Raw genomic sequence first — 72089 nt, 5'->3', positions numbered from 1 at the left:
GTAGGGCAAGTTTCTGCTTTCCTTTTCTTTTCCTTTCCTTTCGTTCAAAATACAAACAGAAGGCAAATCAGCATGATTGCTAAATAAATGGATATAGGCAAAGAATTTGCTAATCTTTAATTTGCTTCCTTTTAGTTTGTATCCTAGTAAAAGACAGATCTTGGTGTATCTTGCTTAGAACAATAAAATAATAGAACAACAGGCTCAATCTGTGTATTCCATCTGCTTCTCATGAGAAGGAAAAAAATGTTATCCAGAAGTTGTCAGGATTCTAGTGAGATTTTCCCAAGAATCTTCATCATAATACCCATTTGGACCCAAACTCTTTCTGAAGTTGTTCCAAGAATAGTACACAAAGCCTTGCTCACGGTTTGGCCTGCTGCCTGATATTAGAGCTCATGGCTTGTTCTGGGTCTTGTCGGCGCGCTCGAGCATGCTGAAGCGAGGCAGGGGCTTAGGATTCTCTTTATTAGCACAGGGCACTTTCCCATGGGTCTCTTCCGGTACTCTCTAACCGTGGAAGAGAGTGCTTCCACTCTCCTGTGGAAGGTTAGGTCCCTGGCACTGGACTCACAGGCAGCCAGATACTCCCTCAGACCTTTGGCCCTTCTGGATGTTTCTTGCTACAACTGGCATGATGTCCTTTGCCGGATTTTACACTTATATTTCATACATCTTCAAGCAGAAATCAGGAGTTAATTTCTATGTAACAGTGTTAGTAGTTAGTTAGAGAGTTAGGTAGTCAGAGCCTGGGTTCCCAACAAGAAAAGATGGAATTGGGGCAGCCAACACATAACAGCACTGACATCCTGTTTTGCAGCTTAGACAGGATGGCACTAGCATTCTGTTTTGTAGTATTTGCAGAAATGACTTCTGCAAAAGGTCCTAAAATAAAACAATGAACCATAAAACATTTGTCAGTATCATGGGCAGGGGGCAGTAAGACATAAGCCCTCAGATGTCAGCCCCAAAAGACCATCACTGTGTAAACATCAACCTAATAGATAGAAATACATGGTCCAAGCCCTGATTGGCATGACTCAGCACACCCTGGTTGCTTAAGATGGTTCCGCAAAAGAGCTCATTAAACCCCTAAACTTAGCAACTCCAAATGGCAGCCCTCTCGGGTCCCCTTCCTCTCCCGGAGCTGTGTACTCTTGCTCAATAAACTTTGCCTTGCTGCCCACCACTCTTCGGCTGGTCTTCCTCTTTGTTCTCTGAAGTGGCTTGACTAAGAACTAAAGGTATAGAAATCCTGTAGCGGCAGTTCACAGCCAATGCATAGTCCGTGTGTGAGCAGGGGCTCTGGGGGTGCCTCCACGGCTCCCTTGCCTGCTGCCCCGGGGAAGTAGTGGGGGGAGGCTGCTGTTGAGAAGCCGGAGGCAGCCCGTCGTGCCGGGCACTATGTGGAAAGTGTCTGAGAAGAATGAACCACAGCACTTAAGACTCCTCCTGGATTCAGAATCCAGCACTGATGATGAAAAGGCAGAGTGGGGCAGAACTTGGATCTCTTGAACACTTACTAATAGCTCCAGTCTAGTGAGTGTCTCAGGGGCTTCCCACTGCCCTTAGGGTAAAAGCCAAACTCCTGTATGTGGTGTTAGACGAAGCTTCCAGTGCAACTGGTTCATTTAGGATGTGCTCCTAGAAATCACAGGTGCTGGGTGGGGAAAGTAGTTCAGAGAAGTAACTACAGCTAATAAAGGGGATATTATCTAGCTCATTCTAGGTAGGGAAAGATAGATAGGGGGCCATGGAATCAGGCTCACAAAACAAAATCCCAAAGATGCTGAGATGTAAGGAAAACCAGGGATAAGGGAGCAAACCAGAACACCCTGCCCTAGGTATGAGTGGAAAAGATTTTTTTTTTTTATTACAGTCACCTGTGACTAACAAAGAATAACCAGATCCAAAAGGAAGCCATGAAAGATGGTATCACCAGTCCTTCCTCAAACCAGGACATTATAAAAATGAGAAGGCCATAGGCTCCCTGGTCAGTTTTAAATAAAAGACTGTCAGTGGGGGCCCATGCTGGCACCCTGCCGGGACCCCTCTCACTTCTGAGAGCTTTCCCTGTATCCTCACTTAATAAACTTTTATTGCTTCACCCATTCTCCTTTGCCTGCAAGATTCATTCTTTGACTCCATGAGACAAGAACCTAGCTCTCCTGCCTCAGTTGTACTGTGAGTGAGCAGAGCTTAGCCTGCGTAGGTTCCTGCGGGGTGATGTAGAGCACACACTTCAGAGCTAGCCCAGTGGAGGAAGGGAGGATGCTGGTGGAGGAGGGCCCGGGGATGGTAGAAAGATGTTGATTTCCTGGCACTTCCAGCCGGCCACACTCTTGAGGACAGAGCAGGCTCCAGCAGTCAGAGAAAGCCCCAGATTCCTAGCGATGAGTGCTGGCAGGGTGCCCTGAAATGGCAAAGACCTGGGGGACCTGGAAGGGCACCAGTAGTCTCTGCTAAACCTGTCTTACCGCATTCTCCATGTGGGTGGGCCTCTGGCCACTTTTCTAGCTTAACTCGGGAAGACGCAGTGTATGAGACGCTTTGTCTGGGGAGATGATATTTCTGACAGGCTGGGTTCAGCATTGTTATGCAAAGGAGTTGAGAAGTGGTAAGCAGGAAGGCTGGCCACCATCAGACTGCAGGTGGCCTGTGGGGACACCCTGGCGCGTACCCAGATCTCCAGTGTGCTACCCACGTGGCCACCTTTGTGCTCTCTCCTGGATGCCCATGCATTTTCTCAATCTCCTCGACAGCCCTGTGAAGTGCAACTCATCGTTCTCTTCTTGCCCTCCCATCTTTACATGCCACTAACGTGTTGAAGAGACTGCGGAATGTCCCATATTCTGGTTCCAATTGTTTCCTTCTGAGGTCATTTAACTTGTTTCTCTAGCCTCTGTTGGTAATTTGGGAGTTGGGTGGAAAGGCTTGTTAGATGGACGTTCATCAGTGAGCAACACTGATTCTAGCTGGTCCTGCATGTGGCAGACTGCATCCATGGGGAGTCTGGATGCCTAAGATTGACCCATGGGTTTGTGAGGTGACCACTGAGCCATCCACTGCAAAGCTGCTTTGTCTCTACTGCCCCCAACCCCCAAAGCAGTGAGTAACTCACGGGGTGATACTCTCAAAGCCTGTGCTCCTAACCATAATGCAATGGAACTATTTCAACCTCAAAATTTCAAATTCATGTGACCATGACAAATCTGACACCTACCAAAAGGACCGAGCTTGTTCTGACAAAGAAGTCTCAGGCCTTCTTTTAAAAATATAGAGGGGTGCCTGGGTGGCTCAGTCGGGTCAGCATCCAACTCTTGATCTCTGCTTAGGTCTCGATCTCATGGTGAGGAGTTCAGCCCTGCACTAAGCATGGAACCTACTTTAAAAATAAGAATAAATGGAGAGGGGGCAGGCTCTGTCCTCTTTGCATTTCCCTAGACTTGGCCCTCAGAGAAGCTTATGGCCTTATCTTTTCCGGTTCCATGTGGAGATAACAATCAGGCCCTTGGGGCCACAGAGGTTGCTCATTGAAGAGGTCAGGACAGGGGATGTGAGCACAGAGCCCAGGACACTGGCCAAGTGGTAAGAACGGCTCCTCCTTTCCTGCACTTTCCCAGATTCATTCCAGATGATGCTTTGTCTCTTATGCCAGCTGCTGCAGGTCTCAAACAAGCAAAGAAACTGCTAGCTTCCACTTCCAATTATGTCAAATGGGTCTACTATGCAATCAGATCTAGTTGGGCCCCAGAATAGACCCCAAAGCACCAAGTGATCTGATGACATTCCCACTCACTCTGTTTTCGTTAACACTCTGCTTAGCCCTGTGAGCTGCTCTACAACATCCAGGTGTGTCTTGGGGGCCAGGACTCTACAGGGCGATCCCAGGGCTGAATTATTGCTCTGGCTCTCCTGGAGACCCAGATGCAGACTCCTCTGGCAGTCTCTGTCACTCTTCCTGCACTGTCATTCCATTTCCTTAACACCTGAGTCCAGGGAAAAAGTCCATGGGCCCCTCCATTCCAAAAAAGTGACATCCAGCTAATAGTTGTGTTTGCTCTACAGGGCAAGCATAGGGGTTTGGAGTATGTGGCTGCAGGGCCAACACACCTGGAAGAAACCCTTAATACCCTCCCCCTCTCACACATTTTGCTAGGTCAGCGAAAGACACATGGAAATATCCCTAAGAGAAAAGTAGGCGCCAGATTTTTTTTGTCACATTTATGATCTTATCTTGTTTCTGGAGGGCAGGAAAGAAGTCTGCATGAAAGAAACAAATTTTATGTTTTTTAAAGATTTTATTTATTTGAGAGAGAGAGAGAAAGAGAGAGCAAGCATAAGAGGAGGGAAGGGCAGAAGGAGAAGCAGACTCCCCACTGAGCCGGGAGGGAGCCTGATGTGATGGCTCAATCCCAGGACCCTGGGATTATGACCTGAGCTGAAGGCAGACAGTCAACTGACTGAACCACTAAGGTGCCCCAGAAACAAATTTTAAAGAAAAATTTTAAGGCTAAATGAGGATATAGTGTGAATAGCAGAAAACTGGCATAAGCCACCATTTGGTCAGGGGAGCAGAGAAGTTGGAGTTGAGAAGATCAAGATTTAGAAGATTGTTTTTGCAATCTTGGAGGGTCAGGGTCCAAGGAAACAATGCCATAAAGTCAGGTGCAGGGAATAGCTAGCGCGCAGACAGTGGGGTCAGGACCTGTGGTAGTTGAGAGGTGGGGCTGGAGTTTAGATCCTTTGAAGAGAAGAGTAATCCTTATTTTGAGAGAACTTCTAGCTTTCATTCTTGTCAAATGTTTTATGAAACTTCTAATCTAGGTAGTCAGACCCCTCAAAGTATATTCCTATTCAAAACACTTCTATCTTTATGAATTTTATCTTCATGATTACCATGATTAATGTGATTCTTATCTGCCTTTCATTATTTAAAACAATAAAAACTAACATACGATGAGCTCTATATACTAGATATTCTGTAAAATTTCTTGAATATATTATCTCATTTAATTCTTACAGCAACACTATGATTACAGTCCTGCCATTATTCCATTTTACCAATGAGGAAACGGAAGCTTACAGAGACCAAGTCACTCACTCTGTCATATGATGCATATTAACTAAGACATGAATTCAGGTGCTCTGACCAGCCTAGAATCCTAGCTCTGTCTCTTATTGTGTAGTAAATTAACATTCCTGGGGGGCCTGGGTGCCTCAGTTGGTTAAGTCTGCCTTCGGCTCAGGTCGTGATCATAGGGGTCCTGGGATTGAGCTCTGCATTCGGATCCCTGCTCAGTGGGGAATCTGCTTCTCCCTCTCCCTCTGCCTCTCCCCCTGCTTGTGCTTTCTCTTGTGCTCTCTCTCTCTCAAATAAATACATAAAATCTTTTTTAAAAATTATCATTTTTTGGGGTAGTGGTTATACTCTGCTATCTCTCACCCTCACCCTCTAAACATTCAGTGTGGAACCCATAACAGGTGCTTGTGTGTGTTGAAAGAATGGACAACTTACCTGTACTCTTCACTTCTCCCCCATCCTCCCCCTCCACCCCTCATTCTGCCCCAGGCCTATAGAAAAAATGCTCTGGGTTTCTAATTAGTGCTAGATCTTCAGAATAACATAAAAAAGTCCTTACATTTTCATTAAACTCCTAATGAGCTTTATTTTAGACTCAAAGAGGAGGAAGCACGGTGACCATTTTGGACCTCCCAGCTGTTGATCTGTGGTTGCCTTTATTGTAATGTATGTTGTTAAGACTCACGTCTTTGCATTTCAAGTCCCTCCATTTGAAGACACCTCCATTGTAATGTATGTTGTTAAGACTCACGTCTTTGCATTTCAAGTCCCTCCATTTGAAGCATGCAGAGCTTGCTTTTCTTTTCTTTTCTTTTTTTTTTTTAGAGCCTGCTTTTCAAAAGCCAAAATGTGTGTTGAGGGCAAATGTGGCATGAGGACCGTGGCATGCCCCCTACCCAAAAAGCTGAAGGACAGCTTCCCTTTCCATGGTTGGCCTGGGCTACATCTCTCCCCACTGCAGAGCTGTGCTCTGTGCTTCCATCTCTGGCCCCTTTACCAAGGTTGCTAATGAGGGCATCTATTTTGGGGAGGTGGAGATCTTCTCACCCAGAAGGTGAAGGAGCGCTCCAGTACACTCATGGCTTTTAAATGAAGATAGGCCAGCCTATTGGAAAGCCACTGTGGAGCTACTGTGTCATGTGTCTGAACGCCCATGATGATGTGTCATAATAGAAGAGTTAAAAGTCAATTGTGTTGTGACTATAAAACTGAGTAAAAAAATCTCCACGTCACTAGAAAGACTACCAAATGGTGACTTGTGGTCCCATGTGTTAAGCAATCCTTGACTCAGCCCACCTCCAGTAGAGCAAAAGCTGGAAATGGGGTTTGACCGATGGGCCATAAGGCCCCCATGCTTCAGAAATTCTCATTCTGAGTTTTACTTGGGCTCTGACTTCCTCTGCTGAAAGAGTAGCTGGTTTTCTGTTCGGTTTTTTTCATTTTTCCTTCTTCTCCGGGGTAGCTCAGAACAGTGACCAATGCAGTGTGGTGTAAAGGGGTGGGCCTGACCACCAAGAAGCCTGTGTTCTAGGGCCAGCTCCTTCTCTAACTAGCAATAATTTGTTAACCCCTTGCCACATGCAAGGCATTGTAGCAGGCACTTCACACAACCTAATTTAGAGGCAGTAGACCGAGTAATTAAGAGCTTGGACACAGGAGCCGACTGCCTGCTTTGAACCCTGATCCTATCACTTTCTGGCTGTGTAACTTACTATTTCTCCATGCCTCAGTTCTGTGTTATAAAAAGGGAATAATAATAGTTTTTACAGGGTTATTATGAAAATTAAATAAGTTCATCTGTGTGAAGCACTACAAGAGGGCCTGGCATGGTGGATATTTATAAATGTTAATGAATGATAGTAATAATAATTACTAGAGAAATAGAAATAAAGGCTCACCACTCTCTGAAGCAGGCAGCTTTTATTTCTAGTTCAAAGATGAGGAAATAGTGGCTCAATGCAGTTCCCATGCTACTAAGAGATGGAGTCTGGATTCTCAATCATGGGCTTCGCTCACAACACCTTCCCAGGCTTCAGTTTTCTCAATTGTAAAATAAAGGGACAAGGTGGGCTCCCAGTTTCCTTCAGAAGCTTAACATTCTACAAACCCACTGATTTCTACCTCTGTGTCTCCACAGGTTCTCTTTCTAAGGGCTTTCTCCCTTCCCATTTCAAGCATATGCCCAGATCTCCCTTGGTCTAAAAATTCTGCACTGGGCCTTTCCATCTGTGACAGCTTTGGTGTTCTGCTCTTACCTGTAAGGCCCAGGTTAGGTGTAGAGACCACACCCACTGACCTCCTCAGTCTTCTCACTCTTCTGCTCAGTTGCTGGGGCTCTCCTGAAGGTTAGGGATGGTTCCTTTCCATCCAGAGCCATCTGTCTTTTCTTAGTTCTTCCTGACTCAGCATCCTGGCAGCATGAGATATGTCAAAATGTAATGATCTACAAGGATTGCCAGGTTCTACTGTGCCAGAACCCTCTACATTTAGCAGATCTCTTTCTCTTTCCTCTCAAGAACATAAACAGTTTCATATAGTTCATAACATCATGCCACTTTTTTATCCTCCCAACTCAACATTATGTATTGGGGATCTTCTCATGTCAATCACTAAGAATTTCTTCATTATTTTTTATTGCTATGCATTATTTCAGTATGGATGAACATAATTATTCCCTTATTGATAGAGCTGAAGTTTATTTTCAATTCTTTGGTTACAAACAATGTTTCAATGGGCATCCTTGAATATGCTTCTTTGGACATAACCAGTATTTTTCTAGAATAAATGCCATGATGGACTTGCTAGGTTATACAATGTTGCATTTTAACAGATTAGTTTTCTTTATTTTAACTGCCACCTTTTAGCTCAGCCCAGCTCAAATCTAGGATTAAGGCATGTTCCTAGTAGGGATGCTCTTAGGAGATCCTACTTTAGCAGCCTGTGACTCACCGTAAGCTGATTTTGCAGCTGCCTCACCTCTGACCAGAGGAATTCATTATCTGAGCTCTTGCTTTTTTGTGTATTTCATTCCCTGTTTCAGCAACTTGCCCAGAATTCCCCCATGTCTGGGTCTCTGAACCCTGCGCCTGCATCCCAGAGACTTCCAAAACCTACCTGTTGGAATCTCCCTCCACCAATTACTGCCTTTCTATCCTTCCCAGCACTCTGGCCAGGGTAGACTCACCAGCACTTGGCCTCTGCTTTCTCCTTGACTTGTAGGATTCTGATCTCAACCGGCCTTTTCCCTTAGTCTTGGGTCCGGGTGTCACAGTCTCCATTAGAGTCCATATTCCTCAGCTCTAGTTGTGATATTAATACCCTAAAAAGACCCCCTTTTTTGGCTTCCTGTTCTGTCCTGAAGTTCTCTCTGAGCTCAGCCACTTCCTAGCCTGGTGGTTATCCAAACCTACACACTGTTATTAGATTTCACAAAATCACACAACACTGATTATCTTCCATTTTTAAAAAAGATTTTATTTATTCATGAGAGACAGAGAGAGAGGCAAAAACATACACAGAGGGAGAAGCAGGCTCCCCATGGGGAGCCCAATGTGGGACTCGATCCCAGGGCCCCGGGATCATGACCCGAGCCAAATGCAGACGCTCAGCCACTGAGCCACCCAGGTGCCCCAATTATCTTCCATTTCTAACTATGATTCTTTTTTTTTCCCCAGTAAAAACTTCTTTTTTTCCTTTTCTCCATTCTTTGATATTCTTCAAGCCTGGGTCTTTGCCTTCTTTTCCTTTCTAAGTACTTCTTCAGTATTTTCCTACTTTCACTTACCTTAATAGACTTAAATAGAGTTTACTCCTAAATCTACATATCCAGCCTTTACCCTTCCCCATATTCTATTACTGCATTTCCAATTGTCTGCATAACACATCCATTTGGATGTTTCCCATCACTTCAATTTCAATATGTCTAAGCCCAAGAGAACCATCTGTTACCATCTTTACCCCATCTGTTCCCTTTCCAGTTTTCCCTGTTTCTGTAAATGACATCGTATTTTCCTGATCACCCAGACTAGAAATCTTGGAATTATGTCTGACTTATTTCTTTTTTCGCCTCTTATATACAATCCATCATTGAATCCTACTGAAATTTTCTCCTTTGAATATAACTTTGTAGGTGACTTCTGGCTAAAAAGTGGATTGTGTACATGCATTTATCTCTAATCTTTTCTGAAATATAAATAAAATAACGTTTTTAAGGCAAAACCCCATGCAAGACAAGAAAAGGAGAAAACTGTAAGTTGGAAAGTCCACAGAAGAATCACTTGTTTAGCACATCCCTGAAAAAGCTAAACTGTAAGCCAAGAGCAAAAAAGATCCTAGGAGCATTTCAATTTTTACATCTCTGAATAACTCAATGGCCCAGAAATTTGGAGGCATTTAGGTATATCAAGAAGGGATGATGAAGGCAGGGCTAAAGAGATGGACAATTTGAAAGCCTTTTAAAGACAGTTCAAACCCTAGCTGCCCTTCCCTGATACTCTCCACCCCACAAAAAGACTAGAGATTTATCATCTGGAGCAATGGGTTTCTAGCCTAGGGACACCAGTAACTGTTAAAGATTGGTGCTGTATCCAATCTATAAACAAAGTGATTCATTAAACGTTTATATACTGGGGATCCCTGGGTGGTGCAGTGGTTTAGCGCCTGCCTTTGGCCCAGGGCACGATCCTGGAGACCCGGGATCGAATCCCACGTCGGGCTCCCGGTGCATGGAGCCTGCTTCTCCCTCTGCCTGTGTCTCTGCCTCTCTCTCTCTCTCTCTCTCTCTCTGTGACTATCATAAATTAAAAAAAAAAAAGTTTATATACTGAATGCTGAGACTTTGGTTCTCTTCTCCTGCTAACCCCAGAGCTCAAGCTACTCTGAGGTAGGAAATGGAAGGAATCTCTCTGGGGATGCTGGCTAGCTTAAGAGAAAAGACCTAAAGATACTGACACCAGAGAGGCCCCAGTGACATGGCCTGGCCATGCAACCAGGGCAGCCTGCAATCAACAAACACATCCAATCAATCCCTTAGTGTTTCACTTTTAAATTTAACAGACAGAGAAGGATTGCCAGACATTTGAGGAAAGCCTTTAATATGAAAGAAAATAAAACAAACAAAAAATAAAGTAGAGGAACAAGAGACCACACAGGGAGAAGAAAAGTGGAGGGAAAGACCAACCAACAAAAGACATTTCAAAAAGAGGGAAGGGAGAGGGTGCCTGGGTGGCTCAGTGATTGAGCGTCTGCCTTTGGCTCAGGGTGTAATCCTGGGGTCCTGGGATCGAGTCCTACATGGGCTTCCCATGGGAAGCCTGTTTCTCCCTCTGTCTATGTCTCTGCCTCTCTCTCTCTCTCTCTCTGTCATGAATAAATAAATAAAATATTAAGAGAGAGAGAGAGCAGAGAAGTTATCAAAGAAATAATTTATGAAAATCTCCTAGAACTGAGGGATGTGAGTTCCCAGAACCGAAAGCATCCACTGAATGCTCAGCACAGTGAATGGAAGCATGGAATTGTCATGGTGAACTTTCAGAACACATGAGACTGAGAGAAGATCCTAAAAGCTTCCAGAGAGAAAACTCAAGTTTTATTTATTTTAAAAAAGGTTTTTATTTATTTATTTAAGAGAGAGCATGAGCAAGGGAGAGGAGCAGAGGGAGGGAGAAGCAGATTCCCACTGAGCAGGGAGCTCCATGTGGGGCTTGACCCCAGGACCCTGAGATTATGACCTATGTCAAAGACAGATGCTTAGCCAACTGAGTGACGTAGGCACCTCAAGAAAACTTGTTTTGAGAAAAAATAAGAATCAGAAAGGTACCAAACATCTCAATGGAATTGTCAGACTCTAAAAGACAACCAAGCAATGCCTTCAAATTCTGAGGGAATAAGGCTTCCCACATTGAATTTTATAACTAAATCAAACAAGCACAATTTAGTGTGAGTATGAGAAAAAGCTTTGCGGGCATGCCATCTCTCAAAAAATTTGCCTATGCAACTTACTAGCTAACGTTAATCAGATACTTGCTAAATGCCAAGCACCTTAAGTGCATTATATATATATATGATCTCAATCCTCACCCTAAACCTGTAAGGTTGGAACTATTATGATTGCCATCCACAGCTGAGGTCAAGGGGCACACGGAGGCTAAGAACTTGCTCAACAACACACTTGGGAAGTAGAGTTGGGTTCTGAACCTAGGCTGATTCCTGGGTCTGTGATTCTGACCACTGTGTCATGTAGTACAGAAAGGGTTAAATTCTCCCCATTGACTCAAATCCCTGAGCTATTTCTTGGTAACAGTTCAGTGTGGATCTTGCCACCTTTTTTCATGTTTATATGAATATACATATTATATTATATATTCATATATATATGGCTTTTTTCCTTTTGTAAAAAATTGAACTGTATTCATGTTTTCATTTATTTCAGTTAACATTTATTGGGTGCACATTTCATGCTTGGCTCTGTGCTGGGTATTGGGATGATATAAACAGGACATAGTTCTTGCTTATCAGGAGCTTCTAGATTAATAAATTGAATATCTTGTCTTATTGAGAGTTATTATCATAAAACATCGGGTTTTTATTTCTCAAATAGAGTACATAAATATATTCAATGTTAAATTATGTCAAATCTAAGCTTTTCTTTGATTCAGGCACCACTTTACACTCTTGAAATACCTTCGCCTTTGTAGTATGAATGTTGGATATTCTTAAATAATACAGCAAAAAATTCTGTTCTTTGAATTTTCAGGTTTTTGAATTCTGGGGAAGTAAGTCTACACAGTGTATATATCTAATCAGCCTGTCTGCCAACCCTCTTCTCTTAAATGCCATCCTCCCCATGGCCTCACGCTGTGCCGATTTCATATCATTTCCTTGGCCACAGGCCAGATTCCATGTAAGTTTTATTTTATTTTTTTTAAAGCTTTAGATAATGTTGTCTAGGTTGTTGATGTGTCTAATTCTTGGACTAGTGACAAACTATATGGTCTATTTAGCAGAGATTTTGCTTCATCACTTCACCCCTGAAAGGATAAAATGGTAATAACTAAAAAATAAAGCCTGTTTAGTCAAAGACAAATTATTGGCTCAGGATCATGCTTGTTTGCTGAGTGTAGCAAAGAAAAAGTAGGGAGTTCTTGCATTTGATTTGTCTTGGGAACTGCTAAGCTTTTTCTTCCATATGTTGGTGAAACTTGGTCAGAGACAGAGCTCAAGTCATAGTTATTTTTACTGGAATGTAAAGATTGTCTCTTTGGAATTACTTGTCTTGTAGGTACCCGGCCACCTTTAAATCTGGGTTCACTTCCTCATTTGTAATTTTTATTCTGCATAGCTTTCCTACAATCTTGAATTCTGTGTCACAAAAGGAGAAAAATTATGGGTGTTAAACTGCAGGAGAGAGTAAGATAATAATAGATCAGTCTCCAGTCCTTTATCTGTAGAATACAGTATTCCACTGCAGGTGGTAGTGACCTATCTGAGGTCACGGAGTATATCACATCCCCAAACAAGAGCTGAAATACAATCCTTTCATTGTGACTGATGTTATAGCATCTGAGAGCATGTTTACTGGCTGTCATCCAGTTCCAGAGGCTGCTGCTGAACAACTGTGATTGCAGTCCACACATGATTTGTGAAGAGGAGTGTCTGAGCACCCTGTAATCACAACAATTTATTCTGGTTTTTTTTTTTCTGATCAACTTTATTGAAGTATAGTTGACAAACAATGAAATGCATAAATTTTAAGTGTGCATTTCAACAAATTTAGACAAATGTGTAGCTACCACCTCCATCAATATGCAGAAAATTTCTATTTCCCCCAAGAGTTCTCTTGGGCCCAGTCCTAGTCATTCTCTTCTCCATTCCCCACACTCCAGTCTCAGGCAAATGCCGGTCTGCTTTTATGGCCATGGATTAGATCTGTAATTTCTAGAGTTTTGTGTAAATGGAATCATACGGTACATACTCTTTTGTCTTTGTCTTCTATAGCTGAGCATAATGATTTTGAGATTCATCCATGTTGTTGCATGTACGTGCAATTTATTCCTTTCTGATATTAAGTTATATTCCATTGTATGACTATACCACAATTTAGTTACCCATTTACCTGTTGATGGCATTGTTTTGAGTTGTTTCCAATCATCAGCTATTACGACGAGAGTTGCTCTGCACATTTGCGTATAGGTCTTTGGGCCTAAGTTCATTTCTCTTGGGTAAATGTATAAAAGTAGAATTGCTGAGTCATATGTTGAGTATATATTTAACTTTTTAAGAAACTGCCAACTGGTCTTTCAAAGTGGTTTTACTATTTTACATTCCCACCAACAATAAATGAGAGCTCTAGCTGTTCTGCGTCCTTGCCAACATTTGGTATTTTCAGCTATTTAAATTGTAGACATTCTAGTGGGCGTGTAGTGCTATCTCATTGTAATTTTAATTTGGATTTCCATTTGCTTACTTTACATCCATCTATCTTCTTTAGTGAAATATCTTTCAAATCTTTTGCACGTTTAAAATCTTCACTGTTGTCCATTAAGATTTTTTGGTCTCCTTATTCTTGAGTTCTAAGTGTTCTTTATGTGTTCTGAATACAAGTGTTATTTTGTTTTGTTTTGTTCTATCAAATATACACCTTTAAAATATTTTCTCCTGGTGTGGGCTTGCCTGTACATTTTCTTAAGAGTCTTCTTCTGAAAAGCAACAGTTTTTAAACTTTGATGAATTCTAATCTTTCAAGTTTGTTTATAGTTTTTTGCTTTTTGTATTCTGAAAAATATTGGCTCAACTGTTCTGCCACTTTTAAAAAAACTTTTCTTTTAATGATCAAAATGAATTATTCAGAGATGATACAAACTATGTACTTAGAAAGACCAAGGTAGGGGCATCTGAGTGGCTCAGTCGTTTAAACATCCAACTCTTGGTTTCAGCTCAGGTAGTGATCTCATGGGTCCTGAGAGCACCGTGTTGGACTCTGCACTCAATGGGGAGTCTGCTTGTCTCTCTCTCTCTCTCTCCCTCTGATCCCCCACAATGCTTTCACTTTCTCTCTCTCTCTGGAATAAATAAATTAATCTTAAAAAAAAAAGACCAAGGCAATCAACTTAATAATTACAAAAGCTGATAAGAAAATTTAAAAAGGTGACCAGAATGAGACTGAGATCACAACTCTCTGGCATTGGTCAGGGAGCTGGTAGGATGGCCCACATATTTCCCAGGGGTGACTCAATGAACTATTTACACAGGTGGGGGTAGGGTTAAGCACTAAGCATCTAACAACAGCAGGAAGCCTGGGTTTGAAGTGTCAAATTCTAGAACTCAGAGGGGTTTATAGCTATACAAGAGATCCGTCTGATGGGACTGTGGACTTTGGTAGAGGAATACAGAGGTCAGCCAACCCATGACCCAGCAGTAAGGGAGTCACGTGAATAAATACTTCAATCTCTCTTTCCTCCTACCCTGTGAATCTTCGGCCAGTGCCTCCCATTGGTTGGAGTCAACTGGAAGCCAGGTGGTAAGGAAGACCAGCTGACAGAGTCAACAAAAATCAGCCTCTCAGAAGTGACTGTTGGTTCATTATCACAAAGAGTCCAGATTGACTAGAGGGAAATCCCAGCTTCTAATTCAATGAAACACTGTGTTTACTGGTGGAATCATGTCTCCCTCAGGCAGGATGTTATACAACCAGTTCAAGGTTGCAGCATTAGTATAAGGAGCCCAAACTCCTCACCTGGGCTATATAGTAAATCTAATAGTAAGAAGAGCTACTCCCACTTCCACCCCTTTATTCCTAAACAGAAGCATGCTTGCTGTGAGGAGGTGGCACTGTATATTCACTTCTGCTTTACTGCATATACTTTATTTTGTAGGAAGTCACCTTATCTGCAGAATTAAACCTGAGGCTTGGTTTTCAGAAATCGCCACCCTGTGGCTATGGAGATATGGTTTCTTTCAGAGCAGTCATAGAGGCTTTCTGATAACTTATGCAGACCTTTGGTTGGAAATGCAAAGCCCTAAGCCTTCAGGTTTTTTTCTCCAAGCTCTCCAGCTCACTTAGAAGCAACCAACCCCATAGTCCTTATACTATATTTCCACTAACATATTCTATATCAGCAACTACTTGGTCATCCAAAAGCCTTTACCTTCCGTAGGGACTCGACCCCCGGTGACTATACACAGTACTTTAAATAACATGTTTGTCACTTTGTGCCATATTGCCTGTGTACCTTTTACCAGTGGAAACATGGCCATTAATGCCTTAAGTCTAACCAATCAGAGAACCAATGCCAGATTCCCATCCTCACCCTTCTGTTCTCCTGGAACTGCTTCTGGTATCAATAAATTTTCCCTATGAGAATTATGGGATGAGAAATTTATCACAGGAATTTGACTTTACATAATTATTGGGGGGAGATGCAGAAGTGAAGATCTGGAAATCATAGTGCCTCTTAAGCCTTTCAAGTTTTTACAGCAATTTGTATCCATCATCCAAGACATTCTTGCATTCCAAACCCAGCTACCACTAGAGGAAATTGTATTTTGTTGTCCTTTGGTTTGTTTCCACAGCAAAGTTACAGCTCTATCAATGAAATAAAAGCGCACTGTCTTCTCTTTTCCCTTTCAACCTGTTATATGCTATTGAATCCATTCATTCATTCAACAAATATTTCTTAGGCACCTACTGATCTAGGAGCTGGAGATACATTACTAAAAAAAAAAACATGCAAAAAAATCCATGCCCTGCAGAGCTTGCATTCTGATGAGACTATAAACTAGGCAATTTGGTTATTACGTAGGTTGGAAGATGAAGGAAAGGGGCTATTGATAGGGAGACCGACAAGCCTGGTACACAAATCACCCACACTGCACCTGGCCATCTTGACCACTCTCAGTCTTCTCCAACCTTGCTTGGCCTGCCTTGTCTTTCACTGCTCTCTAACACTAACCTCACTTTTCTATCAAATGAGTCCTTTCTCCTGTCTTTCCTAAAATTAAGCATCCCTGCCCCTGCAGCATTTCTGGGGGGAGGGGGGGCACTCCCACTCCCTCCTGAGGCCTCCCTTTTTGATTCCAGGCTGTGACGCATTCTCAAGCTAAGTTTTCAGCCTCATGTATTCCTGGCACATCTCCTTCTGCCGCCAGACCCCTTTGCCTCTCTCACACGCACACAACATCGATGGTACATCACTGCTTCTGATCCTGATTTGCAAATTTATATTTTCCATGGGCTGAATCTCGAGCAGGGTGAGCAAAGTGAAGCAATATCTCAATTCACACAAAACGTGTCAGGTTGCCAGGGCACAGAGAATGTGCACAGTTGGGAAATAAAAATAAGAGTGGCTGTAGAAAATAGACTGAGGTGGGGCAGGGCATTGATTTGCAAGTGGACATCATGTATTTTCCCTTGGACAAATTAGCAGGTCTCATCCCCCACCCCTAACAAGATTGGAATGTTACTCTACGGTGGAAAGGGTGATTGTCAAGGTGCAGATCAAGCACTCTTTCCTGGGGAAACTTGATGTTTCCCAGTGCCTGGGGCAAAGGCAGGCCTAGGCACCATTTTGGGACACGGGTCCTTATTTATATTCATGGCCCTGAGGGAGTGGTAGGTGTTCCTTATGTGCTTGTAAGGTCTGAAGGCAGCACACGTGCTGAAGGCTTGGAAACTGTGCCCCACAGCCTGGAATCATGCTTTGGTTCTTGTCTAATGCCATTACTCAGGGTGATTAGGGGTCAACACTACTTCAAGAGCAAGTCGGGGAGTGGTGAGGTGTGGAGCTGGTATGGAGCTGACTCAGGCCTCCTTGATTGTTACCTCCCACTCTCACCCCCAAGTCAGCCCTCAGCAGTCATATCACTTCCTGTGGGAGTCTAGGAGAAGGTTTCCAGGCAAGGGGGATAGGCTTATGCTTTCTTTTGAATAATTTCTAGTCTGATTTTCACAGTGGAGGCAAATTTCAGCTCCAAAGTCAACTCTCAGAAAATTCTCTTGGGAGTCTAAGGAAATAGTGTAAAGTCAGAAGTACAGGCTGCTTTCCTATTAATAGTTCCTATTAATATCTGTACAGTGCTTTTAGCAGTTGTAAAGCACTTCTGTGTATACAGCCCTGGGATGCTTCACAGATGAGAAATAGGCTCAAAAAGGTCACACAGGAAATATGTGGAAGACTCAGGACTTTGACCTGGATCTTCTGACCCCAAAGCCTGTGCTTTCAATACCATAGTATACTACATTTTGCCTATCAGACTGCAAGATATTTACAACCATTCTTTCTGAGACTATTATTTTGCCTGGTAGTTTATTTATAATTTTGATGTGATAAAAATCTTTTTGTGAAGTAGTTGGGACAGTATGTTTTATTGTAAAGAGCAGTAGATTGGATTAAAACTCCTGAACCTTGAATTCAAGTTCTAGCTTAGCCACTCGACAGCTGTGTGACCCTGAGCCAGCTTGTTAACCTTTCTGGTCTCAGTCTTTTAAACAAAGAAATCAAACTTGATGATATTTGTACTGTTTTACAGCTCTCAAATTCTGAGGCAAACCCCATCCAAATTGGGGGAACCACACGGGAGCCACTGAAGACAGATTCTCTGGAAAACAAGTTCCAGTTTGGAATGTCCCCTCAGGGCTTGACTGCTGTAAAGTCAAAGATTTGACCTAAGAGCACTTGTGGCATCCAAATGGCCATAACTTTGTGTCCCTGTTTTGGTTCCCTAGCGCTATGTTGGTGGGGCTCAGCTGGGCTTCTGCTCCCTCTGGGGTCAAATACATGGCTATATGCAGCGGGGGTTTAGGTAGGACTAGAATGTCCAAGATGGCCCCATTCACTCATGGGGGCCTAGGTTCTGACTATTAGCTGGAGCTGTCAGCTCTCCTCCCCCTGTCTTTCCAGTACGATAGCCCTGGCTTCTTTTGGTGGCAACTTTGGGCTTTGAAAAAGGTGCAAATGCAAGTTGCAAAGCCTTAAAGAGGCCTCTAGACCTCAGCGTAGAAGTCATTTACCATCATTTCTGCTGTGCTCAATTGGTCAAAGAAAGTCAGAGTCACCCCAGATTCAAAAGGAGGAGAAATTGAAGACTCAACCTCTTGATGGGAGTAGTGGCAAAGCCCATTTGCAAAAGAGTAGACAGCATGCCATCTTCAGAAACATTCTGCAAAAGGAGAAGGAAACCCTCTGTGGAAGAACTGGTGATGCAAGAAAATTGGGTAAGGGCAGAAGACTGGGGATCCATGGGTGTGGTGTATCTCTCAAGGATCTCCTTAGAGTGTACTTCTTTTTCTTTTTTTTTAAGATTTTATTTATTCATAGAGACAGAGAGAGAGGGGCAGAGACACAGGCAGAGGGAGAAGCAGGCTCCATGCAGGGAGCCTGATGTGAGACTGGATCCCGGGTCTCCAGGATCACACCCCAGGCTGCAGGCGGCACTAAACCGCTGAGCCACCGGGGCTGCCCTAGAGTGTACTTCTGTTCCCGAGAAAGCATGGGCTTCTGGCTGTGTGTTGGTTGAATGGATTAGCTATTACCAATTGTCTGCTTTAAGCCATCAATCCGCAAGATCCTTCTCCTCTCCACCATGGGCGGGCTCTTCCCTGCACTGTTTCCCTACCTCTCACCCCCACTCCACTCCCACTGCCTCTCCAAACTTTTGTACTTGATTGTCCTGGGTGGGGGGTGGTGAGGTATCTGGTGGAAGAGTCCTCTCCACCTCAACTTGAATACATGTGCCCATACATGCTCAAGGCCGTACCTCTCATGAATTGTTACGGTGTGTCATCTGTGGACCACAGTTTGGCTGCCCCAGGGTGTTGTTTTGTTTTATTTGACTTGTGTTCTTTTTACCGGCTTGCATTCCCCAGTTTGGCCATGGACTCCAACAAATTCTATTATTTAACACCAAGGTTGCCCCTTTATGTTCATTTCTATCGTCTGCCATGCTCCTGAGGGCATTTTTGTTTTCTAGTCCAACACCACCAATTTACAGGTAAGGGAAACGGGGTGAGGTGGATTGACTTCTCCCAACAAAACAAAAAACCACGCAACCTCTGCTTCCTCATTTATAATCTCTTTTCACCCTTCCGACAATCTAGTGCTAAAGTACACAGGTAGGAAAAACAATATTTTGGGGGTTAAAAAAAGCCTATAGCCTGTATATCTTGGTATGTCTTGGTTTCCCTTCCAAAATACTTTTCAATAGGGCATGCAGTGTTGGTCTGGAGCATAAGGAAGGAAAAGTATTTGCTGTTCCTCAGGTTAGGCCAGCATGTTCCTGGTTATCTGTAGGATCATTTGGACCCTCTCTAAGCTCAGCCTCTAAGTTTAGAGCATACTTCATTTGGTGTCTTTGAAAAACCCTGAGCAAGTGAAGTTGTTTAGAGATCTCCATGAATCACTTCACTTGCAATCTTAAAGCAAATAATAAAAGTAAATGTAGAACTCAAGCGAGCATATTACTTTGTGCAAACACTGCAGCACACATCTTTCATCAGCACTATAGATGCCAAGAGAATAGGGACCGTTTATTCATTTGCTCAGCATCTATAACAATGAGTAGAAAATAGTAGATACCTGAGTGGATTTTGGGGGGGAGGGGTCCTTAAGTGAGACTTCTTTGCTTTCTTCATGGATTAGTAGTTAGAGACTTGGTAGCCAGGCTGGCCTCTTCTGTCATCTTATGCAAACCTCTCTGAGCCTCACTTTCTCATCTCTAAATGAGGTTAGTGAAAGCAATCACTTGTGTTTGTTCCAGCTTCAAAATCCCATAATTCTTTCATATTATATCCTTTCAGGAAATGGGAAAAAGTACTTGAATCAAATATTTTCTAAGTTTTAATATCAGTTTCTCATGTTTTGAATTTTGGAATTTAAACCCTCCCACTAATAGAAGAAGAAGCAATCAGTGATTCTGAAGAGACAAGCTCGAGAAGTTATGCTTGAGTTGAAGAAATACATTGCCTCATGGTAGCTATTGACCGTGAGTCCCTATGGCTCATTTTTATTTTACACAGCCAAATCCTGGAACAAATGAGAGTCTTGGGAAGGAGAGAGCCAGAATAGCCTATGGGTTTAGAGAATAGGTCAACAATTGAAAATATTGTACATTTACTAGATTACAAGAGAGACTGAGAAATTTACAAACTAGAAGGTAATTATTTTTAAGTTTTATGTATTAGGAAGATAGGCACTTCCTGAATATTCCACTGTGAATGTGAACAGGGACAGTGTCTGGCATCTAACTGGTACTCAATAAAACTCTGCTGAGTGAGCAAATGTATGAATCAATGAATGGTCTATGCTGATTCATTCTTCATTGAGTTTTCTTCATTCTTTCTCTTTTTTCCTCTCTCCTGCTTTGAAAGTTATGCACACTTTTCATATTCTTTTAGTGGTTGCCTTTACTTCTGCTTTCCCCCAGGTTTGAGAAAATGTACGTCTCCTTCATGTGATTTCCAGTCTCACTCCAAAGACGGAGCCACTGTTACAATATTGTTATTTTTTCTTGAGATTGAAGAGGTAGATTTTCTATGATGCTAATGAAGCTGAGGTTTAGGGAAACTCACTTATATGCTTTAACATTTTAGTACATATTTAAGTGTGAAGTTATTATTTCCATCCTCTTCCCAAGAGGAGGTTCTTTATACACACATAAAGAACTGCATGAGTAGGTGGAGAGATGGACGGAGGGAGGGAGGAGGAGGAGGAAGAGGAAGAATGAGGAAGGGAGAGACATAAAGAGAAAATTTTACTTGGGCAATGGCTTCATCCCAAACCCATGGGTTCCAGGCTGCGCTCCATCTTCCCATGCTTATTGCCTTTCCTATGGACTTTGAACTTACTAAGTCAACCCCCACATTTGCAAACACCAATTCCTTAAAATAAATAAAATAAATATACTATCTCCTACTACTTCTATTTCTCTGGTTAAACCTTCCTGTTTAACTTTGCCCTGATTTCAAAGTGCACTTTTCAAACTGTTCTTTTCCTGCCTTATGGTTCTGTTCTATTTCTTGATTTATCTCTTTAAACATTTTGAAAATTTTTATTTAGGAGTCTTTCACAAAAAATTTCCTTATTGGGAATTCTCTATCCCAAATTCTCCCATTTGCTGCATTGATACCTCTTTTTTCCTGTAGTATGTAACTCTTGAGTATGAACTTTACTTCAGCAGTAGTTTTTCTCTATGAAGGTCTGTATGATTTGAGTTGGGGAAGTATCCTTTGTTGAGTTGTCTCTATAGTGAAGTTCCACCAGGGGCCCAATGAGATGTCACCAGCTCCAGACTGTTTCATGCTAATTTACTGACCTTGAATGCCTGCACCTTGCAGGTAATATGGATTGAGATCTTTCACCTGCATAGGGAACAAACCTGGCTTCCAACACTGATGATGACTCTTTTCCCATTCACATGCTCCCAAGGATGGGAAGATTCCTTCTACTTTCAGTCAGTAGACAGAATATTCCTATTTGACATTCCTGAACAGCCACCCATGCTGTGAGCCTCAGTTTTGTTCAGGTAGCTTAGTTCTAGATCCAAGCATACAAAGAGACTGGGGCTGGAATCCCCCCTCTCAGGGTGCTAGAGTCCCACTGAAGACACTATGGCCTAATCTGGTAACTCAGTGAGCTGTCTGGATCAGGCTTAGTCTCACATCTCTAACTTCTAGTTTGTTCTTTCTTTATTTTTTTTTAAGATTTTATTTCTTTATTTCTTTATTTATGAAATTTATTTTCTTTCTTTATTTATTTTTTTATAAATTATTTATTTATTTATTTATTTATTTATTTATTTATTTATTTATTTATTTATTTCACACAGAGAGAGGCAGAGACATAGGTAGAGGGAGAAGCAGGCTCCTTGCAGGCAGCCCGATGCGGGACTCGATCCCAGGACTCGGGGATCACACCCTGAGCCAAAGGCAGACACTCAGTTGTTGAGCCACCCAGGTGTCCCTCAATGTTATTGTAATGTAGCATTTGAAGAATAGAGATTTCCCTCATCAGTTTAATTCACCAAATTGGCTAGGAATGGCCTTAAGTGTTTAAGGAAAATTTAAGGAAAATTATAATAAGTCCTTAGTTTAGTCCATATTCTTTATGTCCAGAGACTCCAAATAGATAATTTTTCATTTATCCTTGAAGACCACTTCAAAGTCTTTCTTGGAGAAAGGTGTCCTTGTTCCCCAGAGTCCTCGTCTTTTTTCTCATACAATTCTCTTTTCACCCAGAATTTACCTATTACCCTTGGATATGCACAGATAATTTTCTGCAGTGAGTATAATGTTCCTCTTTTTCTTAGTACTCATTCCCCTTAAAACTGGGAATGAGAGGAGGCAGTGTTCTGGTTATTTGAAGAACTTGAGATTAATTTTTTTCTTAATGAGGATGTCATTTTTAATTCCATTTCAGCCTTTGGGAAGATAGTACTCTAATTTTCTTTATTTTCCTCTTTGTTTGTAGAGGCAATGGCTGGGGAGGGAATGTTGAGACTAGAGGTTGGGAGATAGCTGCTTCTATTTCTTTTCCCCTTCCTCTCCCCCTCGATCTTAGACCCTGCCCAGTTCCCTGAACTCTCTCATGCTGAACAAAGCTCATCAAAGTGTAAGTGATTCAGCAGGCTTAAGTCTCAGAGATTTTTATTCCTTCTGTTTATCCCCAAAGGGACACTGTCACTTACAAGACCATGGAGACAAGTGAGCCCTTAGAATACAACACAATGCGTGAAAGGAGGTAGATATTCTTAGCAAAATCCATTGCAGAAGAGGTGCTGGCTAAGGCTTAGTCATTAGAGCTGAAAAGTGCTACTTGTCGTTTGGATACTTTATCTGAGGGCTTCACATTCTCCTTTCTACACTGAGGATATGAATTGACCCCTCCCCATCTATCCAGTAAGGGGCACCAGAGAAGACACAGAATGACTTGGAAGTCACATAACTCACTGGAGGAAAGGCAAGATCCAGTACCAAGAGGTGACACTTGAAGACATACCAAGCTGTCTAGAAATGTCACCCACGGACTTGTCATGGTTAGGGATTTTTCACTGGATGAGAAGCGATGGGACTGGCTGAACATTCTCTAGGATTGTGTGTGTGTGCTTGACTGGCTGACAGTAAGCCCATTTTGTTTTAGATTTAGCCATCTCTCTCTTTACAACAGAGAACACACTGGCAGAATTATAGTAGAAAAGGAAACATCGGGTGTCAGAGTAAAAACCACCATAGATCTGGAAGATTCTGCTCGCAGTATTAAGGCCTCCTGATTCTCTCTAGCCCCCCATCAACTGCAGCAAGTCAGATTTCATGGATATGAGCAACGAGCATTGAGCCATTCTTATGATTTATTAACTCACTGTACCTTCCAGCAGTATCATGAATAATTTGTATTGCGCTTAACACACAGAGGAAAGAAGGCAACAGTTCATTTTCCATCAGCCAAACCCAAGAGTGACTTTTTAGCCAGTCAGTTATTCTTTGATCAATTGACCCCTCGGTTAACCATGCACCTGGGTTAAAGGATAGTTGATGGTGAAATTAAATTGGACTATTTCATGAATCAAGATGTTCAGACTGAAGGAAAATATCCCTTTTATAAACTGCAAGACTTTCATATATTGCTACTGTGAACATGGGTTCTTGTAAAATGATGCTCTAGTTCCAGCTTAATTTTACACTCTTCCATGCTATTTTAGGGAAATAGTGCTTTATGTACACTGCTGGGCATGAAACTTTCCTGATTTCTCTGTAATGGCAGATTCTTGTTCCACTTTCTCATCCAAGTAAGAACAAAGATGGTTAAAGATGATCAGGAAACAGCCAAAGACATCTGCCTTTTTTATAGGCACTGGCCTGGAAATTCAATGGTAAATGGGATTTGCTAATTTGGGAAGAGAAAACAAATGCTACTACTTCTGTGAAAACGAATACCTTCGCCCAGGAAGAGATGGAAAGTTAACTCTAATGAGAAAGCAGTGATCAGAAGTCAGCCTTGGGTTCAGGCCACTTCACGCCTCTGGATTTTGGTTTTCCAGAGGGAGGGAACTGACTTATATAAGGTCTAAGATCCTTTCCCACTCTGACATTTTATAGTAGTTTATCAGTGATGGTTCCGAACAGGGAGCTAGTGTGTGTGTGTGTGTGTGTGTGTGTGTGTGTTCGCTTCCACACACTTCTCTCCCCCAACCTCTTCTTAACAAGATGGCATAACCTCACTGTGGTAGGTGGCCTCTACAATGGCCCCTGATGGTCCTTGTCTCTACAATTCATGCTTTTGGTAAGTCCCTCCAACCCTTGCATTGAGTACCAGCAAAACTTATTGATTCATTTCTAACAAGTAGAAAACAGTGGAAGTGATCTTTATGAGATTTGGTTACAAAAAGACTGTGGCTTCCATCCTGTCCACTTGCTCTGAGAAAAGCCAACTACCATGTTGTGAGATGCCTGGGGAGAGGCTCGGGTATGTGACTATAACGTGATGTCTCTCTCCAAAATGAGCAAGGACTGAGTCCTGCCAACAACTATGTGAGTGAGCTTGTAGCAAATCCTCTAAGCTGCACCTGGATTTCTTAACCCAAAAAATTCTGATAAATGTCTGTTGTTTTAAGAAGCTAATTTTGGAGTAATTTCTTATGCATAATTAGCTAACTAATATTCTCATCAAAGGCTTCACCTTCTAACTTGACAAACTTCTCTCATTACCATTACTGATACTTCATTCTCCATCTTCAAATTGAGTTTATTAAAAGGCTGGAGACAATGTTAGATTGTCTGCAATGAGAAAAATCATCCTTTCTTTGCCCTAAATGTTTAATGATTAATAGGAATAGCTGACTTTTACTGAGCACTTTCTACCTGCTTAGAATTATGTGCTAATGCTCATGCAGTTCCTTGAAGGTCAGTATCATATCATATAAATGTGGAAATTGAGACTTGGAGGGGATAAATAATGCAGGATGGTAATAGTGCAGGAGGGTAAATGATACACATGAGATGAAAGAGTAGTGGAAATAGAGTGGCATTGACAAGGAAAGTGATACTCTCACTGTACTGTTAGCTGGTTAAAATTATGAAATGGGTATTGAGTTCCAGTTGGAGCACCTCACATTAAAAACGATTTTGTATCACTTAGCATAACACCATCCAGGTTCATTCGTGATGTTGCAAATGACAGGACTTCCTTATTTTTTAAGGCTGTATATGTACATAAGGATATATATATATATATATACACACACATGTATGCACACATATCACACACAGTAGAAATTACATTGTAATATATCTTTATTACATTTTCTTTATCCATTTATCCTTTGACTGACACTTAGGTTGTTTCCATACCTTCACTATTGTGAATAATGCTGTAATGAACGGGGGAGTTCAGATATCGCTTTGAGATAATGGTTTCATTTACTTTGAATATATACCCAGAAGTGGGTTTGCTGGATTATATAGTAGTTCTATTTTTAATATCTAAAGAAACTTCTATGGCTGTACCAGTTTACATTCCTATCAATGATGTACAGGGGTTGTCTTTTTTTTTCTCTACATCCCTGCCAGAATTTGTTATCGCTTGTCTTTTTGGTAATAGCCATCCTCACAGATGTGAGGGGATACTTCATTTTAGTTTTGATTTGTATTTCCCTGATAATTAGTGATGTCGAGCACTTTTTTATATACCTGTTGGCCGTTTATATGTCTTCTTTGGAAAAACGTCAATTTGAGCCATTTGTGCATTTTTTAATTGGGTCATATGTTTTTTGTTTTTGAGTTACATGATTTCCTTATATATTTTTAGTACTAACCTATTATTAGATATTTGGTTTGTCAATATTTTCTCCTATTACCTAAATTGCTTTTCCATTTTATTTACCTTTGGTGTCACATTCAAAAAATCATTTCCAAAACCATTTTCAAGGAGCTTAACCTCTATGGTTTCTTCTAGGAGTTTTATAGTTTCAGCTCTTACATTCAAGTATTTTAACCTACTCTGAGTTGATTTTTGTGTATGGTATAAAAGGGGCTAGACAGAGAAAGACAAGCACTCTATGGTATCATTTATATGTAAATTCTTAAAAAAAGTCAGACTTACAGAAATAGAGAAGTGGTTTCATGGTGGAGGATGGGGCAGATTAGGAGAGGCTAGTAAAAGTATACAAATTTTCAGTTATGGGTAAGGCCTGAGGGTCTAATGTATAACATATGACTATCCTTGATAACACTTGTATTATTGAAATTTGCTATGAATGAAGAATTTAAATGTTTCCCCCCTCACAAAAGGTAAATATGTGAGGTGACAGATGTTTTAATTAACTCAAAAAAGAATTTTTATACATCAACATGAGATGGTATATTCATAAAGTTTGGTTTAGCTTAAAGGAAAAATCCAGGAGGAATATGACATATCTCTGTGTAGGAGATATTTGACTTGGGTGGGCTATAAGTAACAGTTGGAATCATCAGGTGGAACTTTCAGGAAGGCAAATGTCAGCTCATTACAGGGAGGAACTCTACAGTAATAATAAGTGCTTGGAATGGATGGATTACTTAAAACAGTCAAAAAATGTTTGGGGGGCTCAGGCAAAGGCCCGGTGACTACTCCTCTGGGATGGGTTAGAAGAGATCTGGGCTGTAGGCAGAATTGGAATAAAAGTTCCATGAGAAACTTTCCAACTGAGATTTCATGATTCTTGACATTGGTCTGAATTATGATGAGGGGCCCAGACCTCTTGGCCATTATCTAAGTGAATTATTTTTCCTTTCTTCATCTTTTCATACTTTGAGCCAGAACTCTTACTGAAGTGGTTAAACAAAATATCCTATTTGAAACAGAATTTTGACTGTGTTCTGGGCTGGTTCATAGTCCCCTGATTCTAGTGCACTAGATGTGTGCCTGCAAAGAAATCCAGGACACCTCTTTTATCTGTGTCACCATGGGGCCACTCCTTAGTCATACATTTTAGGAAAAACAGAATATTCATAAGACTATGACTAATTTTATTTTTTTAAGCCAGTGTCCTTAATCTCTCTCTCTCCCTCCTGGTGATACTGGCTCTTGACCACACTATGAGAGATGGAATTCTAAGTACTAAGAAAATATCAATGAATACTTGTTTAATAAATGAACAAATGTTTATCTTGGCAGGACTGAGATTCCTTCTTCCTTCCTCCCACTGAGTTCCTCTTGTGAGCTATTGCTGGGCAAGCAGAGAGCAGGGCAGAGTCTCTGTTTTTCAAAAGCTACCCAATGCTTTTGTTACTACCTAGTTTCATAAAGTTTTGATTATTTATAACAGACACCAGAGATGATACTATTTGACAAAATTAATAAACAAATTTTGGTGTTATATGACATCATAATTACCACAAGAGTAGTCATTTTTATGGCTCAGGAATGGATTTCTTTCATTAAATAAATATTCCTTTTGATATATTCTTCTTATTTAGAGGAGCTGGACTGCCAGTTTTTTAAATCATAGTATATTAAAATATACCAAGTCCAAAATCATAGAGAACAGCAGTTTTTCTTGATGATTCAGAAGACACTTTAGAACATATAGAACCACATGAGCAACATTATCAATATAGACTTTTATATTATTTTAGATGTGAAGAGAAAAAAATAAGAATGAAAAGGAGATACAGATATACCAGAGAAGCTCTTGGAAAACAGAGTCAAGTAATACAAGTTACCACCAATGTTGAGATTAGATAATAGCAATGGCATCTTAAAGATAGTACCCTTTTGGGATGCCTGGGTAGCTCAGTGGTTGAGGATCTGTCTTCAGCTCAGGGTGTGATCCTGGAGTCCGAGGATCAAGTCCCAAATCAGGCTCCTTGCATGGAGCCTGCTTCTCCTCCCTCTGCCTGGGTCTTTCTCTGCCTTTCTCTCTCTGTGTCTCTCATGAATAAATAAATAAAATCTTAAAAAAAAAAAAAGGTAGTACACTTTTAAGGCCAGAAATAGGAAGGGCTTCAGGGTCCAGCTGGAATGTAATTGATCATGTCAACATTTCCAAGAGAAGAAACCTATCAACCAAAAGTAGGTGATAACACGAATCATAAAACATCTCAGTGTCCTCTAGCACTGGCTCGGGATACAGGATTGTGTGTAGGGGTTATTGAAGGAAAGGGGAAACTTTTGTATAAAAGGAGAGCATTAGACTAGTGTTAACTGACAGAGAATTACTAAAAATGAAAACAGGTAAAGTTTGAAAATTAGAAGTCAAAGTTGGATTTGATAGAAAGCTTTAGGAAAGAGGATGAAAAGTGGAAATATTTTAATATTAAGATGAGTTAATGCAAATAAAAATATAACCAGGGAGAAATTTTGGCCAAATGTGCCCAAATAAATCACAGAATCAGTAAGATACAGAAGATGGAAAGTACCTTGTTTCTGCCTTCTTGGGACTTTAAGAGTAGGGTAAACCAAGGACGCTGATGGAGGTAGAGCAGAGATCTTGACAAAGACTAATTTCAGTGCATCACTGTCAGCTCTCTAGGTAAATGGAACCCCTAGTTATATTAAAATAAAGCCCATGTGTAAGAGAAGTAATTAGGGAAAGATCAACTTATTAGTTTTTTCCCTTGAGAGAAAATGTGGTTAGAAAGGGATTTGTGTAGCAAAGAATAAGCTCATAAAGAGGATGGTCTATCAGCTGGATACTTCTGGGTATCATGTGTACCTGTTTTGGTCACAATCAGTGTCTATAAATCAAGTGTTGGCAAATCTACGTTGTCTACTTGTTAATATTAACTAAAAGGAACTTTGGTATGGTATTTGGTAGGACACATTCTGCTACTGGACCGTGTCGTGTAATCAGATCGGGATGGGAGCAGTTGGCTCTTCAGATTCAGTGGTCATTAGCTATGTGGTTCTTAAACTTTACCATCCATTGGAATCACCTGCATCACCTCAGCGTGTGCTCAGTTAATTTCAACCACGGCTTTAGATTGCTGCCCCCCCCCCCAGAGATTCTGCTTCACTAGATCTGGGATAAGGCTCAAGAATTTGCATTTTGGGGATCCGTGGGTGGCTCAGTGGTTTAGTGCCTGCCTTTGGTCCAGGGTGTGATCCTGGGGACCTGGGATCGAGTCCTGAATCGGGCTGCCGGCATGGAGCCTGCTTCTCCCTCTGCCTGTGTCTCTGCCTCACTCTATCATGAATAAATAAAATCTTCAAAAAAAAAAAAAAAGAATTTGCATTTCTACAAAGTTCTCAGGTGCTGATTAGGCTGCTACATCACAATTTGAGAATCACTGGGCTAGTCTTTAGGGCGTTGACAAGACATAGTTTCTGAGTCCCCAGTGCAGAGGACCAGACCCAAAACAGTGGTGACTTCTAGGTAGATGCCATCTTAGGAAGTTTATTGATGGCTAGCTAAGTATCCTGTCCCTGAAGACTACTCTATCTTGGAGAGCATCTTTTAATTATTGATCAGAATAGGTTATTATCTCTGGCTCAAATCTGTCCTGATCTTATGACTTATATCAGAAACTGTTCGCATTAATAAACTCCTGATTTTCACTTCATTTGTTATTTACTAATAAGATCAGTCAAGTCTGTTGCCTTCTACAGAATACAATTTAGCTTCTTTTCTGCAAGTTGATTACAATATTTAGAAGTCAGAGTGGTCTTTTCCAAAATAATTTTCCACTGTAATCTGCATCAGTGACTTTTGGCTGTCTAGAATTAATTCAAAGCTGTTTCTATCACTTCTGCATCAGTAAAAGCTGGTATTAGTTGATGGTTCCTTAATAGTTTCAACCATTCTTCCAGTTCCTCACAAAGCTTTCCAGTTGGTTTTAATTCTAAACTCTCTTCTACTCTATGTCTTCCCTCTCTGCCCAGTGCTGATAGCTTGAACTTGCATGATATAAAAACTCAGTATATTTTGTCTTGAATAACAGAATCTGACCAAATAATTGCTTCTTTCCAAAGCTGTTACCTCCTCAATTTCCCTCACTGTTCCCTCTTATTCCCTAAGCAAGTCATTCTTAAGCTTTTAGAGAATTTGTGCCCAACAGAAATATCATGTGAATCACAAATGCTAGCCTCATATATAATTTTTGAATGTCTGATAGCTATATTAAAAAAATAAGAAACGGGTGAAATAAATTTTATAATATATCTTATTTAACCCAACTATCCAAAATATTCTCATTTCAGTACATAATGAGTATAAAAGCTATTCATGAAATGGCCCACATTGTTTCTTTCATATTAAGTCTTCAAAACCTGGTGCATTTGACATAGCACATCTCAATCTGGACCAGCCGTATGTCAACAGCCACACGTGGCTAGTGGCTAACATATTGAACAGTGGTTTTAGAGCCTCTGAATTCTCTGAATTTATTCCTCCATAATAAAGCACCTAAGTTCACACTATTTTAAAAACTCTGTCAGGATTTTTTGGAATAACAACAACCCCTGAAGGACATTCCTGGATGGGGCTTCTAATTCCAGGTTAAAATTCTTGCTCTTAAGATTCCTCAGGCTGATAGAACCAGCATCTGAGGCAGATCATTCTCTAACACACAGACCTCCTTGGTCCCACTGGAGGCCAGTGTCCGGCAGCAGTGTTTGGACGGCAGTGCCATGGGCTGCCCCCACTCCACAGCACCAGAGGTGGCTTCCCTCTGTTCTGTTTCTGCAGCATCCTGTACAGAACTGTGCTGTGACATGCAGTAGGTTTAATATCTTTCTGGCCAAGAGAATAAACCCGAGCCCTCCTTCCTTTCCATCGACACCTCTGTAGAGCTCTCTGCACCCTGTGCCCTTCACTGTTTGTATTTAATTTTAAAGTCAGTGTATTGCAAGGAGGCTGGATGCAAGATAGATACTATATTAAACTGTACTGTTATTTAAGATGTAATAAAGCAGTTTGACATGAGGGAAAAAAAAAAAGATTCCTCAGGCTGAAGAGGATCTGGTGTTCAGGTCTCCAGCAAACAGTGCCAAAGCAGCCTTTGCTTTTGTGGTATACGTGGGTGAGGGAGGGGTGGGCACACTGGCCAATTAGAACTTTAAAATGTGGGTCTTACATTCGTTCTGCCTCTGGGTTTCTGGCACTAGCATTCCAACTCCATCACATCCTGTACTCTTCTGTTCTTACTTCACTTTCCATTGCTACAGGTGTTGGGGGGTGGGGTGGAGAGGAAGAGACAAAGAAATAAAAAAATTAAAATTAATAGAGACTTCTTGTTCTAGCCTACCAGATAAACCAGCATCACCTGTAGTAGGTATTCTTTGTACTTGTGACAGGGGCTCATGGATAAGTAAGAAAGAGGATTTGTACTTATATATCAAGATCATTCCAATGCTTAGCCAGTTATACCTTTCACTCTTTCACCACTTGCATTGTCCTTCTCCAAATTATTTGTCCTCTGGTGAATCTTGACAAAGCGCCTGCACAAAGCTAACATGCGTGCAAAACCTGGATGAGCCAAATTGATTTGCCTATAATTTGTTTGTGAAGCGATCAGGACGTGGTTGAAGTGATTTTAATTTCAGAGCCCAAGTCACCAGTCTGTCTTTTTGTCAGGCAATTAGTTCCGCTAGCTGGGCAAGAATGCTGTGATACGAGGGGCTGAGGGGAATCGGGCAAGTGGGAGCGGTATACCCTTTCTTTTTGCTTCCTCTGTGTGTTCCTCATGCCAGGCTTCTTTTGTCTCTCTGGTTTATTTGAGGTAAAATTCCCTGTTGAGCACCAGGCTATGTGACTTTGCTGGGCATCATCTTGTGAATAAGTGCTCTGGATAAGAACCCAGAAGGAAGTAAACAGAGGAAACCCTAACAGGAGTTACTACATCTGGGCTGTCTGGCAGTGTGTTAGGCTCTTCAGCATGTGATTTTATTTCATGTGCTCGATAACCTCGAATGACAGGTATCGATACCTTCATTTTATTCATGATGAAATCAAGGGGCAGAGGGAAGTTGGTAATTAACCAGAGCCACACATCTAAGAAGTGCAGAGTCACTGCTGCAACATGGGTGCTTTTAATCCCTGGACTGTGCTGCCGATGCAGCCATCCACAGAAGCCATTGCCTTGTGAACTTTGGGGAGGAGCCATGTTTGGGTAAAGAGGCAAGATGACAGTAACCTCAACAGGGCACTTCTACTTCTGAGGGCAGGGACCTTGTTAGCATCCTCCACGCCCAAGTGAACCTGCTTCATCCTTGTCACACGGGAGGCACACTCATATTTATTCAGTGATTCAAATACTTTATCTGATTTTTTAGAAAGATTTTATTTATTTATTCATGAGAGATACATAGAAAGAGAGGCAGAGACATAGGCAGAGGGAGAAGCAGACTCTGCTGGGAACCTGCTGTGGAACTCCATCCAGGACCCCAGGATCATGCCCCGGGCCTAAGGCAGACACTCAACTGAGCCACTCAGGCTCCCCTCCTATCTGATTTTCACAATGAGAGATAGCAAGGGAAGGTAGTATTATCTTTATTTATGATTACTTCACCTGAGTTTAAAGGAATATCTCGTATTCCCAAAGCAATTCAAATAAATTTCTGAGTCATTGTAATTGTCACGCTGACAGCCTATCTAGAGAGGTTGAAGGTCCCAGAAGCAGGGACCACCTCCTATACATTTTGTATCCCTTTCTCCATAGTGCAGAGTACATTGCTATGGTCATAGAAAGTTCTGTTGGACGATGCTGCTCTAGAGGCAGGCAGAGGCTAGTTGGTGATGACCTAACATAATACCCTACTTCAGAGCCAGAGGTAGAACTTAATAATTTTTGAATGAGTAAATGAATGAACACCATAATGGAACTGTTTTCCTAATATAGACTAAGCTAATTACAGTGATCAGTCATAGGTTGAATTAGAGCTTTCCAGGATAGCTGACTCCATTTTTCAAAATGAATCATCAGAAAGAGCAAAACAACTCATTTCTTAAGATGTCAAAATGCAATTTTAAATGTCATGCTAAGTAATGGCAAGATGCTGGAGTGGCCTAGTCAGTGATTACTGCTATTTAACAGTAATTTAAAAACAAGGCAAGAGCAAAGTTTATATCAATATGGCATCTAAATAGTCAAAACCAACCCTAGGTAGATAATGAATTAATCCGTATTTATTAATAATGTATTTCATTTATTTTGTACCATTTTTCACGAAGTTTAAAGTGAGTCATGGTTATTATTTTAGTTAATATATCATCCATCTACACCAGAAGACTGGCATTGCCTTTTCAAAAAATGACAGAGAAATGAAAAAAGAAATAAGATTTTTATTTACCATGATGCCCAGTGGGCATGATATCTTGAGTCCCCTTTTCTTGCCCTGTGATTGTTTCCCCCATATTTTTGGGGACACTTGAATAAAAAAAGAATAGTAGAACAGATGCCTGAAAGACTTAGTTTATTGCACGAAACTTCCCAGGAAGTACAGCTTATCTTAAATTGTTCTATGCCTTAAGCAGCCTCTTAGAGGAGAAGTGCCTTTTAGCAATTCAGCAAATTGGTATTTTGTGGAAACACACCAAATGCTGTGGCCCATTTAACCTTGTATGTTCCTTTCTTTAACCAATCTCATCTATACAAAAGCCTGTCCTTAACTAAGATTGATCTAATACAGTTTGAGGGAGGCGCATTATCTCCAGGGTAAAGCAACCCATTTATTTACTTATAGAATGTCTGCAAGTGCCAGATATGTGCCAGGAACACAATGGTGAATGGCACACAGTTCCTGTTCTCAAGGGGCTCCTGATCTCCTGGGAACTCAGGCAAGTAGATTGGTAATTACCACAGATGGTGACCAGAGCTATAATGGGGGTAAGCAGAGGCTTCTTAGGAAGCCATATTGTTCAACTTGGGGCATAAGAAAAGGTTTTCTGAGAAAAGTAGGAATAAATCATGTCATGAAGCCTAGGTAATGGTTAGTCTGGAGATGAGAGAGGCAAGGGAGTGCAAGAAAGAGAGCATGTCTCTAGTGAAGAACCACAGGAAGTTATAGTGTCATGAAAGCACAGATTCTAGGGGCCACAGTGGGTGGAATGGTGGAATGAGGCTCTGGAGCTGTGCTGTCCAATATGGTAGCCAATAGCCACATGTGGCTATTTAAATTTAATTTTAAGTTAATTAGAAGTAAATAAAAATAGAAATGCAGACCCTCAATTTCACTAGCCCTATTTAAAGAGCTCAGTAGGCACTTGTGGCTATTGTGTTGCATAGTGCAGCTCTACAATATCTTCCTCATCACACAAGTTCCATCCAATGGTGCTTCTCTAGAGGCAGGCAACGGCCAGCCAGCAGTGAGCTTTGAATGACATGCCAAGGTACTTGGACCTTATTCTCAGGGCAATAAGATGCCACTGAAGTCTTTTATAGAGGAGAGTAGAATGATGATTCTCTAGGGCATGAGAGGAATCAGAAGCAAGACCAAGAGTCAGAGAGGCCAGTGCAGAGAGCCTTTCATTCATTAGAGAAAGAGATGATGAAGGCCTAGAACAAGGTAGCATAGTAGAGAAGTGTATGGATTCCAGAATTAAGAGAGATAATCAAGATTTACAGTTTGGATGTGGAGTGAAAGTTGATCCCTGTTTGGCAGCCAGTGAATGATGGCACCATTAGGGTAGACAGGGAACAAGGGAGAGGAAGGAATAGATCTGGAGATGATAAATGATAAATTCAATTTTGCTCTTGAATTTGAAGTCAACGGTGAAGCATCCAAGTAAGCTTGCAGAAGACATTTGGATAGTCAGATCTGAAGCTTGAGGGATCTCTTGCCTGGAGATAAAGATTTTTAAGCCATCACCACGTGGATGACATTTGAAGCAATGGGAGTAGATGAAATCCCGTAGGGAGAGAGTGTGGAATGAGATGCTAAGAAGGCCAAGGACTGAAGGCTGATGGGAATGAGACCAGCCGTGGAAGAGGAGCGCAGAGAAGCGGTCAGAGAGGCAGGAAGAGAACCGGGAAATTGTATGGGAGCCAGGTAAAGAGGATATTTTGGGAAAGAGGAGTGGTCATCATGTCAAATGCTGTAGAGATGTCTTCTCCGTAACTCCAGTGCCATTTATTTTTTTTAAAGATTTTATTTATTTATTCATGAGAGACACAAAGAGAGATAGAGAGAGAGAGAGAGGGAGGGAGAGAGAGAGGCAGAGACAACAGGCAGAGGGAGAAGCAGGCTCCATGCAGCGAGCCTGATGTGGTCTCGATCCCAGGTCTCCAGGATCACACCCTGGGCTGCAGGCGGCGCTAAACCGCTGAGCCACCCGGGCTGCCCTCCAGTGCCATTTTTAAATGTCTACCTTATATTAGAGATATTTGTAAATGCTATTATGCTCTGCACTACTCTAAGCACACTGGAAGCATAAATGGAGTCTTCTGTATCTTCATGCCTTTGTTTTTCCTAGTGTAAGTCTTGCCTATAGAAGATGCTCTTTTTGGGACACCTGAGTGGCTTAGTGGTTGGGCGCCTGCCTTTGGCTCAGAGCATGATCCCAGATTCCTGGGTTTGAGTCCCACATCGGGCTCCTTGCGTGGAGCCTGCTTCTCCCTCTGTCTGTGTCTCTGCCCCTCTCTCTCTCTGTTGTCTCTCATGAATAAATTAATTAAAAAAAAGAAGATGCTCTTTTGATAGCTGTTTAATTACTTTCCAGCCTCCAAACTTAAGGCTCTTAAAGTATATATAAGTCCAAGGCTCTTGGACTTAAATATATATAAAGTGTGTATCCTTTTCATGTATTTTTTTCTTCCACAACTTTCTCTAATTGAATGAAAACATCTCAGCTCCCGGTGAGGGTCAGGTCATGATAAACCCATAATTAGTAGAATCTCATGTTTTCAGGAAATTTTGCAAATTTGTGTGTGTGTGTGAGAGAGAAAGAGAGAGAGAGAGAGAGAGAGAGAGAAAATTCCCTCTAAAACATAAGAAATAGAACAAAGATGAATACGTTTTAATAAAAAAATTTATTATGATTATTTACACCAGTTCCTTGATAAGCATATAAATGTAAACTTTTATCATTGGCATTATTTCACATATGACTTATCCAAATTCAGAGTTAATACTGTCATTTGAGCGTACAGGTAGTGAGAAAATTTTATTATATTCACAGAATATACATACACGTGCATTCAAAATGTGTCCCTTGTTAAGCCAGTGGTATGGACACGGTCCCATTGGCCCTGCTTCTGCTCCGTAGGTGTACACTGGAATCAGTGATGTCCTCCACATGCTCCTCACTCTTTTTTTCCTTTAGGCTATTGATGAATCTCAGGGTAATTTCATCCCATTCTTCAGGCAATAGCATCAGCAGAAACCCAATGCAGATGATGATGGTAGCAGCCAGGCGGACCACATTGAATATCACCTCCTGCTTCAGAAGATCCACAGCTAGGGAAGAAAAATCAAGTCTGTCACAGGCTATGACTGTTTCTAAGAGAAGCTTATATAAGCTTATATATGTTTATATATATTTAAGTCCAAAGCACTGGCCAAAGTCAGTGCTACCTCTAGAGATTTCTAAAGTCAAGGTTGTCTTTCCTCTTTCCATATCATATCGTTCCCTTTGTCTGCTTTCTGCGCCTTCTCTCTAAATCAGAAGTATCCTTTATATCCTTCAACTCTCGTGTCATCTCATTTAATTACCTCTGCAGTTTCTTTCTTTTTCTTTTTTCTTAAGATTTTATTTCTTTATTCATGAGAGACATATAGAGAGGAAGAGACATAGGCAGAGGGAGAAGCAGACTCCCTGCGGGGATTCAGATACAGGACTCGATCCCAGGACCCTGAGATCACAACCTGAGCCAAAGGCAACCACTGAGCCACCCAGGTGCCCCCTGCAGTTTTATTTCTTGAAACTTTTCCTCTGCATCCCCTCACACTTCTCCAGTTTCACTGGGCTGCTGATGAATTTTCAAATGAGCCAGGCCTGTTAATGCCTGTGTCTTTGCACATGCTGTTCTTTTTAAACATTTTCAATCAAGGTGACATTCTTATAAATTAAAATGAACTTGTTTCAAGTGAATTTAGTGCACTCACTAATTTTTTTGTACATTCACAATGTTGTATGACCACCACTTCCATCTCGTTCCAAAACATCTCCATCACTTAAAATAAAAACCTCTTACCCCTGGGACACCTGGGTGGCTCAGCAATTGAGCGCACCTGCCTTTGGCCCAGGGCGTGATCCTCCGAGTCCCAGGATTAAGTCCCACATAGGGCTCCCTGCATGGAGCCTGTTTCTCTCTCTGCCTATGTCTCGACCTCTCTCTGTGTCTCTCACAAATAAATAAATAAAATCTTAAAAAAACAAAAAAAAAAACACAAAAAAAACAAAACAAAAACCTCTTACCCCTTAAGCGGTTACTCTCCAGCATTCCCTACCCTGACTTCCCAATTCCTGATTGGGAATCTGCTGTTTGTTTCCATGAATCAACCTATTCTGGAGATTTCCTATAAATGGAATCATACCACATGTGACATTTTGGGTGTGGCTTCTTTCATTTAGCATGACATTTTTGAGGTTCAACTGTGTGGTAGCATGAATCCATACTTCCTGACTTTTTATGGCTGAATGATAGCTCATTGTATCACAATTGTTTATCAATTCATCTGTTGATGGACATTTGGGTGTTTCCACTTCTGGGCCATTGTGAATAGTGCTGCAGTGAATATTCACACACGAGTATGTTTTCAAGTCCCTGTTTTCAAATTTTTTGCATATGTATCTAGTAGTGAAATTGTTGGTCATGCATATGTTGTTCTTTTTACATGGAATGCCCATTCCATCTCATATCCACACCACCCAGCTAATCCCTTCATTAGTTCTCTCTTTTGGCTTCTTGCCGGTAGCCACCCTGGATGCCCTTCCTGGATGCTCTCAGAGCATTCATTACATACCTCTATCAAAACAATTCTGTCTCTACATTTTAATTACTCAATTCCTTCTGTCTTCCTCTGTCTACTACACGATCCTGAGAGCAGAAACTGTGTGTCTTCTTCAGGACCTATTACCAGCATTAGCACAGTTTGTGGCATATCCTAAGTGCTCAGAAATGATGCGTTGAATGAATGGATCCCTGGGTGAATGAACAAACTTCTTTGACAACTCTATTCCCCTTGGATATATCTTTTCTCTGGATATCTTATGATCCTAGGAGTCTGTCTCACACAATTTGTCATTTACTAATAAATTATACTGTGGAGTTATAAGTTATCTCATATATGTTGGTCTTGTTTTCCAAATTCAGTGAAAAGTTTCTTATGGGAACCATAATATCCTTTTTTCCCTGTTTATTTTACAGTTTTGCATACAATAAGTGTTCAATGAACACTTGCTGATTGTCCTGGGGCAAGAAAAGATGGAACTTGGAAAAATGGAATTTTACAGTTAGAAGGACTGTCCAGTCTGCTAAATCACTCCCTTTCATTACTTGTTCTATTGACAGGTTTCACTACAAAGATTATCCTGGAAAAATAGCTTCTCTTCTTGTCCCTGAAGTGAGTCAAATTGCTTTTTCCTGTATCTATTCCAGAGGGCCATCTGCTCTGCCCCCAGGAGAAGCTTCTGCAGCTCCCCATGGATAGTCTGATGGGAGCCAACACCCTGCACATTTCCTACACTTTCATTAGTGACGTTTACTTGCAAGTCCTAGGCTGGGAGGCCTTTTGTTTCTGTAGGACTTCCTCTAAAAATACCACAAAATTAGGTTGTCAGGGAGATTACATGAAACCCAAATGATACATTTGGTATTTAATTCTAAAAGCACGACCGAGTAAAAACAGTGTTTATAGCTGCAAATTTTAAATCTGCTGCATAGCTATTCTGTTGTCTGCCACCTTCATGATATTTAAAAACATCTTCCCAGGCAAGGGACATAATTCACAATTGTTCGAAGACACAACTCACAGTGTAAAACGAACACAAGCAGGACACTGATGGCACACATGTCAAATCACGCCAGTACCTGCATTTCCAGGAACGCTGAGCACTGTCCCGATGGAGATTAGGATTGGGTATGTCAGCACCACGCCGACATTCACCAGGATGTTGAAGGCTGTAAAATAAAGGAGGATACAGAGGATGAAGGGGAATTGATATGCTGGGCTCCTTCCTTCTTAACATAATACAACCAGTGTTTTTCCTAAACGTGCCTTCTATACTCTCTGCACCTTTGGTCAATTAATTCTCTAATTTGGGAGCTGGATGCAGGAGTTTCTCCACGGAAGTAGTCTATTCTTTTTTCTCCTCTGTCACCTTGGCTGCTTGATCTCTTGCCAATTGGCTGGCAAAGGGGTCTGTAGAGCAAATGTAAAGCAATGAAACAATCAATTCACTACACTGCTTATTAGCACTATAAAGGTAGGTTGGGGCCAGCCAGAGAGTTTGAGAGCAGAGGGCTGGTTTAAGTTTGGGCTTTCTGCCTTAGCTACTTTGCTATATAACGCCACATTCCTGGGTCACTGAAAGGCTCTGGTGTCACTGCCTAAAGGAAGATCTATCTGAGAATGGCCTCTGCTGTTTTATTTCCTCTCTCTTGTGATGAGCATCAATGCAGGCAAACAAGAGTGTGTTCAATGTCATGTACTGACCCCCACAGAGCTTTTCCATATCCTGATTTGTGCACAGATTACCCAAGGGCAGGTCCACAGAACCAAAGGAAGGTATAGCTAGATATCTTTAAATTAGTATCTTTGGATCTTTTGAATAAAATATAAGATAATCATCTACCCCCTACAAAAATGATCAAAAATATATGTTTCAAAAGAAAAGCAATTATAAAATACCTAGCATTATTTTATTTTATTTTTAAAATTGAAAAAAAATTTTTTTAAAGTAGGCTCCACGCTGGGAATCTGGGTTATGATTGTTCCCAGCTAGATTGGTTTCAGCCAGGAAATTATCTAGGCACTTTTAATTAGGGGTTTGGGTCTTATGAGATCAAAACCTGAGTTGAGATCAAGAGTCTGATGCTTAACCCACTGAGCCACCCAGTCACCCCTACATAGCATTATTTTAATGGATTTCAATCCAGTATTTGTTTAAGGGGTGAGAGAGATGAATATCAACAATTATGAATGGTTCTCAATTCAAAGAAATCTTTATGTTAAAGACTCAACCACGTTGCTTATAGTCTATAGAGCCAAAGATGGTTCTAGAGCCATTCCATTCAGGACAGTGTTTATTCTTCCATTGCTATCTATAATTCTTGCTTTAATTAAGCCCATTAACTTAGTTATCTGAAGTTACTTGTACTTGGTAGTTAGAGACAATGGGTTTGACTTTCATAAAACTTGGGCTCCTGCATAATTATTATACAATAGTAGTGGCAATCAAGGCAAAGGACCTTCTTAAATTAATAACTACTCCTCCTTCGTGGCAGGGCCCCAATGGGACTAACTATTCCAGTATCTCAACTCTCTCCTCAGACCTAGGGAGTCAAATATGGCCAACTGTAGCAAGTCAGGAATTTATGAAATTCTACACAGGCTCTGCTGAACTCCTGAAATTCTACACAGGCTCTACTGAACTCCTGCTATTTTATTGGCTGAACTGGATTTTTCAGCAGATTGAAAGTGTTGGTATTTGGGTGAGAAGTGAGCCCTTCTCACTCAGCAAGAAACAGGTGGCTTCACCAAAATATGTTGTCTGTTTTTAATTAGCTCTTTCGGTAGAGCACTTACTCACTTTTCTGACAACCTAAGGGCAAGAATATATAATTCAACATGTTATCTGTGGCAGGGGGCTCAGCCTAAGCTCAAGTGGGACTCAGGCATGTTAGGTGAACAGTCCAGGCCAACCTGCAAGAAGAAATGAAGCCAGGTGAGCCTGAGCAAATAAAGGCTGGAGTTACAGACAATGTGGGTGGGCCAGAAGACCACCTGCTGTTTTTCCAGCCCAGCTCTAGCCTGATCATATCTGGTTACTACAGAGAAGAGAGGGATGGAAGTAAAAACTTAAGAACAGAAGCAGTGAAGATTGTAACACCCTGGGATGTGTAACGTAGTCAGGAGAGAGGCTGTCTTGTCATTTTTTCACAGAGAAGCTTTGGCACCTTGAGGACTGCTGTGCACTTGGGTATGGGTGGGGCAGAGCAGCTCTAGAACCAGGAGGCACTAAACCCAGTGGAGGATGGAGAGCCTACTGCTCGGTGGAGAACTAGCATCCCACTAGCCTGGGTGACACTCAGCCAGATTGGGACTTGTGTAGGACCATGTGTTAAGACATGCCAAGGGATATATGTTGGTGAAGGGCTACTTTGTAGCAAGCTGGAGATCATGTGTACACAGCTGGTGCCAAGAGTCAGTGAAATTTAGGTTATGACTGCTTCCAGCTAGATTGTTTTTGGCCAGGAAATTATCTAGGCACTTTTAATTAGGATGTTTGGATCTTATGGAAACATTACTATTAATTTCCACTCAATTTAGCAAAGGTTATGAAAGGTCATAACTACATATTTTTGGACTTCAACAGTAGAGATCAAAGGGCCAACGATTAACGTTTGATCCTTCTCTTGTCTAAGACCTCCGCTCAGGGGCCTGGGCCAAAGTAGAAAGAAGATGACTCAGTGCCTATGTGGGAATAAAAACCAGGCCATGTTTTTCTTCCAGGAACTGGAACTGCAATGCTGCTTCAGATTATGTCACTTTGATAAAGAAGGTCAGCTGAGGGTCGGTAGATGTCCTGCAGGTCAAGTGTGGTGGGTGAATGGAGACCAGGACAGAGGAGCAGAATGAAAAGTGCATTTGCTCTGAGTAAAGGGACACGGAGTCATTAGTTGTTGCTGTTGTTCACCCGCTTGGGGAGGTAAGAGCAGGCTTGTTATTTTTCGGGTTCCTTTTACATTGAGTGTAGCAAAACCTGTTGTTCAGGTGAAGCAGATGAAGCAGACCGCCCTGAGTTTGGGGAGTTTGAAGAGAGAACATTACAAAGACTCCAGGTGATTTTTTTCCTGGTCTTTGACTAGGCATAGCCTACTTAGCAGGGCAACCAAATCTGGGTCTGACTTCTCTTGTTTTCTGAAGGCTTCCTGTCTCAAATTTATTCTCCATACACAGTCAGAGTGGGCTGACAAAAATGAAGACTTGAGCCTGTCACCTCTGCTGAAAGATTTTTAAGTGAATTTTAAATTCAATCCCCTTAACAGGTTTCCAGGCCCTTCATGACCTGTTTCTTTCCAGAATGTCCTCTCCCCCCTTCCTCCTTACTCCTCCTACACGTGGTACTCCAGCCATTTTGATCCACTTTGAGTTACTTAAATGCACCATATCCCCTCTCCCTCTGCCTGATGCACTGTGCTATGCCTGGAACACAGTGATATCATTACAGTACATCATGAAGAATGGACAGGCTGCTTGACAAGTGGTGATCAGAATGGCTTGGGCCTCCACCTCACACCCTAACCCCTCGGAGATATACCAATTGAACAGCTCTGATCTAATCAAGAAATAGCCTGCAAAGAACCTTCTAACCATTAATCAACCTTAGGTAACTTTGGGAAATGGAGGACAAAGGTTCCCAAGGGAATAATCCCACTATGATCATTTATCCAAGAAAAGGTAGAATGACATAGGGAATGGAAGGCAAAACCCAGAGCCACTTACCCAGCCACAGCCCGGCCATCCCACAGAGATAGCCCCACGGCAGAGCCGCAAATGAGGACCAGTGCTCCACCTTGGTGAAATACAGGATGACTGGGGTGAAAGAGATGAAGATCAAATTGAAGAAACCCAACGTGGAGACAAAATGTGCTGCTTCACCGAAGTTGGCACTTCCAAGAAACATCTTAAACAAAACCTAGATTGGGAAAGAAACTCCTTAGCCACACAGTTTGAGACTTTGCTAGAGTGGAAAGGCAAGTTCTACATAGTCATACAGTGAACTGACCATGCCAGAGTTTATCCTCTATTTCTTTTTACCCCACCATCTCCATGGCACCAAGTGGGCCATTGAGATAAGGAATTAAAATGCTCTGTAGTCTTCAGATGAAAAAGCAAATGCCCTACAAAGAGTTCCTTATGACATTGGAAACTGCTACAGGCACTTTGCACTGTGTTAAACACCACTATCGGGAATGAGTCTAAGGTTAATGATAAATAAGAGTGCAGACAAACCCAGGACAATCTAGGATTGAGATGCCATCAATTCTTCTCCTCAAGCATGGAATTCATTTTACCCGTATTCTGACAGATACCAAAAACTTAGACAGAGACTGTCATTATGCTGTTGAGAGAAGTAATAATGATGCCTGGGATTTATAAGCACTTTTCTCTCTGAGCTTAAAATATTTTCACAATTACTGTGTTTATTCACCAGATTAAAACAAATTTTTCTTTCTGGATATAAATCTGTGTACAGAGGAAGACAGCCAGGAGATGTGAATGGCCAACATAAAGACACATTGGGCTGAGGAGGAGCCAGGTCTCTACTCCCTACTTCTTGGCTTCATAACCCTTCTGTTTCCCATATTAATCCTCAAACAATGTAGAATGGAGCAGATCTTTCTGACAGTGTACATTTGATTTTATGCATGTCTGTAAATATTACTGCTCCCAGAATGAATCCATCTGTATCATGGTCAGGAGAATTCTCTCTATAAGATAGCCATCCCTGTCACATAGCAACCAGGTATTGCTTTTAATTTTGACAGACCTTATTATTTTTTCTCTTGAGAGACTTAATCAAGAGAACTTGACCATGTGCTGTTCTTTGGTCACATCAGACACCTCAGTGAGTCTCAGCTGGGGGCCAGTTAGACACTAATGGCAATTGAGTGAAAACTTGTCACAGATTCAGTGGGCCAAGAAATGGCAATATGGAAATAGACTTGGTGTCCTCGGAGCCACAATGTTGGTGAATAATCAGAACAGGCATCCAGGAGGGAAGCAAAGGGCGCTTTCTGCTTTTCACAGAGAATTTTCTCATTGAAACACCAAGAGAGGTGAAAGTGGAACAGGGCCTTAGCTATATACTGAAAGCTAGCTCTGAGAAGTGGAGCTTTGGGGATAACCTTTTAGATCTGCTCTCTCAGTCCTCGCTTCTGAAGTCAGGGGCAATGACTGAATGGATTTTCCACTGATGACAGGCGCTCCAGAGGAGAAAGAGTGTTAAGTACATAGTGCAACCCCAGAGTATCCATCAGAGAGGGAAGGAGGCCCTGCATTTCACTAATAACAGGAGTTCCTGGGGCTCAGGTTAAGACACAGCAGTCAGCTGGTGAGTGACAGCTTGTTTGTTATTTTTAACACCTCATTGGAGTTAAAATAATGACTGTAGGTCATTAAAGAACTTAAAGACAGGAGGGGTCTCAGCCCCTGCTGCAACTGGTTGATGTTCACAGAGGGGAAGAGGCATGGAGCATGGGCTTTGGAGGTGGCCAGTTGGAACTGAAATCTTTTTATCACTTCCTGGCAGTATGCCCTTGGGTAAGTTACTTAATCTTTTAAATCTGTTTCTTCATCTGGAAAATGGAGATAAGTGCCTGTGTCTCATAAAGTTGAGTTAACACAGGTGAAAATTTCCGGCAAGTGCCCAGCATGTAGCAAGTATTCAGTGAATGGTACTTGTTCCTACTTGAACCATCTTTTTTTTTTTTCTCTCTAGCCAAGACTTTCTTTGTCCTACCTTCCTTTATTACTTAAGTCTAAACTACGAATAACAGTTGACTACACTAAAAAAGGCACAACATACCTTATATAATGCTGATGTAGAGGCTGAGCCCACTGCAAATGCCACTCCTATGATTGAATCCGTGTGGAAATTATCTGCGTATGCCATCATGACGATGCCAGTAATGGCCATGATTGCGGCAACTATCTGTCGAATACAATGCAAAGAAATTTTTTAAAAAATGATGCCTCCATATCTCAGGGCAAGTAATCGAAGACTTCATGAGAGTTGCTAAATGCTTCCTCAAACCCAATTACCTCTTGTACATCACTATTTCAATGTAGGAAGGGTCAGTATTAACAAGATATCAGTATGCTCATGAGACATCCAGGCAGAGAATATAAAAGCTGCTCACATTCTAATTAAGGTCTAGTAATTTCAGTTTAATCTTTTAGCTCAACTTCTTAGGGATTAATACCCATGTTGGTGAAATAAATTTAATAGAAAATCACTCCAGAGCATTTTCATTTATACTGTATTCTTTTTCTTCAAACAATCCAGCATATATTTCAATCAGCTCCTCAGATCATCAATGCATGATTTTGAAAACTGACACATAACCAGGACTTGATTAGGGAAACATAATATTGATGCAGCTAAGAGGCAAAATTTAGGCCAAGGGGGAAAAAAAGGAAAGCAAATAATCTGTCATAGTGATTTATAAGGAATGAGCTGAGTTTGCATTGGCACTTGGAATGTCAAATGGAGGTCAGTTCATCCTTTTGTTTACGTGCAAATTAACCACAAAGGAGAACTTTATCCCCTTATTCTAGAGCATTTACTGCATAAAGTGAAATATTCATAATTTGATTAAAATCATAATGGTTTGCTATAAATTGATATGATCCTTGATATATTCAAAAGAGGGGTCCATTCCCTTAGTGAAATGCTGATTTGCATCTGTTTTTCAAATTATCTTGAACTGATTCTCCTGGAAAACATTTTGAAGCTGTAGTAAACAGTAAAATGAGGGCCCTGGAACAGGGAACAGTGAGTCATTTCTTGAGAAATAGTCTCACTGACTTTTAAACCAAGATGCAACTTTGCAAGAAGTGTAAAGGTACCTGGTGGTTAATTTTGTTAAGGTTCAGTTCTGAGTATTCCTGAGTAAATCAATTCCTCCATAGATAGCTTTTCCACATATGTGACGTTTTTTTTGGTCCCTCCGAATATTATTAATGAATTATTTATAAATTATTTATAAATATTTATATTACAACGAAACGTAGCTCTTCAACATATAACTGTAGGTTTGTTCAGACCAGCGCAGAGTATGATGGCGATGACACATATAATTTAGATGCTGCTAAAGCAATTCTTTTGTTAGTGACCACCAAAAGCAAGTGCACTGTTGGTTTCAGACCTCGCTCCCTACTAAAGTATCTTTTATGAAAATCAGCAGGAGTACTTGAGAACAGACGCTGACATGTCAGCAGTGAAAAACTGTCTTCATAAAGGATTTTTCCAAGAAGGCTGCTTGATGGGAGGCGTTTCTCTTACTGAGTGAATATCATATTCTCTAAAGCTCCCAGGCATGTGTTCTAGTTAGACTTTGCCTCTCACTAGAGGGAATAGAATCTAATACACACACCATGAGGTGTCAAGGAAATTTTCCAAACAAAAAGTAATAGACTCATAAATAAATATGGGGAGGGGGTTATGTAGACCTGGAAATTCTGTGAGGGCTATCATTTTGTTTGATTTGGGGATTTATAGTTCAGCCAGGGACTTGCAATGATCCTTTGGGCAGTCTGATTTCAGAGAAATAAAAAGGTACATTAGGTACTGGCATTTTCTGATTTGTTTTCATGTTTAAATAATGCTCATGGGTCAAAGTGTTCAGGTGCACAAGTAGATTTCCCTCATAAGACCAAGCTTGTAGGACAATAAATTTGAATCAATATTTGTTTTCTTTCAGGCAAGCATCAGTTGTGTTTTCTTGTTCAGATCAAGACAGGGTTAATAGAATACAGTATTAATCATAATGAACTTTAACATGATATACTGTTTCACATTTAAATTATTCTATAATACATAATATCTAGGTTTAGGCAATTGTGTGTAACATAGAATTCTGGGTTTAGGAGTTTATGAAAAGAAACAGCCTATACAAAACAAAAAAGAGCACAAACAAGAACACTGTCTGGAAAGAGATGAACATTTAATACTATTACTCCCAGGATATGGTTCTAGTTAGAAGCACTTCCTTTTCTGAGTCAGTAACAATATATATATGCATAATATGTCTATTATAAGGTTTCCCAAGATAGGAATTGGGTATGGACAAAGATTATAAATTTTATAGGAATTCAAAATTATAACTGTGATGAGCCTTTTAAAGATCTCCATTACATTTTATATTCAAGTGCTGTGGAAATATTAGCTGGACCACTTAAGTTGACATATCAATTATACCAGTGTCTCTTTCAATTGCCTTCATGGAGAGAAGCATTTTTCATATGGGGGCAGGGCAGACAATGTGGTTAGTTAAGTTCTAAAAGCATGAAAATCTGAATATTTGAGATATTAGAAAAATTCTTCTCTATGGTGTGAACAGTAATTTATAGGTTATATAGGTTTTCTGGAAGGAAAAGATAAGTTAAATTATTTTCCACATATTTAATTTAAATTTCACAACTATCTAATAGAACAAATTCTCTGTGGCTGTGTTTTGAGAAATTTTCAACATGTTTCTTATCTACGCAGCTGGAACTAAGGGAAGAGAGCTCAGCTAATGCAGGAAATGCCAAAAAATGTGGGGTGGAAAGCTCAGTGGAGTGGTCATTTGAATGATCCCAGAGTATTTCCCCTTGGTACCACTGCTTAACTGCAGAGTAAATACTTTTGAAATTTTCAAATAACAAATAGTCCAAGCACAGATCTGAGTCACAGGCATTTTCAGAATTAATCAGTTATCAAGGAAGGATTCATAGCCTGGTCTTTTGAACAAAAAACACAAAATGAGTCTTACTGGGCTCCGGATGCTGGAAATGTACCTACGGGAAGCCAGTGCCTTAACTCCTATGTCAGAAATGCTCATAGGTGCATATCCACATGGGAAAAAACCCCAAATATGCCTTTGAACACATCAGCATCCAGATGAGGGATGATTCTGCTGAAAATACACAATCTCATGGTGCCCACTGTTTGGCTTCAGAAACATGTGGCTCTCCTCATAACCTATTTCAGTTCCAGCCCCATCACCAATAAGTACTCACCACTACCATTACCTCAATCTGGTTTGAATGAGCATGTTTGCAACCGTAATGATCACAAAACTGCCAATGCCTCATTTTGAACTTTGGAAACCTCTCGGACTTCTCACATCATGGTGTGCCCACCTGGGAGGAGTACCTTGAAGATGAGAATTTATTTAGCTCATTTTCCCTGGTATACCTCTTAGGGGACATTTCCTTTGGAGCCAGTTTACCTTCCTCTGCAGGCTCAACCCCCCTCTGAGAGCCTCCTGTCAACTTTCAGGGCTATTCAGAGGGGGACCTTGAGGCTGTTTGAGTGTGTTCCTAAAGCCCAGAGATGGCTTTGGAGATAAACATTTGATAATCTCACTGTGCTATATACCACATGTGACTCTGCACAAAAGCTAGGTTTATACCACCTCTCAAAGAATTCATTTGTATGGTTAAAAGCTCGGGAAACATCTGGCTTTTGGCTGTTTTATTTTCTTGTATCGTCATTTCCTTTTTGTCTCAGGCCCTCAAAAATCACCAGAGTCTGGCCCTTCTCTTGATCTCTGTGATGGTTTACCAGCCCCTCATTATGTTTACTGTGCTTCCCATCGACAAGATGGTGCCCAGAATTGTTATTTGTGTAGCAATACCAGATCTTCTAGGGTTCTGAGTACTGAGGTTAACTGTTAATCACCTCTCTAGTTGCAACTGAAATGTCTTTTCGTAATTTGCCTTGGAGTTAACTGTGTTTCTAAAAGTGGGTGAGCACGGAGGAGCTTCTGTGGCTCACAATGGACCACCTCTAAATTCCATGTGTACAGCAGCCTCTAGAATGAAGGGCCTCAAAGCTACACTGCTGGCAGGGCTGTACTCAAGCTCAAGACCAAAGGTCCGGAGCTCAACGTGGGGTACGCATTAATAGCTTGGCTGATGAGAACTGCACTGATGATCATCCCTGTTTTCTTTTAGTTTATTTAAATAGAGTCCATTTTCAAGGAGCCAAAGCTATGCAGAATCCTTTAGCTTGTCCACATGCTACATTTAAGGTTCCATGAAGGTGAACCATCTGTTTTACTCAGATCCAGTGAAATTGGACAAGAGTTGAAGTGTGAGTAATGAAAGGGGTGGGCAGTGTATAGCTGTACAGATTGTGTGTGTGTGTGTGTGTATGTCTGCGCAGAGGGTGCCTGGGGACAGGTCAAACCCAAGTTGTGCAGAGCCCCAAACCAAGATTCCCATCCTCCACCCCCCCAACACACATCTATTTTTATATGAATATAATCCATCTGAAAACAATCTCCAAGGGAGACCAGGATGGAAAGGAGGGAAAGAATGGCCAGATGGAAAGACTAAAGGGTGTGCATGGAAGATAGAGCAGATCTATTGATGGCATTTTGTTAAGGGGTTATGGATTCCTTGCGGGTGTAAAACTGGAGAGCATTCCACCTCAGCTTTCTCTTCCTTGTATTCACAAATTTTGCTCCTGCTAAGAGGAGGATGAAAAGAATGAGTCCCACTACCCATCCTCTGCTGCCTCCTCCAGGAAGCATGAAGGTTCGGAAATAGAGGATTCTGTGGTGCACATGGATGCTCAGTTACGGCACAAATCAGTAACAGCTCAGCTCCAGGGTCCTGATTTAGCACACCCTGGAGCCCAATTTGAGTTCGGAGAAGCGCGTTAAACAGAGAAAGATTCCATTTAACTGACATACTCCAGTTGGGCTGTGGTGGATCTTGGAAAGTGTCCAAAAGAGCCACAGTTTAGATAGTTAACTGCATAGGGACCCAATTACAGCTAGAAAAATATGTGGGTGTCAAACCTAGGAGACAAAAATTCATTTCCTAAATCTGCTAAGGAAGTTTGGGGTTTGCTGAACCATTCACCACTCACCAATTTTATTCCTCTGTTCAAGGGAATTTAAAAATGAAAGAAAAAATTCAATTAGTAATATAAAAAATAAGAGAGGGACAAGATCTGAAAGAGTTTCAACTTCCTAGTCTGACATTTACTTTGCAGATCGGAGTGCAATCGATACCAGCGACAGAGAAGAAAACCCCCGGCCAGGGGCTCATTTTCTTTGAGGAGAACCTTTTTTTATTAAGTTAGTTTCTCTGGTTTTCATGAATTTAAGAACTCTAGCTAAACAAGAGACAGTATCTTGAAGATGGGAAAAGACCCTTCTTCCAAGCTGCAAGAGCTGGATTCTCACCACATTTGTGCAATTAAAAAAAAAAAGATCTTTTAAAAAAGTTTACTAATTTCCACGGGATGATCCTGTAAGCAACTACTCGTGAGTTTTTAACACACCAATGTTTACAGCAAATTGGCTGAAATGACTTTATGATAGAAAACTAAATGTACAACAAATCCCCTTTCCATCTGTCATTCAATCAATATTCTAAGAAAACAAAATATTAACAAGTTATTCATAAAACATAATTAGTTTTTCCATGAGCATTGCTACTTCTGGCAACTGGTGCTCAAGAGAAACACATATCACCGATATTACGATTTAAAGCATCCTTCACTGTCTGTGGTGTCATTTGGATGTGAAAAATAGAAGTAGGAAATGTGATCATCTTAAATGTGAGCCTTCTTCAGATCAAATGACAATTATCATCCAAAAACAATCTATCTGTAAACTGCTGAAGTCTTAGAGTGAGTGAAACATACAAATTTTAATCTGATGACTAAATGCAGTACTTTAAATACTAAAAAAGAAAAAGAGAGAGAGAAAAAAAGTAGTCCAAGTGTGTGTGTGGGGGGCAGCACAGGCTGTGCTTTGCTCACCTCTGGATGTAAGCAATGAAAGTGACATTCACATCATCAGTGCTGTTTGTCCTCTTTTAATTTCTCAAATGCCCCAATTAAACATGTTCTCAACATGTTTCAGGAAAAACAGAATTGCTGATACCGTCAAACGGCAAAATGCTGAATATGTCTTGGTTCTTAATATGTCTTGGTTCTTACATAGACATATGCCCCTGGACCGATTACGAGCGTCATTAAAATTACACCTTCACGTTCTCCTGGAACATGGCATTAAACCCCTCCTCTTGGTTTCCAGGGAGGAGTGAAGGATATCCTGTTATGTGAAAGGAAGACTGACTGCTACCGTGCTGGATGTTCATTTTTACCATTTTGCCATCTATGGTGTCTTAATTTATGTATATACTTATTAACAAGTATGTACAACTTGTTGGCTATATAACATTTGTTTTTTTCTATTGGGTCTTCTGACTTACAGATGCTGTCATAGTTTCCTGTGGCCCTTGTCACAGATTACCACACACCTGGTGACTGAGAACAAGAGAAATGCATTCTGTCACAGTTCTAGAGGCCAGAAGTTCAAAATCCAGCAGAGCCATGCTCCCAATGGTAGTTCTGAGAGAATACATTCCTTGACTCTTCCAGGTTCTGGTGGCTGCCTGGCTTTCCTGGGCTTGTGGCCCCAGTCACTCCAGTCTCTCTCTCTGTGGTCATGCTGCCTTTTCCTCTTCTGTGTGCCTCCCTTGTGTGTGTCTCTTGTAAGGATACCTGTTACTGGAATCGGGGCCACCTAAATCATCCAGGATGATCTCCTCTTTGCAAGATCCTTATGTTAATTATGTCTGCAACGACCATTTTTCCACATAAGATCACATTCACAGGGTCTGGGGATGAGGATGTGGACACCTTATTGGGGACCACCATTCAACCCACTAGTGATGCGAATTTTCAAATGGTGATGGTTTGTAGCCTCTAGGCAGATTTTTGAAATCTGTGATTTAAATAGAAGTTACACAGCTGAGTTTTGTTTTGTTTTGTTTTTAAGTCTCAAAGATTGAAACTCTTTTGGCGGGACATCTTGTATCAGTAAGTTCCCTGATTAAATGCATTCACTCACTCTAATGCAACTGGTTTTCTCACTGGTAAATCTAATAGTGAAGGTATTGATTCCGTTTTGGTATGCAGATGCCATTGAAAGGGCAGAAAAACCCTGAAATCTCTTCTTCCTTCTCTTCTGACAAGACCCTCCAAATTCTTTTTTTTTTTAATTTTTATTTATTTATGATAGTCACAGAGAGAGAGAGAGGCAGAGACACAGGCAGAGGGAGAAGCAGGCTCCACGCACCGGAAGCCCGACGTGGGATTCGATCCCGGGTCTCCAGGATCGCGCCCCGGGCCAAAGGCAGGCGCCAAACCGCTGCGCCACCCAGGGATCCCGACCCTCCAAATTCTTATGGATAATCCATGGTGCTGGCAAAGACCTCATCAACATGAATTTATTTCCTATATTCTCAAATATCTACAGAGTCCTATTTGGTAGATATTTGAGGACTCAAATAATCCCCTGCATTATTCTAGGTTCTAGAGACAGAGGCAGAGCTGGCTTCATGGGCATATGACCTGTGCAGATGCATAGGGTCTCATGATTAGAAAAGCCTTGACTTTGGTTTCATGCTCTACTGTTGCTATCTTGAAATTATTGATAGATTTTTTTAAAAGAATGGTCCCTGTGTCATTTAAGAAACAAAATATATCTCTGTGTGTCTCTCATGAATTAATAAATATAATCTTAAAAAAAGAAAATCATTAAGAAACAAAATAGATGAACATAGGGAGGGAAGGAAAAATAAAATAAGATAAAAACAGAGAGGGAGGCAAACTACAAGAGCTCTTAACTATAGAGAACAGACGAAGGGTTGCTAGGGGAAGGTGAAAGGGGATGGGTTAAATATGATGGGCATTAAGGAGGGCACTTGTGATGAGCACCAGGTGTTATATGTAAGTGATGAATCACTACATTCTACTCATGAAGCCAATACTACACTATATGTTAACTAACTTGAATTTATTTATTTATTTTTTAATTTTATTTTTTAAATGTATTTTAACTAACTTGAATTTAAATAAAAACCTGGGGGAAAGATAAAACTGCTTTAAAAAGTTTTTCTAAAAAAGAATGGTCCCTGTGTTTTCATTTTGTATTGAGCCCCAAAATTATGTAGTTAATCCTGAATGGAACAGTGAGCAATATAGGGACTGTCCCTGCTTTCAAGGACTTGTCAGGATACCTGCTGGTAGACAGCCAGCACCAGTTCCACATATAAAAACATAACATTAAGCCCTCTGGATGTCAAATCTAAGATTAGCTGGTGGAGAGTGTGATTCTAATGTATCACGGACAGGTTTAGAGTTTCTCATCTCATCTTCTACCATAGCTTTCTACTTGTTCATGTCAAGCTTCGGTTCTAAATTTCTGAGCAGCATCTCCCAGGACACAATCAGAATTTGCTATTTAAAAAAGTTTTAAGGGCAGCCCAGGTAGCTCAGCGGTTTAGTGCCGCCTTCAGCCCAGGGCCAGATCCTGGAGACCCGGGATTGAGTCCCATGTCTGGCTCCCTGCACGGAGCCTGCTTCTCCCTCTGCCTGTGTCTCTGCCTCTCTCTCAGTCTCTCTCTCTCTCTCTCTCTCTTTCTCTGTCTCTCATGAATAAATAAAATCTTAAAAAAAAATTAAAAAGTTTTAAAGGTTAATGGCTGTCATCAGCTCTCTCTCTCTCTCTAAAATTGATTCCAGCATTTAGGGGCATAGGGAACCCAGAATCATTGCAACAAGAGCAATATTTTGATAAAAAAATATGCTTCCTATCCAGTCTTGGACATCTCTTTCAGAGAACAATAATTGTGTGATGTTTATTTTCTGGGAAAAGGCTTTTCATCTGTACCTCTTTCTAAAGAATTATCTTCTCAATGTTTTCGTCATGGTGGCATGACAAATTATATGAATGAGATCTGGCTCCTTAAATCTGCCTGGCTTTCAATCAATCTAATTTAGAGCAAGCATACAAAATAATTTTTTTTTCAAATCCATATTACTTTTGAAAGGAATAAACTCAGAACTGAAGTGGTTGGTGGAAGTTTAATACAGTTCAATTAAGGATTTGTACCCCAAAGTACAAATTGTTGCCTTTAGTTCCATTTCTAGATTAGTCACACTAGATATATAGCCACTTTTAACAGCATTGTACTATTACCAGTGACTTTAATTACTGTTTGGTAACCTTATCTACTTACACCAATGTTAATTAAATCCATCTCGGGGCCAGGGGGAGGGAAATCATGAGGGAGTTGTCCCAACATATGTTGATTGAAAAAAAGAATTCATAATCTTTACTGTGGCTAATTTTCTCAGACCCTTCTTTCCTGAGGACAGAAGGAGTTGATCACACCATTAATTCTTTAAAAAAAAAAAAAAAAAAAAAAGAACTTATTTTCCCTGTCTGTGTTCGTGCCTCCTGTTGAAATCAGCTGACTGCCCAAAGGAGACCATCTCTTTATCCTTTCATGATATTGTCATTGCCTGGGTGTTCTAATGCATCTTCAAATTCCAATTTGTGCTCAGAACCAATGGGGAAAGTTTGACAGAAATTCCATGAAACAGAGGAGCTTTCCTGATGCCAAGGATTTATGATACGGGTGGCCTCACCCATCGAATCAAGTGTGCCATTACCCTCACTCCCATGAACCTGTCTTTCAGCACGATCCACGACAGCAAGAAGACAAAAGCTTTGTTACAACAGAACAGAGCAGAGACATCCGTGGCTGTCAGCTTCTTTAAAGCCAGTAAATACAGGTAATTAGTCAAAGTCCATAGAATAGAAAAGGGAGCAGTTCTTTTAAGAAAGAGCTTCAACGTCAGACCATCTTCTCCAAAAATCCGACTGCATTCCCTAAGAAAGAAAAAGAGGTAATTGTCAGGTACTAATTGTGACACATTTTGGGTTGTCTAACTCTTGACAGCCACTTTTCTGGCAAGAACACAAACATTCAACATTCATTGTTCATCTGTGGAACTATTGAACCCAGGCCTCCCACCTACGGGCCACAGCAGGGGCAGAGTTCCATGGAAATGAGCCCACATCTCCCCAGGAGCAGAGTGAGGCCCTTTCCTACCTCTCAAGATGGCTGAAGCAGCCATGCTGCTGCTGCTAAACATTCTTAGATAAGCTGGGAGAAATAAGAAATGAGTAGTTTCTTGGATTACTAGCTATTAGAAGAGAGAGAAGATTCTTTCCCAATGGGCGAATACAATAGGTCTGTGACAGTGTGAACAGGTAGAGACAACTTGCAGCCTCCCGTCCCATGGAAAGCCACCCAGTTTGCGAATTCTATTTTTCTTAAGGGACAAGGCCTCTTTTTAATGTATCTGTCCAGGTGACTAACTGGTTTTTCCTCTAGCATTTTTAAGACAGAGAAAATGAAGAAAGCTGCTGTGATGACCACAAAATGGTAAAATAAATAAAAATCAAACTCAACTTGTGTTTATATACACACATTTGGCTGTCTTGGAGGAATTATCTGAATTTATTGTGTAAAAATAATCAGTTCAGTTAAATGTTTGATGTGTATGATTTCTGACTAAATTGATTATTTAGCCCAAGGGACCATTTTAATCAAAATATTCAAATTAGCAATACAGACAGGCAGTAATGATATGATAGAATCATTAGTGTTTATTTGACTATGGATTGAAAGCAGGCTCGCTGTTGGGATAACTCAGCTTTATTTTTTCCACACAGTTGTTTATCCAAACATTTACTGGGTAACTATTATGTGCCAGGCAGTGTATTTTCAAGAGTAGTATAAGTATCTTGTTCAAAGCAACAAGTTGGGACGCCTGGGTGGCTCAGTGGTTGAGCGTCTGCCTTCAGCTCAGGGTGTGATCCTGGAGACCCAGGATCAAGTCCCACATCCGGCTCCCTGCAGGGAGCCTGCTTTTCCCTCTGCCTGTGTCCCTGCCTCTCTCTGTGTGTCTCTCATGAATAAGTAAATAAAATCTTAAAAAAAAAAAAAGCAACATGTTACTAATGTTTGCATGGTTATAATGAAATCTATGTGATTCTTGTAGATACTAACACTGGTTTCTCTTCCAGCTTTTTCTGAAGAGAAACAATTGTGCTTCCAAGTATTACAAACCAAAGTGATCTCTGGCCAATGTCTGTCCCACACGTATGAAGCAGCTTACCCCACAGGAGGGCCACATAGAGGGAAGGAGTGAGTGACAAAGTGGTGAGGCTCTAAGCACAGGAGTATGGCCTTCAATGTCAAGTCTCAGGGTAAACATTGTTTCCAGGCAGCTGAGAATGCTGGGAATTGTAGGCCAGTGAATCCAGGGAGATTAAAAATGCACATTGAGATGGGATGAGCACTGGGTGTTATACTATATGTTGGCAAGTTTAATTTAAATAAAATATTTTTTAAAATACTGCACACACAGAAACCTGTGTCATAGTTTTACTTTTTGGGTGGGAGACAACTTAAAATGAGAGGATTTTTGTAAAATAAAAATGTGATTTCTCAAAGGTAAATTTTAACTTGAAAGACAAAACTTCAAGGAAGGGGTGAAATAACTTAAAAACAAAGTCTTCTGTAAAGTAAACAGGAATCAACACTCCCTGTGTGAGCACATGCTCACACACCTGGGAATTGGATGGCATATCTCAAGGCCTGCAGCCATGGAGATACACTGAATCAGAGCCACATACAGACCAAGCAGCAGTTTGCACAGGACATCCTGGCACGAGTTTTATATTCTGCTCATTCTCACAAAGGGATCTGCTCTGTGAGAAAGTCTGCCAAGGAGAGCTGGAGCTGAGAGTCCTGGGCTCATCCTGACATCTACCAGCACTAAATGGTGCTTTGAAATACACATTTATGAAGAACCACAACAAACCCATTTCTGATGAAAGGATTTCTTTTCATAGCCCTGGCCCTGGCCCACCTTCCTTCCCAGAGGCCACCATCACACTGAGTTGAGTGCTCTCAAGCAAAGACTTTGAATGCAAGAGAGCGCACATTCTGACCCCACAGGGAGGCACAGCAACAGGGACAGCCCCCCTCCCCCAGGGGGGCAGAGACTGCTCTTTTCACCTGGCTTATCCTGTCCCCCTGGTGTGGGCTTCCTTATCGTTTCCCTCTTTTTCCCTTCTCTTACTGCCAACCTTCTCTCCATTTGTCACTGCTATAATCAGTCGGACTTAAAAACGCTCTCCACTCAAATGCCAGGTCACCTGTACAGGACCTTATGCTATTTTAGCATTAAGCACTAAGAAATGTGAAGATTCAAAAAAAGAAAGGATTTCTATAGAAAAGCAGGTAACAGTGGGTCTCTCTTTGGGATGATGAGATCAGAATTTCTAGGCAAGAGGCACTGACAGGTGGCAAAGCTTGGCCTAAAGCTTAGAAGCTGGGGGACACTAATAATTTAATTGTGCTCAACATAAGGATGCTTGGCTGGCTCAGTCATTTAAGGGTCTGACTCTTGATTTTGGCCCAGGTTATCATCTCATGAGTGTGAGATTGAGACTCACATCAGGCTTCACACTCAGCCAGGAGTTTTCTTGAGATTCTCTCACTCTCCCGTTTTCTCTCTCTTTCTCTCTGCTCCTCCCCCTACTCATGAGCTCTCTCTTTCTCTCTCTAAAATAAAATAAATAAATCCTTAATTATGCTCAACATTGTTGCAGTACCTACTCACTACTGAACGCCATCCATATGTCAGATGACATCTTAAGCACATTTCATAGGTACCTGACATAGATGAATTTATCTTTGGCTCTAGTTTCATGCTTTCTAGAGATTCTTTTCCTTGTCAAAAGTGTGGTTTATAAATTTTTTATTAAATTTCAAATTCATGTGATGCAATTAAATTCTCTTGATTGTAAAACTATTTGCAAATGAACAATCCCTACAATATAAATTTGATACATTATTGAAAATTCTTTTGATGTTAGTGGTAAGAAAACAACGGAAAATGCTTTCATACCATTCAAGAGAAAAGAAGACAATAGTCAGAGGGTCTGGTGATATGGGACAGATTCTATTTCCAGTCTTAAACACTAACTCTATTTTCCCCTTGTTCTACCATGAGAGCTTCCAGAAGTACCTTTTTGGCAGATGGTGTTAATGGGTCTACAAGGAAAAAAGATCAAGCATCTTAGAATTTTCTGGCAATGTTTACCTCTCCTATGGAGGAGGCCTCTGGAGAATATTCCCCTCAAAGACAATGTTTTCTACTTGACAGTAAAAGCTCTTTGATTCGGTTTCAGAAATGGTCTTCACCCAACCTGCACTAACAGGTGGAGGTGTATTGTCAAATCAACAGGTTTCACTAAATTCAGAGTTAGTCAGACATAAGAGATGTGGTGAAGATGAAGTTGATTCCCAAAACAACATTACTGTCAGCAGCAGCTTCTTGTTGTAAATGTGTTATCTTAAATAAAACCTAGTTGCTTGCTTTGAGGTGTTCTGAGGTACTACATCCCACACTAAACTCTTGTTTTTATCAGCATGTGTGTCTAAACCACAGGAGCATTGGAGTAGAACATACATGCTATGGATAAACTATTTTCAAACAGCAAAATTTTAGTCTGATACCCATGTCCCCTGTAATAGCTTATTAAACCTGGTTATTAAAAAAGTCATGCACCAATATCATGTCTTTTTTTTTTTTTTTTTTGTATTTTGAATCAAATACAAAGTATCTTTAGTGGGGCTCCTGGGTGGCTCAGTCAGTTAAGCCTTGGCTCAGGTCATGATCCCAGGGTCCTGGAATTGAGCCCCGTATCGGTGTCCCTGCTCAGTGGGGCATCTGCTTCTCCCTCTGCCCCTCCTCCCCACTCATGCCTCTTACTCTGAAATAAATAAATAAAATCTAAAAAAAAAAAAAACCCAAATCAAACCCAAAGTATCTTTAGCAATCACAGACCTTTTTCATGAAACCAGATCATTTTATGCACTTAGTACTGCAACATCCAAAATATTAAGCATATGTTTTTGTAACAATTAATCATATTAATACATGTTTTTTTCTGGGCTTGAGACACCAAGGTATTCTTTTAAAACACGACTTTCAGAGATAATCCTGGATTTAGATCTGGATCCTGTTAATAAGCCTTATGGCTTATTCCTTTCCTCCAAACCAGAACATATTTATTATTTTTATATAGGTTTTGTTTAATTTTAATTGAATAATAATGGACACAATAGAAAATCAGCTAACAGTGTGACTTTTTCTCAAGCACTTCCAAGCTGGTGATAGAAAGTGGAAGTTGAAAATACACCTTTTACAGTTTGTTAAGTTTTTAAGAATAGGCTGATAATGCATTTCTTTTCATGTTCATAGCTGGTGAACCAACAGCGAAGGCCCCATGTGCTCCTAGCCAGCAAAGAAAGGCATCTTCTAAACCTCAGGGCTAGGGTGCCTGCGTGCCTCAGTCGGTTGAGCATCTGACTCTTGGTTTCAGCTCAGGTCATGAGATTGAGTCACCAGTCAGGGTCCCCATGTCAGGCTCCCGGCTCAGTGGGGAGTCTACTTGAATTCTCTCTCCCTTAGTCCCTCCCCCCACTTTCTGTCTCTCTCTAATAATAAATAAATAAATAATCTTTAAACCATCAGGGCCAAACTTCCCTTTTCATGAAACCAGATCATTTTACCCATTTGGGCACCACACATCCAAAATATTGAGCATATGTTTTTGTAACAATTAATCTTATTAATACATGTTTTTTTCTGGGCTTGAGACACCGGGGTGTTCTTTTAAAACATGAATTTCAGAGATAATTCTGGGTTTAGACCTGGATGCTGTTATTTAGACCTGTGTGACCTTGGACAAGTCATTCAACCTTTCTAAACTTGTTTCCTCTTTTGTTAAAATGGGGATAGTGACACCACCTTAAAGGTACATGTTACCACCAATGGTGATTAATCAATATAAGATCTACAAAAGCAACATCACAGAGCCTGGCATGTGGTAGACATACAATAATTTTTTTTAGGAGGAGGACTGATTCTGTTTCCTAGACCTCATGTATTCATTACCAAGCTTAGATCCTGGTTCTCCACACTCCCAAAGTCAACTCAGTTCATATTCTACAGAGATGAAATTACGCATATTTTCATGAAATTATTTTAAAACATCTTGTATTAGCCATTTAACACGAAACAAACCTACCTGAATTTTTTCATTGGAGATTGCTTTTCTTGAGCAGTGGCCAGATGACCAGAATAATAGACTGGGAAAAACATAATGTTCCAGTTTGTTGAAAACCAAGTCATGAAAAATGGACAGTAGAAGTTCTTGTAAGTAATTTTTACAATCTGTGTGGTTCCAACCCAAGACGATGACACTGACAAGATGATCAAGAGTCCCCAGACAGCCTTCAGAACCATGGACGTGCAGGACCGGCAGCGAGCCTTGATTCTGTTTTCTTGGCTGCTGTTCTCAGGATGAGTCTGTGTTCCATCATCCCCTGAAAACAGGAAAGGAATACAAATGTGTGGAAATCAGGTTATAGGACAGCAACCAAAGAGGCAGACAGAAGAATCACCTGTGTTTTTCTTTTTTACCATCATTTAAAGAGATTAATGACTCTGGCTCATTTTCTCTTCTGAATCTTTGCTCTGTGGGGTATGGTATGTATCTTGACCCCCATCCATTGTCAACACCATGACAATGCTCATGAACTTGGTGGATGCTATGCTGTCCTTCCATGCACCCAACCACTTCCTTATAAAAGCATAACATATTTCAGCTCCCAAAGACTGTGACCTTTGTCACATGACCTGCTTTGTCTAATCAAACATGAAGAGATAGATGTGAGGTAGGCTACCTCCTGGGAGAAGCTTTAAGAGGCATCAGAAGGTCTCACTAAACTCTCTTGCTCTTCTCTGTTCCTAGAATGGAAAATGCCAAATAGCAGCTGCCCTTTCAGCCTCTGTAGGAGAAAGAGCAGAACCCAGCCAAAGTAGCCCTGTATCTGCCAACATGAAAAGTAAGTGAAAAATAAGTATTTGTTTTCATACTCCACTAAGGTGTTTTTGTCCCCCCCTTAAACTGCAGCAAAGCTGTCTATTAAATTGAAAAGCAATGTGTCCCAAGAACAGGGCAAATCTTGACTACACAAAGTCATTTCCCACCTCAGAACAAATTACAATTTAATGTATTTCAGGGAGCACAATGAGTTCTGCTTTGTAGTTTCACATTTACTAAGAAAATTTAGTAGCATGTATTTTACATTAAAATAGTCAAAACTCTCTGAAAGTGACAATCATGAAGGCCTTCTCTCCTGATAGAGAAAACAAGTTCAACACAAAAAAATGTATGCACTGTCAGAAGGTTAAAAGGAAGCAGAGATCACCCTGAGTCCCCAAGCTGAGATCCCACGTGTTAGAATCCTGAGGGAAGGGAGGCTGAATTGTCTGCAAGTTCTCTCTTGTCTTGAGGCACCTCCTCTGAATACAAGGTTTGTCCTAGTGGTTAAGAAAGTGGTGTAGTCCACAGGTTTTAAGTGATACTGGATGGGTTTCTCACTTTATCTCTCCAAAACCTACTGTCTCTCTCCTGCTGACTGTGGTCCTATTGCTTAGTGAGTCAGGCATGATTGCCCCACTGGGGTAAAAACTTTCACCCAACTAAGGCTCTCTGATAAAATCATTTCAGGAGGGGTATAGCAAGCCTTGAAGGTGAATTTTGAACTGGGGGATATAAACCAAGTAATGACAAACAGAGCAATTACTGTATGACTTCCAAGTCTTTTAACAATACTGGATTCTTAAGCCTTGGCCTCTAGAAGATGAAAATTGGTATTCTTTTTTTCATGTATTCAACAAAATCCTATAAAGATGACCAGGAGCTAGTTAGCTAGTTGGGTCCTAAGGGTTCAAAGATGAAAGACCTGAGCTCATGGCCCAGTGGCAAGCCAGAAAACACATCTAATGTGTGATATAGGGCCAACTATGGCAGATTAAAGGCCATATGGGGGCAAAGGAGAATCACTGGTTAAGGGATGGGGTGGTAAATGATCAAGAGAAACTTCCATGATGCAGTGACATTGACATGAGTCTGGAAGTGTGAGCCAGCTAGCTCCCTTTACTGTGTATAGATAATACCTGCTCTTGATAACAGTTATGCAAATCCTCTCTGTAACCATGTGGCTTGTGAAGAGAGTAGAGGGAAAAATATAAAATGAGTGAGAGGGTAGAACAAGAGACTCTTGTCTTAGGAAGCTGGGAAGCAGACATTAACCTACCCGGTGAAGTAGGTATTATCACTTCCATTCTACAGATGAAAAAACTGAAATCTGCATTAAAAGTTGTCCAAGGTTGAACCCAAGTTAGTATGACTCTAGTGTCCACATATTTTATTCTGAATACTCATTCTGTGCAGGTTTCAGGCTTGAGCTCTTCATTCAAGTGCTGGAAGTTTCAGAAATAGTTTGGAGAAAAAATTCTGTTTTCTGACAGGAATGGTAGTTTTGTATAAGGCTTAAGAAGAGTGATGCCTACCTACGAGAAAGGTTTGCTCTATGACACTTCAGATTACATTACTCTCAGGGACCATCTCATAAAGGAGGAATGATTCTATAAAGAATCTTGGTATCATATTAATTTGATATCTGCCTTCATTGTCACCTTCTTTGAAGACTGCTTGGTACCACCATCATACTATATACAGTACTCTGGGTGACACTGGTAGTCCCCTAGATCCCTCCATAGCATTGACCCATTCTTCTGCTAACTAGATTTAGTTGTTGCCAATTCTTTAATTTTACCATTTATCAATAACATAGATTGGGTTTCCAGAGCTCTTTTATTTTTCTGGTCACTTTAAATTCTCTATAGTCTGGCTTGGATTTATAGTTTTGTATATATCATTAAAACTGATATACTGGGTGTGGGGGGCACCTGGTTGAGCATCTGCCTTTGGCTCAGGTCCATCTGAGAGTCCTGGGATTAAGTCCTGCATCAGGCTCTCCCTGCAGGGAGCCTGCTTCTCCCTCTGCCTATGTCTCTGCCTCTCTGTGTATTTTTCATGAATAAATAAATAAAATCTTTTTAAAAAAAAACCCTGATATACCAGGAAGTCCACCCATTACTATGAAACTTGATTAGAGCCATTAATGGTAGAGGCCACTGGAATCAACATGAGTGTAACAATTGTATGGCTCTGAGCTCATGTTTGATTCCAGTCTTAACGTCTTTATCCGTGAAACAGTGATAACATTTGTCTCATGGGATTCGTTTTGAAGCCAAGTACATAACATTCATGAAAGCATGGTGAACTGCTCTTAAGGTTATTCTCCTTTTCTCTTTTTTCTTCGGTGCCCTGGAATATCCCCAAGTGCCTTCTGAATCATTACAGAAAGAGTAAATTATGTCCCATGTGATCTTTAATGGTATAGCCTTCAGAGTTTGTAGTTTGCATATGATAGATATAGCAAGTCTTTATTAGCCAGTATATTTAATTAACTGGAACATTTGATTCCGCAGATAACTGGGATAATAGGAACATTACTGCAACTTATAAAAGCCAATTAAAACTTTCTGAAGATTTAAGATGTAATTTTTTTCATTTTGTAAAAAAGAACCTTGGCCTCAGGATTAACAGTTGCTGAGATACTATTTTAAGATGTCACTTTTTGAAAAAGATTTTTTCTTTTTTTTAAGATTTTATTTATTTATTTGAGGGAGAGCATATGCATACGTGAATGGGAAAGCATGAGCAGGGGTGAGGGGCAAAAGGAGAAGGAAAAGCAGACTCCTTGCTAAACAGGAAGCCCTAATACAATTCAAGGCTCAATCCCAGGATGCTGGGATCATGAACTGAGCTGCTAAGCCACTCAGGCACCCTGAAAAATGTTTTTTTTTTTTTTTTTTTTTTTTTTTTTGTGATAGTCACAGAGAGAGAGAGAGGCAGAGACATAGGCAGAGGGAGAAGCAGGCTCCATGCACCGGGAGCCCGACGTGGGATTCGATCCTGGGACTCCAGGATCACGCCCTGGGCCAAAGGCAGGCGCTAAACCACTGCACCACCCAGGGATCCCTGTTTTTTTCTTTTTAAAAAATCTTTTCTCACATTAGTAGAGCCCTAGAAGACGCTTTCCTGTTTTCTGTATACCCTTTCTTACTGCCTCTCATCCATAACTAAGTGCCCTGAATTCCATTCTCTTCTGTTTTTTTTTTTAAAGATTTTATTTATTTATTCATGAGAGACACAGACACAGAGAGAGAGAGAGAGAGAGGCAGAGACACATGCAGAGGGAGAAGCAGGCTCCATGCAGGGAGCCTGACGTGGGACTTGATCCTGGGTCTCCAGGATCACACCCTGGGCTGAAGGCAGCGCTAAACCACTGAGCCACCCGGGCTGCCCTTCTGTTTGTTTTTTAAGCCAGTTTTCTCAAAGCTCCATTTTATTTTCAACTGACCATTTATTTTGGATGGAGTGTTTTGCTGTTTTATTATTGTTCTTAAGGATGTAAGAGATTTTAGTATGTTACCCATCAAGCTGAAGGAATGAGTGGAAGGAGAGACTGAAAAAGCAGGTGGCAAAGATGGAGAGGAGGTGATCACAGACATAGCAAAAAGAGCTGACACTGGAAAGGTAGGACCGTGCATGTTAAAGTTGGCCCCCAAATCTGGTATTTGGCAAACAGAAGAACAGAGACATTGAGGCTCAGAGGAAAGCATCTGTTTCACTCTCTTCAGAAATAGAAGTGTGGCCATGTGACAAGAGGAAGTGAGTATGAACTGGGAACTAAGGCACATTCTCTGAGGAAGGCAGGAAGAGGTCCACCACCAGGGAGGACAGTGTGGGCAGCAGCTTAGGGGACTCAGCTTCATTTGAAAATGATCAATTTGCTGGGAAATCCCTGGATCAAGTTATGAGATTTATCAAGCAATTCCAGTAACCCAAGTGGCCTGGGAGTTGGTGTGTGCAGCCAAGCGGATGTGAGGAAAGGCTAGAGGTCTGGGCTGGTCAGGAAATGCTGAGTGGGGAGGATGAAGTGTCCTGAAAAAGGTGTTAACAGTGGGAAACTAGACGGGTTCCAAGGACTGCCAGTCCTGATGAGCACAAAAGCAGAGTCTGTGATTTTATTGCTGTTTTCCTTCTTCTTGGAAGGGAGTGCACTACGACGGAATCCCAGGGTTGAGATCAAGATGCTCTTCAAAGTGAGAAAACCAGTTCCCTTGTAAACTTAATTGGGTGTCACTGTTTAAATCACATGGTAAGCCCTCAATGAGTCTTTGCTATTCCGTTTCTCTGCTACCTGGCACAGCACTAACAGATCATATCTATACCTTCCCCTTCTTCCTTCTCCTCCCACCTGATAAACCTTCCCCACATCACCCCTAAGAGTCCAGGTACTGCCTCTGCGTTCTGGGCCAATGGTGCCATCTTTCATGGCCAGTTAGAAGGTTACCTGGTGAACAGTTATTTAAGAGGTCATCAGCGTACCTGATCTGTTCTGCCTTTCAACTCTGTGTCCGCAAACTCCAGAAGATCCTCGGCTCTGAAGTTCAAGAATAGGAGCAGAAGAATCTTCGGTGACAGAAAGAGGGGACAGTTGTCTACTGATGCCACTGTGTGAACTGGGGCAGTTGGCTCCTGGTTTACATCGAGTAACTGATGATCTGGAGGTACCTGGGAAGGAAGAGTTCACACCAGTTTGAGAACTTTCCAGAGGGAAAACTAGAAACAGATTTTTAAAAAGATTTTATTTATTTATTTATTTGAGAGAGAGAGAGAGAGAGAGAGAAAGAGAGAGAGAGAGACAGAGAGAGAATGAGCAGGAGCGAGGGGCAAGGGAGAGGAGGGAGAAGCAGACTCCCAGCTGAGCAGGGAGCCCCATGCAGGGCTCTATCCCAGGACCCTGGGATCATGACCTGAACCAAAAGCAGATGTTTAATTGACTGAACACCCCCCCCAGGCGCCCCCGAACTGTAAACAGATTTTAAATGCTTTGGAAGTAAAATACATGGCAGTAGCCATAACAGTCCCGAGGACATTCACTGAGCTCAATTTTATTTATTTATTTATTTTTTCAATTTTAATCTTATAAAAGGGGCTCCTAAAAACAAAATTCCATCTTGGCAAGGTCAGTGTCCCTAAAATAAAGGGTCTTTTAGATAAATCTGTCAAAATAAAAAATGAACTTGAGAAAGTGGTTTGGGTTGATACATCTGTTCTGAATTAGAACTGTTAACCCAGTGAAATAATTGACCTCAAGGGAAGGAAACTGTTCTGTTATGCTTGTGTCTTCCCTTTTCCTCCTAAGAGTGACTGTTGAATTCCTAACTGGTAAAAACTGCCAACAGGGTCTCCTGTGAAGTCCACTCTACACTTTTCCATCGGGTTGGTCATGAAAATCCAATTTGGTGGTGTCTCCTCAATCACCTCTGGCTTCTATCCACTCTTACAGAGGAAAACCTAGCCTTTAGGATCCTCCACAGGCTAAGCCCCTCCTGATCGATCCATCCCCAGTGAGGATCGACTTCATGGGCCTACAACCAGGACAGCCACATAGGGCTCAGAGGGACCGCACAGCCCTCCCCTGTGACAGTCCACAGCTGCCATGTGGAAGTTCTTTTATCTTTTTTTTTTTTAAGATTTTATTTATGTATTCATGATAGTCACACAGAGAGAGAGAGAGAGAGATTGGCAGAGACATAGGCAGAGGGAGAAGCAGGCTCCATGCACCGGGAGCCCGACGTGGGATTCGATCCCGGGTCTCCAGGATCGCGCCCCGGGCCAAAGGCAGGCGCGAAACCGCTGCGCCACCCAGGGATCCCTCATTGCGTCTCTTTAGCTGCCTATGTTTATTCGCAGAGTGCACTTATTTTTCCTCGAAAGTTATGAGTTTCTCTATTTCCACTGATACAAGGGGAAGAGCAGAGGCTATTATCCTCTCTGGGTCACGGAGGCTATGTCTTGGTATGGTGCCGCTGAGATGCAGAGCACACAAAAGTAAGGAGCACACAAAATCTTGAAATAGCAATGACATCTTGGCTTTAGTTTGGTTTTGAATAATCACATAATGTACTGGATGAGTCATTACTTGAAGCAATCAAATCAGAACCTCAAGAAGCAGTGATGTCCAGAAAAAGAAAGGTTGAGTTCCTCAGCCATCATCTCCAATAAGAACCTAACAGTACAGCAGTGTAACTTGGCTGTGAATGTTAGTTCTGCAATCCGGGGCTCCCCATCTATGACAAAATGTATCTTGTTTTCTTTTCTTTCTTTTTCTTTTTTTTTTTTCAGTCTTGGGAAAAACAAGTAGAGGTATATAAAGATGGACTTAGTTGTACCACATATTACTAAGTGTCTTAAGTTGATCCAATTAAAATGTATTATTTGATCTTGGATTTAAATTTTTTTTGAGATTTTATTTATTTGAGAGAGAGAGAGAGCACACACACATGAGCAGGAAAGTGGGGCAGAGGAAGAGGGAGAAGCAGGCCCCTCATTGAGCAGGTAGCTAGATGTGGGGCTTGATCTCTGGACCCCAGGATCATGACCTGAGCCAAAGGCAAATGTTTAATCACCTGAGTTACCCAGGCTCCCTTAATCTTGGATTTAAAAGAATAAAATATGTATAGCTACTCAAAAAACCAATAGAAGAATTACATATCGATTATTGTGCTTCAATTAATGCTGTGTTAATACTATTATTATAAAAGTGTCAAAAATAAGGTTCCTATTTTACATATCCAACATATTTACTGTGCCTTTCACAACTATGTTTCTAATTGAATATTTCAAATTCAATGAAAAGAGTCTAAAATTCAGTGAACTCTCTCTCATTTATTTATGCCCTTCGAGAGTGACTGACACTCAACTACTCCAAGTGTCATTTTTAATTTATCTTTCAAGTATTTTTCATAATTTATTTTACATAAGTTGTGCCTTCTCATTTTCTCTTATGTGAATATCAGTTTTCATTTTGTGATCATTAGCAATTATAGGTGGAAAGGAGGAAGTCCAAAAATAGTTTGGGAAGCTAGTTGAGAAAGGATTGAGATAAAACAATGGCCATAGTTACTAAGGAGTTGGTAAATCATGTGTAGCTGGGACTGTTGGATTTGTAAGCCAAGTTAGCGATTTCTCTTGCTTCCTCATTTTCACTGAAGCATTTTGTTCTGGCTTCTATACCTCCTGGTCCATATGTAATAAGGCTCAATACCCATTACCTGCTGTCAGTTGCCTCATACTGGTTGATTTATGGAAGAGACCCGAGAACAGTTGAGCCACTGGAGACTTTTAAATCATTGTCCTAAAAAGGCAAACTTTAAACTTCAGAGCCAAGCCCAGAGGCATATTCAGGGCATGGGCCATGAAACAGTCATCTCCAGTCCTGGAAAACACAAACACTGCCCCATGCTACATGGTCTTGTACCCTTCAATTAATATAAAGCCACCTCTGGCAAAAATAATATTCAGAACATCACCTGGGATGCAGTCAAGGATCATAAATAAATCATGTCTATTTTCTATGCCACAGTGACTGCCTAGGCATTGCAAATTCAGTTAGTGAACAGTGTTCAGACTTTAATAGGTAGTGAGAGTAAACTCTATTAGAAGTGATAGGTTGGAAGTCTCTCATTAGTCACACCAGACGGTCCCCCTCTCCCTTGTAAAGACATTTGCTCACCTGAGCCATGGGAGTAGAGCCATCTTATGCCATTTTTCATATTTGTCCAGGAACAAGAATATAATTTCTTCATTTGCATTGGGTAGGCTCTGCATGTTCCCCAAATCGATTTAACTCAACAAGTAGTTATTAAGCACCTATTCTAGGGCCGGTTTTGTGTCAGGACCGGGAGTTAGACAAATGAATACATGGTACATGCCTACATGGAGCTCTCAACAGTATTGGAGTCAGACTTATAACCAATTAACCATAATTTAATGTGAACTGGAGAGCAAGAAGAAAGGGAGTGATTCATTCTGCCTGGAGCAGGGAAGTCTCTCTAAGTGGCTACATCAAAGTTGGCTTTGAAGGATGAGCAGGACTTTGCTGGGCAGAGTTCTACACTGAGGAATAGGCCATAGGAGCAAATACCCTGCGGGGTAAACACCATGCTGTGAGACAATGGTAAAATGAGCAACTCTAAGATGCTGAATTCTGAGTACAAACAAGCATTGAAAATCCTTTGAGGAATGTTGCTCAGATTAAATGGTCCATAGAACATATTCAATAAATGTAGATTGTTATAACAAAAAATAAACAGGTAAACAAAAATGACCATTAGCAGTTCTTTATCAGTTAGAATGTCTGACCTCATGCAATAGAAATCCAAACTCGACCAGTTTAAGCAAAAATGAAGAGTTTTTAGAAGCTTAGCAACCAAGAGACAGGACAGCCAGGAATGTCCCTAAGCCTCAAGAACACCTAGGCCTGGGGTGCAGTATAGGCAAACAGTCCTCCATCTCTCACTGCAAGTGCTAGCTTCACATCTTCTCACTTGGCTACTGTTTGTCTTTCTCTACAGAAAATTTGGTTGTTTGAAGATCCAGGTTTCCAGTCTTGCAGCTTTAGCCTCCTGGGAGAAATCTAATTTCCCAGAGTCAAAAATCTTGAGGAAGGAACTTGTTGTGTCTTATACTGACTCCTGGTCCAACTTTGTGGCCAGGAAACACTGTGACAATACCAGGAAAGGGCGGTGAGGGTGGGCACACAGGGCCTCGGGCATCCCCTTAGAAATGTCAAAGCGAAAAAGGGCAAAGAACCACAGCTGCTGAGTAAAGCAACCCCCGAAACAGAGTGGAAGGTATAGGGTTTTCAGATAACAACTTGGAAAGGCAAGCAATAAAGTGTACGTAAGAACAGCTCTTTGGAAAGTAGGTGAGAAACAAAACAAACACTTCTGTGTGAGCAAGTGCAAGATAACTTGGAAGATAATAGACTAGACTATAAGGTATTCTAACATGAGCCCTGCCTGTTGACTCTTCTTTTTAAAAAAATTTTATTTGTTTATTCAAGAGAGACACAGAGAGAGAGGCAGAGACATAGGCAGAAGAAGAAGCAGGCTCCTCATGGGGAGCCTGATGTGGGAGTCTATCCCCAGATCCCAGGATCATGACCTGAGCCAAAGGCAGACACTCAACCACTGAGACACCCAGGGGCCCCCTGCCCATTGACTCTTACCTCTCGTGAACATAAAAGGTCAATGACACATTTGGTTTTACTAATCATTATACTGAACAGTGAGCTGGAAACCTTATCCTCACTTGCCCCAAGCTATGGTGCTTACTTAACTTGAAACACCATAGGTAACCCTGGTACCCAAACCTAAACGCAGAGATGATGAAATACAGAAGGCAATTGCACAATGGGGGTGGTGAGTGGGAATCCTAAATCCCTACAGCTTTCTCTCCTTTGATTTAAAGATTTTTTTTGTTTAAATTCAATTTAATTAACAGATAGTGCATTATTAATTTCACAGGTAGAATTTAGTGGTTCATCAGTTGCATATAACACACAGTGCTCATTACTTCAAGTGCCCTCCTTAATGCCTATCACCTGGTTACCCTGTCCTCCCACCCCCTTCCCCTATAGCAACCCTCACTTTATTTCCTTTTTTTTTTTTTTTATAAATTAATTTTTATTGGTGTTCAATTTACCAACATACAGAATAACACCCAGTGCTCATCCCGTCAAGTGTACCCCTCAGTGCCCGTCACCCATTCACCCCCACCCCCCGCCCTCCTCCCCCTCCACCACCCCTAGTTCATTTCCCAGAGTTAGAAGTCTTTATGTTCTGTCTCCCTTTCTGATATTTCTCACACATTTCTTCTCCCTTCCCTTATATTCCCTTTCACTATTATTCATATTCCCCAAATGAATGAGAACATACACTGTTTGTCCTTCTCCGGTTACTGTGGCCAAGTTCAAAAAGGGTGTTGCCTGAGTTCTCCTCTGGGATTTTGATGGGATCTTGTCTCACATTTAGATCTTTCATCTATTTTGAGTTTATCTTTGTGTATGGTGCAAGAGAGTGGTCCAGTTTCATTCTTCTGCATGTGGATGTCCAATTTTCCCAGCACCATTTATTGAAGAGACTGTCTTTCTTCCAATGGATAGTCTTTCCTCCTTTATCGAATATTAGTTGACCATAAAGTTCAGGGTCCACTTCTGGGTTCTCTGTTCTGTTCCATTGATCTATCTGTCTGTTTTTGTGCCAGTACCACACTGTCTTGATGAACACAGCTTTGTAGTACAACCTGAAATCTGGCATTGTGATGCCCCCAGATATGGTTTTCTTTTTTAAAATTCCCCTGGCTGTTTGGGGTCTTTTCTGATTCCACACAAATCTTAAAATAATTTGTTCTAAGTCTCTGAAGAAAGTCCATGGTATTTTGATAGGGATTGCATTATACGTGTAAATTGCCCTGGGTAACATTGACATTTTCACAATATTAATTCTGCCAATCCATGAGCATGGAATATTTTTCCATCTCTTTGTGTCTTCCTCAATTTCTTTCAGAAGTGTTCTATAGTTTTTAGGGTATATTTTGAGAACCATTTGAATGGTAAATGGTTCTCCAACCTTTTATTTTCAGGTTGTAGGTGTCCTTCTGTCTAAAATGAGTCTCTTGTAGACAGCAAATAGATGGGTCCTGCTTTTTTATCCAGTCTGAAACCCTGCGCCTTTTGATGGGGTCATTAAGCCCATTCACGTTCAGAGTTACTATTGACAGATATGAGTTTAGTGTCATCATGATATCTATTTAGTCCTTGTTTTTGTGGATTGTTCCACTGAACTTCTTCTTAAAGGGGAGTTTTAAGAGTCCCCCTTAAAATTTCTTGCAGAGCTGGTTTGGAGGTCACATATTCTTTCAGTTCCTGCCTGTCTTGGAAGCTCTTTATCTCTCCTTCCATTTTGAATGAGAGCCTTGCTGGATAGAGTATTCTTGGTTGCATGTTCTTCTCATTTAGGACCCTGAATATATCCTGCCAGCCCTTTCTCGCCTGCCACGTCTCTGTGGAGAGGTCTGCTGTTACCCTAATACTCCTCCCCATGAAAGTCAGGGACTTCTTGTCTCTTGCTGCTTTAAGGATCTTCTCTTTATCTTTGGAATTTGCAAGCTTCACTATTAAATGTCGAGGTGTTGAACGGTTTTTATTGATTTTAGGGGGGGATCTCTCTATTTCCTGGATCTGAATGCCTGTTTCCCTTCCCAGATTGGGAAAGTTTTCAGCTAGGATTTGTTCAAATACATATTCTGGCCCTCTGGCCCTTTCGGCGCCCTCGGGAACCCCAATTAAACGTAGGTTTTTCTTCCTTAGACTGTCATTTATTTGCCTTAATCTGTCTTCAAGGTCCCTTAATTGATTGTCTCTTTTTTCCTCAGTTT

At 41.1% G+C, this 72089-nt stretch overlaps 1 protein-coding gene across 1 annotated transcript; it reads right to left on the bottom strand.

The window, feature by feature from the left end:
- Positions 1 to 36141: 36141 nt before the first annotated feature.
- Positions 36142 to 68532, bottom strand: SLC35F4 (solute carrier family 35 member F4). Its single transcript, XM_055303600.1, has 8 exons — positions 68383 to 68532; positions 65190 to 65375; positions 59907 to 60204; positions 54404 to 54623; positions 44741 to 44866; positions 42655 to 42847; positions 39018 to 39107; positions 36142 to 36441 (listed from the first exon to the last, which is right to left on the bottom strand). The coding sequence occupies exons 1-8, from the start codon at positions 68459 to 68461 to the stop codon at positions 36200 to 36202; spliced, it is 1434 nt and encodes a 477-aa protein (XP_055159575.1). The 5' UTR covers positions 68462 to 68532; the 3' UTR covers positions 36142 to 36199.
- Positions 68533 to 72089: the final 3557 nt, after the last annotated feature.

The sequence above is a fragment of the Nyctereutes procyonoides genome, unplaced genomic scaffold (assembly GCF_905146905.1).
Source record: "Nyctereutes procyonoides isolate TBG_1078 unplaced genomic scaffold, NYPRO_anot_genome, whole genome shotgun sequence".
NCBI lineage: Eukaryota > Metazoa > Chordata > Mammalia > Carnivora > Canidae > Nyctereutes > Nyctereutes procyonoides.
The sequence above is the reverse complement of the archived record's forward strand: the minus strand, read 5'-3'. Positions and strand labels throughout refer to the sequence as shown.

Bases quoted from the DNA above. Each gene is read 5' to 3' on its own strand.
- SLC35F4 (XM_055303600.1), bottom strand. From the start codon at position 68,461: ATGCAAATGAAGAAATTATATTCTTGTTCCTGGACAAATATGAAAAAT. The intron at 54,624-59,906 runs GTAGGTTTGTTT...TTTCTTTCTTAG, and splicing joins TCTCCAATGAAAAAATTCAG to GGAATGCAGTCGGATTTTTG. The intron at 42,848-44,740 runs GTATGTTGTGCC...TTCCCAATCTAG, and splicing joins CTACATCAGCATTATATAAG to GTTTTGTTTAAGATGTTTCT.